Consider the following 64,319-nt stretch of genomic DNA (forward strand, 5'->3'; position numbering starts at 1 on the left):
TGAACACCCCTATTTCATTAGCATGATCCAAACTTTCCTTAAAAGCCTGTTTATATAACTTCATTATCAATCCACTAGGGGCAGTAGAGGGGCTTAGCCTTTTCATTTCAACACAGCTTCTTCCATGAAATCTCAAACATTTTTGGCGGGAAAAGTTTTCAAAGAAAAACTCATCCATTGTTCTTTTTTAATAAATGCTGAAATGAATGCCAAATTCATTTATAATTACGTGTTAATGGTCCTGTTATTTTAAAAACGTGTGGATCAAATTTCAAATGAGGCGAATAAGGTGTTTTTTGTTTGTTTTTTCTTGAACACTTTACATCTTAAGACCAACATTATTATAAGGGATAACTTACCAAAAGCACCCAAAGTATTATCAGTGATACTGTATATATCGCATTAACAAAAGGTTATTGAAAAATATTTAGCAGGTGTTTAAAAAAAATCTTATCTTTTAAGGTAGTGGGCTTTGCTGTCATGGTGCCTCTGACAGACTACTCCCCCTCTCTGCTTGGCCTCTGATTGCTTCCAGCTGCGTCCACTCATCTCATCACCCGCCAGTCTTTCTTAAGGAGCGCCAGGACCAGAATTCAATGCCAATTCGTTGCCCCTGATGGTGCTTAGTCTGGTCATCATAGTTTCTCGCTCTATGTTTTTGCTCTTGCCTCACGAACCTTTGCCTTGTCTTCAGGATCATCTAAACCCACGAGTGGACGCTCGAATCTACTTCCACCCAAGCGGAGGATACCCCCAGAGAACCAACCTCCTTCCAGTGCTCCATCTGAACTCCAGGCCTCAGCTCAAGCCACTGCCGAACCTCCAGCCACGCCACAGGCCACAGCCGAATCACCCGCCTCATCCAAAGGTCCGCCCGGAGCCGTCACAGGATCCCTAGACTCGTCTCCCGGATCACCGACGGGTCGTCGGTCTCACCATCCCCTGCCACAACAGGACTGCTCATTTCCCTGTAACATGAAATCCATTACTTAACTTAACTCATCTCCTGTCCTCCTTCCGGGTTCCAGCGTCTGGGTCTGTTAGCCTCGCTAGAGTCATGACATTTGCAGGGTTAAAATGACTCTTGATGTAGATCTGAGTTTACTCTGTAATCTTAAATTACAGTAATTAAAATGAGAGCAGTTGCGTTTAATCGAAGTTTATTATTTGTTGGGGGACAGACTATCCTCTTGTATTTAACAGCTGTCTTTGGCCAACAAAAGAATAATGGCAAATCTAAAAACAACAACTTTACAACTGTAGGTCAACGATTGGCTTCACACGCCACAGAGTTTTGTTTTCATTACAAACAAAAAATGCATTTATATGGATAAAATATAATTTAAAAAAAGACGGTTTGGACATAAAAAAATTCAGTTTTTGCAGTTTTCCTGTAGATCTTATTTTACTGCTGCCTTGCAGCTTTTAAAAGGGGACAGTGCGTAATGCTCTCTCTTACTTTATGTTCAATAAATTAATATTTTAATTGGTTTAAGTAGTAGAAGGTTATAAATGGAAATGCAAAGGCAATTTTTAAGTCTAACATTCTTTTTTTTAAATAAAAAAATGACAATAGCTTCATATGTAAGACCCACTGATAAAAATGTTTTGAGACCTAACATTAAACATTTTCCTGATGACGGAGGACATAAATAAAGAAAATTAACATAAAAAAATAAATACCCTGGGTGGGTCAAAAGCCCCCCACTCCGCTCCATTGTTGAAGACAAATTGATCTACGTCTTTGTTTTCCTCGTCTGAGCTAGAATCTGACCAAACAGCTGGATGGCTCCAATATTGCTCCTCATTATTGTTGAACCGGTAGTGTTATGTTTGGTGTGAGGGGCTGTAAGCTAGTGGGAGTGCATGTAAAACCGAGAGCTCTCTGCAATGGAAAGAGAAAGGCGGGGGGTTGTTCCACATCAATGGTTCTGCCCACAACTCAGAGGCCAATTTCTAATGCCGCTCTGCTGAAACCGTCCTAGAAAACTACACAGATTTTTGGATTTTGGCTAAAAAGACCACTGGGAACGATTTGGAAATGGATCAAAACATAATCGGATGTAAAGTTTACTTCCGTTTATCGGTAGAAAACACTCCAAATTGTCTAATTTGCACCAAAACAACACTTGTAGATCAACCTTTTTAATTAAAAGACAAAAATGTTAAAGTTTCACTATCAAAAATTAGATCAAATCTGTTCTCCATGACTTTAGAGTTCCTTTTATTGTGTTTTTAATCCAAACATGTGCAGCAGCTGAACACTACGACACGTTAAAGTAGAAAAACAGAAAGTCTGGCGCATTGATTCATTCCCCTCATGCTGTAACTTTAGCAGCACCTTCTGAGAATATCTATTTCACTGTTTGGTTATCCGAAGTACAACACAAAGACACGTCTGAACGTTTCGTCATATTTAATGACACAGAGGAAAATATATAAGGACAAATATTATTTTTAAGTTTATGACAGTTGACAGTAACTGAAATATGAAGTGCAACGTGAAACTCGGTAATACAGCGAGAGAACACTGCTCTAAAGATGAAGTGTTCCTTCATTCTATTTTGAGTAAAAGTTTGTTCATTCAATATGCTGGAAAATCAGATTTTCTATGCTAGTCGTTGGTATAAAAGTAAATAAATTGACTCCTATTCTAGATATTTTCTTTTAGATCAAATTTTATACTTTCAGTCGACTCCATAGACTTTAAGCAGGAGCTTGCATTTTGTGTTGCAGACTTGAAAAGGTTGCTACCCCGCGCCGACTCCTTTGGGGAGGACACCAAGAGGGAAAAACCGTAAATCTTTCACATGCAAGGCTTTCAACAGTTTAATCACCCTTCGAAATTTGCCGTGATGAGTAGTAATTACCACCCAGTCCCTTCCATCTTTTGCACACTTTCATGTCCCCTCAGTGGCTCTTCAATCCAGGCACCTCGTGGTCTCCTAAATCCGCCTTTGGATGTCAGATCTCTTCAAGAAGACCACCAAAAGTGCAAAGCTCTGGCACACAAGAAGGTCTTCAGTGTGCCTATTAAATCATCGCACCAACTTCCCATCCTAAAATATTCCTGAGCAAATATTTGATTAATTAATTTATGCAGCTCAAAAATCCTGAAGTTTTAACTGCAAAAAGGAGAAAAGTTCAGAAAAGCTGCAAATTAATGGTGCGGTAAATTAAATACCTTTTTCTTTTAAAAACTCTTTCAAAACTTTAGGACGAGGTGCAAATTGATAATAAAACGGAAAAGTACCAACAAACAAAACCTTCTCTGAGCTTTATTTGCTTTTATGGTTTTAAATAAAAAGAATAAGCAGTGATTATTTGTTGAGAGACAATTTAAAATCTTGTTTACGGTATCTCAGTTACATAATGCCTTTCAGGTTGTAGTCCAAATGCAGACACACTGCTGGCTTTCATTAACAGCAGGCATTTTTCCCCATCGTACGGAGCGGCGCTGCCAGAAATCTGTGCTTCTGAAAACATTGCAGGGCTCTGCCAACAACCCCCTCCTCTTTGCCAACCGACAGCCCCCGGCGCAGCCAGAGTGGGGCCAGTTTGCTCGCCTGCTGAAAGGCAGCACAAGCTGAGTTCCTTTCCAAGCCTGGCCACTCTGGAAATTGCCCCACGCAAGTGCTGGCCTCCCCTGTCGTTGGCGTGATGGGGTCACCCGTGGGCCCTGGGATCGGCAAACACGCATGACCCAAGACAAACTTTCACAATTCCGCCAGGTGTGCAAACAAGAGGCCGTTAAAAATACCCGGAAAAGTCTGGCTTTACAAAAACAATGTCTAACCGCTTCTGAGGAACTCCTACGAATGCAGACGCAGATTGTATTACTGTTAGCAGTAATACAAAGTACCATATTTCTTTGGAGTATAACTCACTTTTTTTTTTGCAAAGTTTGGCTGAGGGTGCGACTTATACAAAAGTGCGACTTATATGTAATTTAATAGGATAACAATAACGTAACAACTGCTAGAGGGCAGTGTAGGTGTGTATGATTTTTTGGTACTGACAGCAAAGCAGAAGAAGCACCGCTTAGGCTACGTTCACACCGACCATGTGCTTTAAACAAACAGTGTACACACAATATAAGAAAGACGTGGTGTCATAGAATTTCAGCCGGACACAAACCCCATTTAATGAATTTTGTCCTTCATGATTAAGTTTTAGACGGTTGGCGCTTCTGTTTTGAAAAGGGACGCCATTAATACGTCACTACCAAATCGGAGTCCCTGATTAGTTAAGATTCAACTGCTTTAACTTTCGTTTCGCTTTCTTCAAGGGGACATTTTGTAAGTGACAGACTTAAAAACCTGCGTAGAGACACGTGAACTCTAGATTTTATAACTCAGTAGCCAGAAAGGGGTATATATGTGCGTTTACGTAGACATTCCACATTGAACGTGTGTTTCCGAGTACGGTGTTCATGACCTATTCCCGAGTGTGGCTTCTTTACCATTTATGATTTAGCTCCTGTGACTTATACTGAAAAATATGGTACCTGTTTGGTTTGCTACAATCAAACCATCTCCTCTTCTTCTCGTTTTCCTCTTGGACCAGTGAGTCCGGCTGCTGACCTCTTCTGTGATTCTTCCAGGCACCACAACTCTGTTTTAAATTTACACGAACCCTCTCTTGTTGGAGCATTTGGGCTCATGGCACTGAGTCTGAAGGATGCAGCAAAATAAGTACTTAAGTACAACCAGATGCAGCGCTGTCCTCCTCAGATCATCGCTGTCGGATCTTCATCAGAAAGTCGTGTTGTCAGTGAGAGGCTAGCAGGTTAGAATGGGACACACAAAGCACTGCAGTGTGTCCTGAAATACGTTTTAATGCAGGCTGCCAGCAAACGCCACGTCAAACGCCGAACAACCCGCCGTGCCGTCCTCCATATGTTTTTCTTCCATTTGTTTTAGAACTATAAATTAATTGTAATTAATGGATACTTTTGGTAAGAAAAGCCAGATTTTTTTTTTTCAAAGTGCGGTAAATCTCTGTCATATCCATGTAGTTTGAGCCAACCAATATAATGATATCATTGTTAGATCTTACCTCTGCTTACCCTGACTGCTAGACATTGAACAAGCACGTAGCAGCCTGCTGGTTATACTATTAGCAAAACAGATGAGAGATGTCTGCATGTCTGCAAAGTCAACCTGTAATTATCATGGCTGTATATCCCCAGGCAAGAGACCCGAGTCAGATTTATAGATTTATTCTGTCTTCAAATTAGCATCGTGCTTCAGATTCCAGCATTTCATCTTGGAGGCTGGAGGAATGTTTTGAAACCTAAAAAAAGAGAGTCATTGTAATTCACAGCTACACATCCCAAAACCGCCATCTGTAAAATAGTGCCGGAGAGGCAACAATGTGTGACTGTGCTCTTGAAACCCTCATATGACTGCAGCTGTGCTGCTTTTATATTTTAGGACATGTTTTGAAGGCTGTCAGGGTAAAAAAGCTACAAACTGTGCGTCTTTGTCTGTTGTTTACGAGTTTACAAGCATCTGAAGTTAAATGAAACAACGCAATTCAAGATCTGTCAGTTTAGACGTCTTTCATGGAGTTACAGCTTTTTAAATAAACTATAGACTAAGATCACATGTAGTCACTAAATGTTCATGTTACCTCAAAGATTTAGTCATTCATAATATTTAGGATTAGTCACCGAACTAAGGATCGCAGATACATTTTCATTGCTTTTATTGTTACGACTCAAAAAGTTCAGAGAATAATTAGTAATTGTTTTAAAGTTTGATTTTGCGAGTATCAATGCACAACTATTGATGACTTTATTGTAGTAGTGGTGTAACATGGGATAGATTACATATTATGAAACATTCTGTAGAGCGTGTTCTGTGTTTTTTTAGTTGTTTATTTCCAACAAGCATGTGAAAAGTGAAAAATTCCTACCAACAGAGATCTCAAATAAAAGGAACAAAAAAAAAGAACAATGTAAGAAAATCCTTTTTCAAGGGTGACATCATATACAGTCGCATGCTTTTATTGAGGGATTGAGCTTATTACAAGTTATTCAAATGACTAAGAAATAAAATGAAGATTATCAAGAAAATGTTGAAAAAGGTAGCAGAGAATGGTTAGTAGAAAAGTCTATAGGATTTTGGCTTCTTGGAGGCACCTCCTGTTTGGAACGCCAGGGGGGAGGGGTCACTCACTCCACTTCTTGTATGCAGTCAATAATTTCGAGCGTCCCCTCAACACACCCTGTAACCACATATTTGTCGTTTCAAGCCTTACCCAGTGGTAGTTAAGAAGCAAAAGTTAAAAATGTGTCAACAAGTTTCTCTTTGCTTCATTTAGTGGCACAAAAAACATGTGAGATATGCAAACACTGAACACCTTTTCCCTTCAAATATGTAATCCCTTCACTTACCAGCAGAGACTGACTTAACGAGCTTGTTAGTCTCCACTGAATTCTTTGTACAAAGGTGTGTCATGACAATAGTGTCCCAGTATCTTTGTGTAGAGTTTACTTCCGTGTCCTGGTAAAGTACTCCAAACTTTGCACTAAAACACTACTTGTTGGTAGAAAAGCTTGCTAATTTAAAGCAGGCTTATCCAAAGTCCGGTCCTGGGGGACAAATGCAGCCCGTGTTCAACTTTCCACCAAATTACAACTTATTCCTGACAATTGTGCTAAGTTATGATTTTCACTGTTTGATTCAAAAAATGTACTTTAAAAAAGAGGTGGTAACAAATGTGTTCGTGGCCCTCAGGTTTATATTATTTCACACAAAACCTTCTGACAAGTGACTTGATGAGCTTTTGGAAAATGATCAGAAAGGAAAGGTTTTTTGAAGCAACTTTGGGCCAATATGGGAATTTTTTAAAAGCTTAACAAATACTGGTTTCAGAAAAGCCAGTGGGTGATGTAAACATCTGAAGTCCACTCCTTTATAATCGCTGGAAACGGTATTTTATTGGAGATCTACTTTCCAGAAACACATTTATCAAGGCGGATTTTTAAGTCATTTTTTCTCCTGATGTACCGTGTGCAGAAAATGTTGCTACTTTAAAGTCCTTTTTCATAAATGTATACATTTTCCTTCTTTTTTTAGAGCAGGTGGACAATTCGACATTCAAAACATGCACTGAAGGAGGCATTTCTTTTTTTATGTTCTTTTCTCGTTTTCGTTCAGACATCTCTCTTTAACTGGGAGTTTGAACGTCTAGCCTCCCCATAAAAGCTGCTCCCAGAGGCACAACCAGCCTCTAATTTTTCACAAGTAAATCTAATCTGAGCGCTCCTCTCCTGACGGCACGTGTTAAAGCATACGTTATAATGTGACTCGCGCTTTCTGTTTGAAGTTTTTGTCTTCATGAGGTAGACGCATTCCTCGACCGGCTTGTCCTTGGTTGATCTCTGCTGACTCAGAAGAAAGCCTCTAACACACAATGCCCCGAGGTTACCTTTGAGTAGTCGGCTCTGAAGTGAAGAACACTGTTTACAATTGAATCCAGACACGTTTGTAGGTTATTTCTGCACACTTGCCTGCTTTGAACATGAAAAAGTAAAGAATGTTCCAAATGAGGGGTAAATAACACCTTTTTAAACATAAAGCAGTATTTAAATGTTACAGACAAACGTTTACTAAGCTAAAGCAGCATCAATCAGGAAGGATTTGAAGTACTGCCGTCTGATCTGTACTTTGATATTCGACTGCAAAGTAAAAACTGTTCCTTTCAAAGGAATACTGTAAGACAATGCAGACGGTGAACTCTGTGAGCTACGCTCCAGACTGTATTATGACTGGTTCAAGTCCTGCTCATACATCTTCCTAAAGTTATACACCACAATGAAAAAAACCCACCACTTCTAAACAATGTCAAAAAAAACTCTGATTTCGACTCCCCTGTGATTTTTGTCTTATTGTGTTACACGGGGGCTGACAGACGAGTCACAGCATTAAGAAATCATGTGAGGAGGCAATTATCCATCACAAAAGCCCTACAGAATAAAAAAACAAAAAACAAATAATAATAACCCACTGGGCTGGAGGAGACAACAGAGGCTTTTGTTTGGCCCTGCTGTCAGTGACACAGGGCCAAACTCCACCTCGTAATAGCTTGTTTCTGCGCAGAGCTGTCTGCTTTTATCAAGCCCACTTTGTTCTCCATACTGAGAAATCCGGTCTCTGAGACACATAATGGACAGCTTATGTGGAGGCTCATTCACTTTGTGATTGGCTAAAGTGACCCCCCCCCAGGTTTGAGTCACGGCCCTCGCAACGTTGATGTGCCACGCACACACGTGACACGCAGTCACTTCTGTCAGAGAGGAGAGTGACGGCATCGTGCCACTGAGGGCGGGACCTGACTGTCAGCCTTGTCTTGCTGTTGTTTTGGTGCAGTGCCATTTTAAAGCCGAGTTGACGGCTGTGTTGACCCCGTTCAAGCATCTTCTTGTAGTTCATGGTGTGTCCTCACCTTTAGCACAGCTGGAGGGTGGGCTTTCCATGCTGAAGCCTAAAGCCACAATCACAATTGCCCTTAGGGGCTAAAAATGGGCAAATCTGTATGGGGCATGTGGGTTGGAAATTCCAAGATGGTTGACCTATCGTGAATCCGTAGGGAAAAAATGTTCACGCTCATTTTGTTTTATTCTACAGGCAAGCGACAAGTTGCAGGGAACACTTGAACAACATGTAAGGGTAAAGTAGGTGAGGCACAGGTGTGTCGTACAGATTTTACTTTTTGTCAAATCCTCCAAACTCATTAGTGCAGTTCATGTGATAAGTGTGCGCTGCCTGCCTCTAAGAAATGAGAAAATTAGACAATCGGAGCGTAGTCTGTTAGGACATCCTGCGGCTATCTGTGCATCCCCTACACGTGCGACTTTTAGTGTAAGGACACTGTACGACACCATCACAAGTGCGTGCAACTTCCATTAGCCTTACAAATACCTTTAGCACACATGACAATGGTGCGTTCCGTTGTCATGACGCCCCTTGAGGTGGCCTTACGGGCCTCAAGGTAATTGCAAGACACACCTGTGCTACCCTTAACGCTTTGTGTACTCCCCCTCAGCAATGCCCAGTCAAGGGGGCCACCTTCTATGAAAATTCTATGCAAACATGTATAAAGCAGTTGCGTTTCCGCAGTTGCGCACATTTTTAAGACTGTTTTTGGGCTCTATGTACAAACCAGGCAAAGTGGTCGAACTTTGACAAATCAGGGATTTGGATTTGATAATGACGTGTGGATGATGTCCCTTTTTAGTAATGGATGTGCCAACAGCTAGAGATTGATCATGAAGGAGAAATTTGCAATTGCGGTTTGTACCCAGGCGGAATTACTAAACCAAGTCTTTCATCTATTGGAATAGAGCTGTGAAAGAAAAAGCTTAAAGTTAAATCTCATCAAATTTAAACCACATTTGGCACCAAGCCACTTCCAAGTGTGGGTGCCGGACATGTGCTAGTGAAAAGAAGATAAAGACAAAGAGGAAGAAGCCTGTCCCTGCTTGTTCAGTGTGAACACCATGAGCAATACTCGTTGCATGCCTGGTGGGTCCATAGCTTCAGATACAGCCGCCCCTCATTACGACCTTCCACGACCTGGACAACCCAGAAATCCACAGCGCCAAAAGGAGAGACAGTATAAACGCATAAAAGTCCAGCTCCATCTACTTAGCACACAAATTAACTCAGTTTGGACATTCAGAATTCATCACTGGGCCTTGCTGTTTGAACTCCAGAGTAGGTGGGCAGTGTTTATCCTGGACTGTGCCCTTGATTAAAATGAGGAACGGGGAGTTGGGGGGGGGGGGGGGTACTGTTCGGTGGTCAGCCACAGCCTTCTCATTGCAGCCGCCGATGATCTGACTTTCCCCTTTTATGCAATTTCATTTAATCACAACTGCAAGAGCTATTTTTAATGTGTGTTTGGGTTGTGTGCATGCCATCCAATATTAAACATTTCCCCATATTACTTTATTTTTCCTCAAAACTGTGACTCCAAAAACAGCTGTCCAGACACCACAAGAAAGAGCTTTAAGTTGCTGGAAGATGGAGATACCACTGCTGGACTCTGGAAGAAAAATATCTACCTTTCATTAAGGTTAGACCATTCCCTAGCTCACCAAACAATTCGCGGAGAACATCAACATCCTCTTGGCGACGTGGTGTCATGGATTGGGTTTCTGCTCCTCCATGAGTCTTGGACAGCTCGCAGTGAACTCCTCTGCATGCTCCTGCAGCTTCAGCCTCAGCAGCCCTGCGAGGAGATATTTACGTTCACACCAGCGGCGGGGCAGCCAACAGAAGCTGATTGCGAGTGGTGTTTGTTTCCAATGAAAGCAAGTTAATTCGGGCTCGGCCGCAGTGTAAACTGCCTCGGTGTTTTACAGATGTCGCCTGTTAAAGCGAATCACTGTACCTGCCTGTTTGCTCTACGGAGGCCATCCTGGTGTCCCGCCACTGAGAGTACACAACGCAAGCCAAACGCTCTATTAATAAACCCTTCCTTTTCTAATAATGTCATGCCTCCATGTGTGTAACGTCTGCTGCCGTCTAATTATGTCACGTCCTCTTTAGCTACAGACAAACTGCCTCAGTCTGGGTTAATTTTAACTCCCCTTAGGTGTCAATATTTTTGCGAGACATACCTTTTTGTGAGGGACATCCACTGTGACAAAGTGAGGAAATCAGCGTTTCTGCATGTTCTGCTCCAACAGCATTCCCAATTTTCACGATGTTCCACTACATGATAGCTCTATTATGTTTCTTTGAGAGCTTGTGATAACAAAGTGGGTCCATTTGAAGGTGTGTGGTCCTGAAAGGTAGGAGAGAAGTGAAAGTGTCTGGCAGGGTGGGCCATCAACCACAGTCCTCAGGGCAGACCTTGGCCAGAGCTTGGAGTAAGGCCAGGCTCTTCAGCTCCGCACACAAGTACAGCAAAGTGTAGCGTACGGCCACCAGTGGAGAGCCAGTAATGAATGAAATATTATATTCCACATCATATTTCAGCCTTCAACATTATTACCCGCACATAAAAGCTTTTCTTTCTGACAGCAAGATACATTACAAAATTGTCTCCACGGCAGAATGAAGCCTTCAAACTGGCGGCGAATAATTCCTCATCTGTTCGTGTACCTTGTGATTAGACATGTTAAAACCATTAAGTGTATTTTTAAGAACTCAGAATATTACATGATTCTTCTACAAACAGAATCTTTTTGTCATTTTCCAGGTTTGGAAAAGAGCGGGGGCAGTCGAATCAAACCTTCTTTCAGCTTCAGTTAGAGTTTCGGCACCAGAAGGTTTTTTTTTTTTTTTTTTTGACTGACGGTCAGGCAAGTAGAACAATATTTGTCAAACTTTAGCTAAACATTGTTGCTGAATCAAGGGAAGACATTGATCGTTTCCTCTTAACAGTCTCTGCAGTACTTAGTCCATACTGCTGAATGTGAGACCGTACAACAATATTCAGATTTTAGCCACCAGGACTGTTTATCTCCTGCTTTGCCACCCAAGAAGTTCTTCTTGCAGCCATGTGACGTACGCTTTGACATTGATGCTTTATATTTCTTCTCCTTGCTTTAGGCTCAATCACGATGTGCAAATTACATCCCCGTCAGACTGCGTGTAATTTATTGTGGCTCAGCGGAACTGGCTGCAGAGCTGGACTTCGTCCTGCAGTTGAATGTTTCTGACAGAAAAGCATCCGTTTGCGGAAAAAAAACCCTTCAAATGTTTAGACGTCACCTTAAATATTATTCCTGAAAAACTTCGGTGTCGAGTAGCAAACTAATTCATAGACACAGACCGTCTCTGCTGTGCGTGGAGACGAAAAAAACAAAAACAAACACAAATAATTATCAAAGATGCTGTTTTAAAGTTTTATATTTTTCAGCGTGGAGGTGAAGCTGATTGATGAAAGCTCTAAATGGAAACAGGTCCTGTGTGTGTTATGTGATGTTTGGCTTGTTTGCAGCATCTGAATAGACCTTCCCAAAGGATCCTGTAGCATGTGCTGCAGCTCAAGAGGCATGTTCTTGTTTTAGAAAGCAAATATTTACAAAGCAGCCAGTCAAGGAAAAGTTTAGCTGCACGGTAATAAGGAATGTGCAAAAACTTGTGGAAATGCTGTTCAACTGTATATATTTTTTTCATAATATAATCACCTCATCAGCTTATGTAGGAAAAGGATTCAAAGTTTCTGATTAAAATAGCGCAATTATTGGAATTCCTTTTAAAACGTTTATTGAAGATTTTGACTTTTTTATTTATTTAAATAAAACAATTTCTGTTTTCATTTCAGTTGAGACAAAAACGTTCAATTTCTACAAATGGCTGACAAATCGGTTCTGTTTGCTTCAACATCAGCACAAGAATGAATCCGCATATATAATAGCCAACAGATTTTAAGGCACACTGTCATATTTTGAAAAAAATATGACTTTTAACCGCGTCTCAAGCTACAAACTCATAGTTTGAAACGCAGGTTCTTGAATACTTGTTCAGCTTATGATATTCACACTTAACAAGCAGAGAGGGGCTTCTCCTTTTTTGCTAACTGCAACTATATATTTCTCCTCCATGATCAATTTTCAAACGGTCGTACATCACTACTAAATACCAATCCCTGATTGGTCAAAGTATCACCTGCTTTGACTGGTTTGTACAGGGAGCCCAAAACGGTCTTAAAAATATGCGTAACATTACGTTTTGTACCCTGAAGCCCGAAATGCGCATTTACGCGAGTTTGCATAGACATTTTCATTGAAAGTGGATTTCATTGAAGCCTCTTGACTGCGTGTTGCTGAGGCCGGTGTACACAAAGCTTGGACGGGGAGCGCAGGTGTGTCTTGAGCCTCGTAAGGCCACCTGTAGGGGCTTGATGAAAATGGTAGAACCATCGTCATGTGTGGTAAGTGTATCCTGAAGTGTTTGTAAGGAAGTTGCAAGCACTTAAACTTGCACGCGGCTTGTGCATAGATCCCCAAAAACAGTCGTAGAAACTTGTGTAGCTACGCGTTAACAGTAAAGTTGTGAGCGAAGAAGCCTGAAACGTGTTTACGCAGACTTTTCGTTGGAAGTGGCCGCTTGAACGCGATATGCAGAGGGTTATGTGAACGTGGCTTTATAGTGCAGAAGATATGGTCCACTGACTCAGGGATCCCAAAATGATCTGACACTGCTCCTGCTTCCATTCCTGGCATTCCTTTGCGTCTGTCTTGTCTGCATTTCTGATTTGTATCAAACACCTGTGATCGCTGATCAAAGGTTAAGCATGCTGGGATGTGTGGCGGCGTTTGTGGGAAGCAGCGCGTGATTCATCCCCGATTGTCCCGACCTGCCTGCTCACTTGGTGGAAGTTTTCTTTTTTTTTGTCTTTTTGGCAGGAGCGTCTGCGTTAATGTGACTGTTTGTGTGCCACAGCCTGTATTTTACTGTGAAGACAGGTGATCTATGACTCTTTACAGGAAGCCATCCCCCTCTCTGAGCCAATCACATCTCACAGCCAGCACACAAACACGTCCATTAGTGCATGACACCATGACATGAGTGCTGTTTGCAGCAGAGCGGCATCCCACGCTGTGAAAGTGACTGGCTCTGTAAATAAGCAGCGTCACAGCAGCTCTCGTCTCCTTTGCCGCTCTTTCTGCTGCACATGCTCGCACAACCCCCCCTCAGACGCTCACACCCAGTCTAACGCCGCCAGCCGTTCCCGCCTCGCTCACACCCTCAAATCTTACCGAGCTCAGCTCTCTCTGCTCAAAGGCAGACGGGAGCAGCACAGCCGCCTGCAAAAGGAGCTGAGGAGCAGAGTGGAGCGGGGGCAGAAAGCACTGCTCCCCATATGCCGAGGTGGGCACAGGCGGTTGAACAAGCTGCCCCCCACTGAACCCTCCTGACTCATGGGAGCGTCAGACCCAGGTCCCCAGAGAGGCTGGAAAACGCCGCCGTGCTACGCGGAGAGGAGCAGGAGAGGAGGGAGGTGAAAACTCTGAGGAGAGGAGGGAAAGCCACAACGGTGGGCTGTCCCACTCAGCTGCTGTGCCGTGATGACGTGAGAGGGCATGTGACCCAGGGTCTCCAGTGACGGCACATGGAGGGCAGGAAAGAGACGAGTTTTAAAGCTGGTGCCTTTTGGGTTGTGTGAGGGCTCTGCTCACCTCCCAAACAACCACAGAACCACAGACGTGCGGCTCAGGGGTTTGTGTTTGAGGGCGACTCGGAGCGTAAATGGTTAATCGTCGCCGGCCAGCACCACTCACAAGGACGACGCTGAGCGAGTAAGTACGTTCCAACCACACTCGCCAAGCAAGCAAGTCCGACAGCAACTGATCCATCCGCAAAGGCGAAATTAACCCCTGAATTTTTTCTTTTTTTTTTTCATAAAACCAAACTGGGTTGTTATTTGCGGTCATCCAAATAGTTGATACGTAAAAGCGCTCTTAGTGGATCCAACTTTTTCCTCTTCATGACATGCTGCGTGCTCTTGGTTTAGGACGTGTCAAGGGTCACCGAAACCACAGAGGAGCAAAAGTGGGGCTTGCTGGAACCAGAGGCAGCTATGGCATCCAACAGTCTTTTCAGCACAGTGGGACCATGTCAGCAGAACTTCTTCTGGGGTGAGTACCACTGTCCTGGACGGGTCACGGGGACAACTTGGGGTCAAGCGGTGGGGGTTTTGGATGTCTTCCTTATAGTCTTGGATCCAAATGAAGGGTTTGGGTCCAGATGAGTGAGGAAGATTCGCCGAGGCCCGCCAAAGGACTCTGTAATCAAAGTCAAAGCAGTTGTGGCTCATCACAGCTTTTTGTGGTGCGCCAACTCCAAATGAAAACACTCCGAAAAAAAAAACAAGAAACTGCTGTGAGAAATGCCAGTATTTACGCCATCTGATGTTTAGAAATACTTCTGAAAGAGCGGGATGGTATGTTTGTGCAACCTACTCATGGATTTACAAAGCAAAGTCACTGCAGAAACCCAAAAAAACAAAAGTGGGGAGCAATATTTTTGACAGACGTAAACAGACGCCGGTCTTGAGAGTTTACAGTCCAGCATTGAAACAAGATGTGGGGGGGGATTACTGCGCACTGCGGCTGTTTTGGTGTCCTACATGCAATCGAGTATTGATTAGTTGTAATCGCTTCCTGAAGTGGTTCGCTCTGACTGCTGGGATTAATTAATCCGTCTGAATAAACGCAGCAGCCAGAGAGCTGTTCATCAGCTGACGAAGATTCCCGTTTGTGACTTGACGATGAATCTGTGCGATCCCTCAAACCTGAGTTTCTCACATTTGCACTTTTTTTTTTTGGACCAAATAAAATTCTGTTTCCTCCATAATAATGATTCTCACCACCACCTTTCTGCGTCAAACCCTCTGTTTCAGTTTTTTGTTTTCTATCTTTATGATTTAAGCCGAAAAATGTGTTGTTGTTGTTTTTTTTAATATATTTTCTGTCCTGTTTGACTCCAGACATTGGCTCTGTTTAATAAATCCCTCCACATTTCACCCCTCCCTCCTCTCCTCGTCCAAATCAAATGTTTAAAAGATGTTTTATAGAAGTGGCTCGGTGATGAAATTCTGCTACTCCGGTTCTCCACACAGAAGCAGGGTGGCTCCTAATGTGCTTTAAAGTGAGCGTCTTCCAACAATCACCACCACCTATTACTGATTTAACCTCCAGACCTCTCTGGTCTCTGGGGTTTTTGGGGCACGGGAGGACAAGAAGTGAGGAGGAGGAAATTGAAAGCATGCCGCTGTGGAGGTCTGTAGGCAGAAGAGCCGATGTGAGCGAACGATCAGGTGGCTGATCGGTCCTCGCACGCCGTCTGATTGACACTGGCGCTCCCCCTCATCGACATGGCTCCTGTTTATGAACCTCTGAGCAGTAAATCTGTCGGTGCGACCACAAAAAGTCCCCTCGACGGCGCAGTGTGATTCTGCAAGACCACCAGTTCTTTCTGTTATATTTATAATTCTGTATAAATAAATGCACAGTGCTGGGCTGTGTCAGAGCGGGTTAAAGTTAGACCTGAAAATATGGCTTCAGCAGACAGAATGGAAGCAACATCAGGACGGATACATTTTTTTTTTATGTTTATCAATTTTCTGTTTTTTTTTTAATCATTTTTCTTTAAAGTTTCTCTTCATTTCTATAGATTTTCCCTAAAAAACATCTATAGTGTGCTCCTTCCAAATCCTACAATAGAAGGTCTAATTCAGGGGTGTCAAACTCCTTTTCACCGAGGGCCACATCCGCATAGTGGTTGCCCTCAAGGGGCCAGATATAACTGAATGTAATGAAAAATATAAAATATTTATTATAACTCTTTAAAGTGACAATTACAGTTGCATAGGAAACATATGTTTGCTTGTTACTCTAGCATAAATCCTTTGAAATTTGATTCTATATATAGCCTAAACTATATTGACAATGTTTAAGTCCTAATATGTAGCTGCCCAATCCAATAATTTAAGTTCAATTCCCCCTAGATATGAATAAATACACACCAATTTTTATTTTTTTATTTACATTTTTTTTTAACTTTTATGCTCTCGCGGGCCACATTAAATGACATGGAGGGCCACATTTGGCCCCCGGGCCTTGAGTTTGACACATGTGGTCTAATTAAAGGGTCGTGAGGAAACCCTTCTATTCTACTGGGGTCATAATTGACCCGTTTTCTCTTGAAAATGGGTCAGTTTTGACGCCAACACCATATGTGAAATTTATTTAAACTAAATTGGATCCAATCATTTTTCTAGTGGGTCAAACGGAAAAACATTTTCAGCTTTCTCAGCCTCTCCGAGGAGCATTTAAAAGCTCATTTTCTCCTCTGCAAACTTAATTGCATTAAGACAATAATGTCCCAGGAGGGGGAGAAAAAACACAAAAACATTGAGATGCAAAGATCCCGAAGCTTAGGGGCCGAAAACTTTCACCAGAAAAATCCCTGATCGTTTGCTGGGTCCATATGTATCTGAGAAAAGCAGCTTCTGTTGCAGTTCTGCTGCCTTAGATCTAACCACAGGCCTGCTTCTTGGAGACATCTTAAAAGTGAACCAGACATCCTCCCTCCTCCTCCTCCTCTCCCCTCCTCCAGCCAGAGAGAGACTTGAAGACCACTCATCAATAGGTAATTTGGAAATGCCATGCAGGAGGAGGAATCGGAGCGCTTCACTGGCTGCTACTGTGCAGCGGAGACTTCTCGCCACTCAGAGGAACTCTATTTAGAATTGCTTAATTGTACCTCCGAGGAAAACATGTTATTTAATCCTCAGCAGGCTCATGCTGATGGAGTGAAACTTCGCTGTTTGTGTTTGTGAGCGGTGCCAACTATTAGCACTTATTAGCGTTTGTGGTTCCCATTAGTCCACATTATTCCTGAGGGTAATCAGAGAGGTGCCGAGTGTTAATGCGATCAGGGTTTTAATCAAAGCTCCACGAATCAGCCTGTAATTTTACTGAAATCTCCGGGCTGTGAATGGCGGCCCAAGCTCTGCAGCAGGCGGTGATTTGGGTTTGAATGCGAGTGTCAGGGGAACACTATAACCTGTGATTTTAATGGCCTGAAATATGTTGTTTCCACTCTTTCCGAGAACTTTCCAGCGTTTCCAAGGGAAACAAACGCCCCTACATCCAAGTGAAGAGTCTGATTTTGGTGTGATAACATTTCTGATGAACTTCTTGAGCATTGCAGAACTTGTTATCCCAAATATATTCCTGAAATACTCGTTTTTTTAGTCCAAAGTTTTTAAAAGGAAGTGAAATAATATAAATACTCCAACAACTCCTCGAGAATTTAGTGTAAAGGCTCTCAAATAAATCTGGGTTTTTGTTTTTTATCCAGTACTTCTGTTACAAATTAGACTATTATAAGAGGCCGACCTGCCATGTTGACTCTGCTTCATGTTCTGTCTATAAATCCACAAAAATGTCCATTTGAAAAAAAAAACCTACAAGTGTCTTTTATGTGTTTTTGAAAAGTTTTTCATTTAACTTTTGCATAAATTCTAAGCTTTTTTTCAACCCTATTCGTCTCTCATATGGGACTTACAAGACTCTGCAAGTCCTTTTCAGCAGCATCACGCTGGGTGAATTACCTTTATCCGATATAAGCCCTCCGAGAGGAAGTAGCTACCTAACACTTGGTCTGTCCTGGAACCGGTGAGCCCAAACGAATCAACACCAGAGTTATAACTCCTAACTAACAAACGTGGGTCCGGCTTTTGTTTGTTCGTGTTCTTGTTTCAGTTCAAATAAAAGCTGATGCAGCGGCCTCAAACCACGGAAAAGCTTCAAAACAGGCGCCCTGCTTTTTTTTTTTTCCTTTTTATATCAGGAGGAAATATGGACTTTCGAGTTTTCTTCATGTAAGTGAGTGAAAGTTCAGCCACAGGACCGACACAAGGACTTACCTGTTCTGTACCACGCCAGAGAAAAGGGGAATTCTTTTTTTCACCTTGTTAGTTTGATCTGAAAGGAATGTACTACCGCTCAAACCCCTAAATTTATATGTTTCTTTTTTTTTTTGAAAATCTTGAAAGGATTGGACTAATTTATAAAGCATTTCCGATTTTCCGCATGATGTAACTCAGAGATTCTGTACAGTAAATATAAATTTGGGACATGTTTGCTCAAGATTTAAAGCTTTACAAACTGAAACTAACTTTAAATTTCACAAATATTGATGGTTTTCTACAGGAACTGAATCTTTAATGGCTGATCTGCACGTTTTCACCAGCGTTTGCCCTCAAACGGGCACCTGGAACCAAACAGCCCCCTCATGTCCACCCTCATGCATGTTCATGTGTCTGCATTCCACACACTGCACCTTTAGAGAGACGGAGGAGGGTGGGCGCCAAGCAGAAGGCGCAGATGGGACTGCACAAAAAAAGCAAGGTGTGTGCAGGATAGGAAACAATAGACGGACGTGCAGTAGATGGGATGGGGTGTCATTAATAGCACACAGGCCCCTCCATCTCCTAATTTGCTCAAATTACCAGCCCACGCACCAGAGGCCCCCCTGCCAGAGCTGAGGTGTGAACACAACAGATCAAATACACCTGAAAATCACAGAGCCCACCCACTCGGCAACGCCCACACAAGCCCTTGAAGGTGGTCGGAGTGTGTGTGTGTGTGTGTGTGTGTGTGTCAAAAACGATTCTTTTATGTTTGGAGAAGAAAAAAGGACGACTGGGCCCCGCTCATGAAGTCAGAATGTTATAAAACTTTGTCAAACCACTTCCCATATGGCGCTGTGGGGGTGGCCGTTTACCATCGTTTACCCTCCGGTCTTCCTTTTTGCCTAAAAGCCCCCCCCAACCCTGCCCTTCACCCACGCGCTCAGGAAAGAGAGCCGATGTGACGGTGCGGCGATGCTTTGGTCACCGCAGTAATCAGAGTCGCCACCACCTGTGGCGCACACACCAGCCCACACGAGGCCTGATCCCGAAAAAAACAAAAATACGCCCCAGGGACACAAGGGGGGCCGAGGGAGCGAGCGTAGGTGTGTTCAGGGGGGGACGCCAAGTCTTTGAAGTTTGAATAGCTGATATTGACAGGTCTCCAGGGAGAGGAGGGAAGCTTGAAAAGGTAGCTCTCGTTTGTCAAGTGGTCTCCAGAGAGAAGGAAAGGCAGAAGGACAAGGAAAAAAAGAAAAATGCACCAATGTATAAACATCTTTCCAATATATCGTCAACATGTAAGACTTTGCAGGATCATTTTGACCCAACTGCATTGCTTTTTAAAGTTTACAAACCCATAGTGGTGCAGGTTCTCTGTAAAACCTCAAACGTTTCTGCTGAAAGGGGAGCACCTCTTTACAGAGACAGAGTTTTGATGAATTATTTTTGAAATCGGAGTCGGAATTCAAACTTAAGTTGTGCAGACTAAACAGTTAGCATGTTAATTAGCTTGTAATGGAGCTCACTGGTGCTGTTTGTTTATGTAAAAGCATATCTTTCAATATCCAGCGCATAATTTCCGCTGCATTTAAGGAGGCTTTGAGTTGCCAGGTTTGAGGTGCATTGTTGTGGTCCAGTTTGGTTCAAAAGCCATGGGCTTCAGTGAAGCTGAAAAGGCTAAAGTCCAGGCTCTTGAAGCACAATTACGTCAGGAAGCACAAAGACACGAACAGCGTCGGGTAAATTACTTGATTTACTGCATGAAATAATACTTAACTTGACTCCATCAATAAAAAATAAACCACTATTCGTTACTTTTTCCACATAAGGGGGAAAAAACAAATAAAATACCCTTACCTGTCACTTAACTTTATTTTTCTAAGCAATGGCCTGATTATTATTTGGGAATCAGGAAAAGAGGAAAAAAAATCGTATTTGTAGACAAATGGATCCATCTACGTCTTTGTTTTTCTCGTCTGAGCTGGAATCTGGTTCAAAACCTTAAGACTGAACAGCTCCAAAACTGCTCGCCATATATGCACCGCTAATGTTAGATTGTGGGCGTGAGGGGTTGCAAGCTAGCAGGAGAGTGTAAATGGATGGATGACGGGAAATAGAGGCAGGCTTACTTTGCGCCAACAGTCCGACCGACCAGTCAGAGGCATATTTCTCACTAACTAGGTTATAGGGAGGGCCACTGTTGTTTTGTAATTGTAATTTGATTACCAAAATTTGCAGTCGGCAAAAAGTATTTAAATTGTTTCTTTGTAATGCGTTACCACGAACACTGGACACAAAGTTGTCATGCCTAACTGGAAGTTATAGAAAATATCATTGTGGAAAATGTAATTTTGACAAAAAATTGAGAACTCAAAGTAGAATAGAGCTTAAAAAAGTCATGAGATAAATAAAATGCTTCAAAAACAAAAATGATTGTGGATCAAATGTGATTAGCCAAGAAAATAACCTCTAAACTAATCATATTTGCTCACGTTGTTTCGTTTTTGCTCCATGTCCTGCTGGTTTGCAGTTTTCTGACAAAGATGGATGAAGGCGCTCTTTAATGTGACCAATTTCAAACAATCCTTCCGAGTTAGAAGCCAATGCAAAGTTGGAGCGCTTCCTGCCTTGCAACTTTGCTCAGGCTTTGTGACTTTAGCATGTTTTTAAAATAAAGTTTTCAACCGTTTCTGCATGAACAGCAATGTCACATATCAGTGTGTTACAGCTTGTTTGAAAGCACTTTCCTGTGACTTTTGAGAACTTTACTGTTATTTTTCTCTTGATCGCTGAGCTGTTCCAGTTTACACGCATTCAGTCCAATCACACTGCTCCCACCAGCATCTCCTGCTGATCAAAGAACATATACCTGCACTGATCCTCACCAGAGCAGCCTCTCCGTTTGGAGTTGGGTCCCGTCACTCAAGCAGACGGCTGCTGTCTTACAGTCTTCTGTTGTTGGTTTTTGTTGTCGCAGTTTAAAGTTTTCCCTCTGTTCACTCCATCTGGCATCTCTCCAAAAGGAGATAGGCTTCTTTTACCTGTTTTTTTTTTTCCTCTCCCCGTCTATCTCCTTCTTCTCCTTTTTGGACAGAGACCAATGAAAGGCAGTTTCCTCCTTTACTTCTCGTGGTGCTGAATGAGCAAAGGAGGATCCCTTAGGAGCAGGAATATTTTATTAGAGTCATATTTTGAACGCTTCTCTCCTCCTCTCATCTCATTTCCTCTTTTGTGATGGAGGTTTAGGATGCTGCATCAATTCTCTCTGAAAAAAAAAGGCAGGGGGGGGGCAGCTCAGGCATAGCAAAGATGATTGAAAGTCACAACTAAATGACAGGGTGGGAGCTGCGATCTGGTGAAATGCATTGTGTGGATTTTTTTTTCTTCATTTCTGCTTGGACTATTTTTTGGGGGGGGGGGCCCAGCGGAGATGGAGAGTCAATGCTCTAGAGATTCAGTCTGAGTACAAACGTGAAAATAGCACTCATGTTTTCTGCTGACAAACACCTTTAATGCAAGGCTGCAGGTTTTGTGAAGATCTTTTATTTTTATGATATAAACAGAAACAAAGGCGTATTGTACGTCTACTTCTTGGTTTGCCGCTCTTGTAAGATGAGGAAAAACAGAAACTTACACTGGAAGCGCGGATTCCTCAGAAGCACAGGAAATATGATAATTTACGGAACGCTTTTTTACATGCATATTTATCTCCATTGTCCAGCTGTGATTGCACACATGAGTACACCTGCGTTTTTTGCGTGCACGCAGACAAAGACCCAGTTTCGTGCATCACATAACACTAAATTGGGTCCCTCTGGTAAACAAGCCGTCAGAGGCTGCTGGGAGTCTTCACTGGGCCTCCAAATTACAGACAGGCTAACCAAAGTTCCCTTTAGTGGAGTTTACACACAAACACACCCACATGCATATGGGCCCATTATGTGCATTAAAAGAGGCGCACAATAAAAGAGCATTTAAGTTTTGGGGGCTTGTCCGTGTCACTGTTTCATAGACATAATTATCTAATCATTAATAATAAAAGCTAAATTTTTACTGATAAAAAGGTTTTACCGTTGGTGGTACTGCAATGTTTTATTGTGCTGTATTCTCAGCACTATAAGGCTGACTTAAAAGCCTTAATCAAAAACAAATAAATAAATGACAGAGGGCCCTGTAAGCCTTGGATTAATTTCCGGTTGTGTTTACTGATCGATTACTGCCGAAGCGATTTTTAGAGTGTTATGGTCTGTTTTTCTTACGAGTTCCAGACTAAGTGGGGCGTTCATGTGGATACGCTAACGTGGATAACGTGTCGTGGTCTTGGACTGTGGTTTTTATACCCGCTAATAACAAAATTGGACAAGAGGACCTAGCTGCAGACATTAACGTTCAGAACTGGAAGTTCTCCTGTGTCGCTTGAAAAAAAACGTTATTTTAACTGGCGACCATATGATTTTAATTTTAATTTAATTTTTTTTACTTTTCTCAACACTTTTGGGTTAGGGTTAGGATTCGGATCATTTGTAAAATTTTGTGTTCCGGCCAATGATATCAGGTGCCATCTTGTCTGGAGTCATGTCCCTCTCCAATTGAGAGTTAGCGTAGTCACAGTACCGTTTTTTTTAGCGTTATTGGTCTGTTTTTGAACGTGTTGTAAACAAGGTCAGGTTTTATTGAGGGATACGCCAAACACGGTTAACATGTAGATTTTTTTTTATATGTTCTATTTGCAAGATTGGGCAAGAGGACCTGGCTGCAGACATTAACGTCTGGTACCGGAAGTCCCCCTATATTGCTCAATAAAACCTTTATTTTAACTGGCGACCCAAAAGTTAAAATTATGCTTAACACTTTCATGTTAGATTTAGGGTAAATTGTATAATTTTCTCTTCCGACTGATCTTTTCAGGCGCTATCTTGTCTGTAGCCTCTGGGAGTTAGCATAGTCACAGTGATGTTTGTTTTAGCCATATTAGTCTGCTTTTTACGTGTTGTACTCTTTTGTTATGCTTAATGCGCCTTTTATATTATTACGTTCAAAAATAGACCATTGTTTGAGGGTGCACCCAATAATCCGGTGCGCCCTATAGTGCTGAAACTCCTATAGTTTCTTAAGTGGCCTTTAGTAGATTCTGAAAGCTGTACGTATAGTAATTGTTATTTTTAAGAACAGCGCCAAAACAAGCGCTCACATTTGGTAATGTAGCCTTCGTGAGAGAAAATTGGACTGAAAGAACCCCTCTAATTGCCAGTAAATGAGTTCTGCAACTACTGGGGACATTTTTCAGTCCCTAGAGAATGCGTGAGCGCATCAGAGTGATCTATGATGCCATAAAATCCAGTTAAAAATTTTAAGATGATCAGTGCTTGTGAAATTATTCACTATAAATCTCACTTCTAGAGTGTGCTCTGAAAAGACAATTTAATTGTCAGTTCAAGACCACATCCCAACAGCCCCATTGCCAGAGAGGGATATTTTACTGGCATGACGTACGATATTTCAGCTTCGCCGCAAAAAAGATTGTATTTGAAGGACAGAGTTTCACAATGTAAATGATGTTCCTCTTGGGACGCAGCAGTTGATGAGTCTGTAGTCAGGACTCGACCTTGTGAAGCTGGCGCCAGTCGAGGATCAGCTAGGGGGCAGAACATAGGCAAATTGTGGAAAATACGCGATCATATGGACAATAACGTCTCACCTGGGAAATTTTCCTCAACTTTTAGGATGCTGTCCATCACCGAACCAATCATTTTCCAAAAAAAAATAGAAATTCTTTTATCTGAAGACATGTTAGGCTGTGGGCTACAACGGTGATCTTTGTGTTTTTGTCGTTTTTGATCCACCTTCTCATGACTCATTTCTGACCAGTAGCTTAATGGGCTCAGAGTAATTATAGGCTAAGGTTAAAGGCAAATGCCAATCTCTGAGAGCGCTGCGTCAGCTGCCTCATCTTAGCTCTTTAACTCATTCGGCGCAGATGCAACAAGCAACACCTCTCCAGATTCCCAAGCCAAGACTTCTTGGGGCCATGTTGACATATGAATGGTTTGGAATTCAAACTAGTAGTTACAGCTCCAGGTTGCAGAGTTCAGGCTGAATGTTTTGGATTTGCTCCCAGCTGGACTGTGTTCAGAAAGAGATCAGGAAAATGAGAAAACACTGAGAAGTCGAGCGCCTTCGCACGCTGCACGCCCATCACAGTGAAGGCTGTCGCTGCCTCGCCGCCTCACTTTTCCTGATGAGTCTTGACTCATTGCGGGACACATTAGCTTGAATTTGTAACAGTTTTCTGGACTGATTACCCCCCAGAAATAAGGCAGCAAAGCTACACTCCATCTTTTTGGTATTCTCGCTGCAACTAGCAGTAATTTATCTCCAAATGGGATATTTCCAGACATGGGTTAACTCCATCCACAGCCATGGTTTATTGTTTTATGTCTGCGTGCAATTGAGCATCCATGACAGACATCCCCTCCCTCCCAACAGTCCCCAAATACCCTCCTACTTCATACATACATCCTTTTCCTCCTTCATCCAAGCCTGTCCTTCCAAACCGTATGACTTGAAATGGCAGAGTGATAGCTGAGAGCCCCGCCGCGACTGCAAGTCTGGGCTTCTGCTTGTCTCTTTCATTCTCTGCCTCTCCTGTGTGTCCTGAGCTCACATAAATCACACAACAGAGACAACAGAGTGAAATATCCCACTGTACCTCTGCTGTTGGTTTTACCTCGCATAATGACACGAGGCTAAATGGTCTCGGATACATGAGAACAGCATGTCTTGCAGATTTACTATAAATATTTTGATACTAGCTGGCTAGTTTGCAGAGAGGAAGTAGACCAGTGAAATACACAGAGGAAGAGAAATGTGTAAAGTGGTATGTTGGACTAACCCCAGTGTCTGTATTGTCTTTAGCACCAACGGTGGGTCTCGGTCCAAGAAAAATGCACTTTACAGGGTTTCTACTCCCAGCTGTGGTGCAGTACCACCCTGGGGTATGATGGTTTCCATCAGTGCAGGCCTTCAAGCTTGTCTCAGAGGAGTGGAAGTCACTGTTTGATTAATAGCACGATCAGGCATGATTGAAAGGCGCGTGTTTAGAAGACCTGCACAACTTCAAGGACAACCAGGAACCGAATGGAGGGAATTCAGGATTTTGAATGGTGTAACCAATGAAACAGCTTTAATGACACACTTTGATGAAAATTGTGTTTTTGGGGTTTCTAACATATTCTTGTGGCGTTTTTTCTGATGATGCTGGACCTGTATTAAGAAAAGGAAACTTAAAAATGACTTTCTGAGTATTTCTTTCCAAAATTTCTTTCCAAAAGCTCCATTTTGATGCATCCACTTGTTGGCGTCTAGATCTATCCATCTTCATTTTCTTTGTCTGAGCTGGAAGTTTCTTTTTATCAAAACTGTATGGCTTGATAGCGGAAATCTTGCTGCATATAAGCAGATGGATGGCAGGAAGGGGGAGCATTTCTAATGAGCTCCTGCCGCCCTGCAGAAACCATGTCCTAGAAATTGACAGGTTTTTAGATTTTGGCTAAAAACGACACAATTGTAATCAACAGACCACTTGGAACGCTTTTAAAATACCACAAAAGTTGATCGGTGTGTGACTGGAGATTTCTGACATCCTCCAGGCATGAAAGAGCCACCCAAGAAACCTCGTGCACACTTTCCACATCCAGTTTCAGTGCAGTGACAGCAGGTGGTGTGGGACACGTCAACATCTGAGGGTTTGCTGGCAGACGCACAAAGACTTCTCAGCTCCGCTCGCTCACATCTATCATTGGGGCTCTTTAACGGCAGCCTTCATCACATATTACTGCTTTATTTTCTCCTCTCCATCTTCCAGCCCGCAGAAGTTCCTTTCTTTGCTCCTATTTTAGGTACAAGTGATCTCAATTAGGGACCTCCACGAAGGCGCTGGGCGGCAGACAGTCAGAGCAATAAGAGCAGGGAGGAAATTGTCTTAGTACCCCTCCTTCCTCCCCTTCTGCCACAAGCAGCGAGCAGCCGCCCCTCCATCGCTTTTTGCATCAAACTCCACAGGAAAAGTCTCAGAATATCTCAAAGTCTGGCAACTTCATGGCGATTACACACAAAGGCACACCGCAAAGCGTGCTGTCCTCATCCCAACGGTTCGTGGTGATGTCACGGCTTTGGTCACAAACAATAATTAAGGGCTTAGCTGCGATCCTGGATCAGTGAGTGGATGTGCAGGTGAGGTCACAAGGGGAATAGTTTCTTTCCGTCGTCGTCCTCTTTACACAGTTTGATACCCAGAAAGCTGGTTTTTGCGGCCTGACTGGCTGGTGGCGATGATCTCTGGCTGGAGGGCTTGCTGATTTGTTTGCTGGCAGACCGTTTGGCTGCTTTGGCCTGCCGTACGTGGAAACATCCTGTTGGAGCTAAAAACCCTGGGTCTGCCGCTCCTTTGGAAAGCTGAAATTGGGTGTTTTGAAAATGCACAACTGTGAAATAGAGCCTAAATCCCCAAGTCTTTCGTGAATGTCTTTTTCCCTTTTGAATGATGAGAGCTCCGAATGCGCTCAAAGGAGCAAGAAAAGGGAACTTTTATGATATTTCTATAAATATTGCAGTGAAGTTCTTGCGTGAGCGGACATGTAGAGTTCTGTTTCTGCCTAAACTGATGCTGTCAGTACTTTTCCAGCATCATGTGAGCAAATCTAAAGCTTTTGCATGGTTAGTTAGCGTCAATTCACACACCTTTGCCCCTCCACGTAGGAAGGAGAAGCTTTTATTGCACGCTTGATATCCCAACAGGAAAATTTGTTGTAAAATCCCAGCTTTAAAACAAATAATTGAAAGTGAGCGGCAGAAATCCACTATTGCCATAAATCACCCAACGCACATCCTGCATAATGTGGTTTGCTGTGGTTCTCCTCTGCTAGTGACTTCTCCTACTGTGCAATGACTCCAAGCCAGTGTAACACAGTAGATGAATAATACCAGAGCCGAGAGAGACGATCCAGCTGTGCGCCAGGCGAGCTGCAGACCCGCTCGCATAGTTGAATAACTTTATGCTACGTTTGCCACTTCATCATATCTGTTAATACTAAGCAGGATCGCTCCAATATCCCCCCAAAATCCTTCACTTTTAATCAAATCTGCTCTGCTTGGAGTCATTCTGCCACTGGAAAGCAGGCAAAAAAAATGCTATTTTTTGATTCTGGCACATTAACAACCCCTCCGCTGTCTTTCCTGAATATCCAGAACATCAAACGATGGACTTCTACATGGGTCGGTCCAATACCTCTAAATGACAGGGAGCTAGACAGCAAGGCCTTGGTGTATGAAAGCATATCCTACACTACAGGGAGCTGGAAGACAGATGCTGGAAAGCCAAAGCGGAGTCAGATGGGACAAACACTCTTTGATGAGCTGAGCTTGTCAGGGCTGAAGTCACGACTAGTTTAAAGAGGGAGGGGGGTCTTTGGAGGCTGGGGTTGGAAAAAGGTTTCCTCTGATAGGACAACATAAAAAAGCAGATAAAATAGTTTGTTTAATGTTTAAGAGGACAACTTAAGATTGTCACAAATTAAAGTCTGAGAGCATTCCATTGTTGTCATTTCTGATATTTGATTTTGCCACAAACTTCTGAGCGTTTTCAACATACTTGTCCATGTGGAGGTTTATCCCTTCACTGCAGGGGTCTGCAACCTGGAGCTCCGGAGACACATGTCACTTTTTGACCCCTCCATTGTGACTCTCTGAAAAAAATAAAATAAGGCATTTTTAACTGTAAAGTAACAAACATTTTGTCGGATTTTTGTGTGCCACAGTAACTCAGTTGGAGGTCAGTAAGCACAACCAGAATTAAGGTGCACTAGATTATATGGCAAAAAGTTTATTTTTTAATGAATTCAAGGATTTTAAGAGCATCTTATGGTTCGAAGAATATATTAAAAGTCACTTGATTAGCTCTGATTTAATTTTGGTTAGTTAGATTTACACATTTCTGGCTGATTAAAGCAAAATAAACAGATTTTTTATAATCACTGCTGACATTCTATTTGCTACATTTTTTATTTTAAAGGAAAGTAAACCTGTTAAAACTGTTTGAAAAAAGGCTATTTTTTACTTTTTACTTATGTTTTATTTATACAAAAAAAGAACATTTATATTTATCCTGATAGTAACTATAATATAAATAAAAAACCCTTGTTTAATTTTTCTAAAGGTTGAAGTAAGATCTTGTGGCTCCAACTGAGAATGGCTGGTTGCAAACCGATGGGGAACAAGAATAACTGCCTTCATGGTTCTTCTTATCTACATTACAGATTTAATTACTTCTGTTATTATTTGTCTGTGCATAAATTCTTAGTTGATCTTTCCAAATCTTGGACAAAAAAAACTGCTGTTCTATATACTCGTGGAAAGGAAGCAAAGGTTTACCTTCCCCATTCAAAGATTCAGCGCCAGATGCGTGTCAGTATATTCAAGCTATTTTACTCACAAATATAAATCAGACTTTACAATATTAAAAATGTATTAAAAAGGGGGGGGGGGACCTAACCGAATGAAAAAAAATAACAACAAAAACAGCTGTGCCTCCTCGTCTATTTTGAAAGAGGTCTGAAGTGTCTTTGTCTTTAAGACTGAATGCAGTAAAAAGCCTGTTTTGGAGCAAAAAGGAACAACACCAAGTGGCAACACAGATGCTGTCGTGTGATGTGGCGGCACAGAAAGTCTCACTGGGAGACTAATGGGTGATCAGGGTGGGTGATGGGAGCTGGCTGGGATGTGGAGGCTCACAGAGGGAGGAGGATGCCCTCTACAGTATGGAGGAGACACACTAGGAGCAACTACACAGAAGTTGAAGAAAAATCCCCCCCAAAAAAGAAATACACATCTCACATTTTTATTAGGTTATTCAAGTAAAGAAATATTAGACTCCTAAGAAACTAAATTAGAATTTTTGTCTTATAAAATTAATTTTATTTTTGTAGGTGAAGAGTCAAAACAAGCTTTCAAAAGAAGATATTTGTTCTTATCTTTATTTGCTGTAAATAAAAAATAGTTAAGCTATAAAAGTCAATGAATTCCTCATTAACTTATTTTTTTTTAAATAAACGTTTCTGAAAATTATTTTCTCCCTTTTCAACATCGTTTAAAGTATTATTTTTTGCAACAAACATTGAATCCCTTTGCATAGTGAAAAGTGTGTGCAACTTTTTTGCGAATTCAAATGTACCCTTTTTACAATTGTTACAGAGAATAATTACGTTAACGTCCTTATTTACTGTAAATTATATTTTTTGGAAGTTGTGCTTGTTTGAACTTTTTTATGATAATTTTCTGCGACGAGAAAGATACTCAATTTGGTGCAAATGCTACAATTTTGGCACATTTTGAGAATATTGGAAGCAGAGTTGTCTGTCTGAAGTAGGACACCTGAAATGTGAGGACTGTCTGTGCTGTCAGGTTGAAAAACATGATAATTGGTGCGTAATTTGCATTGCAAAGCTGAACCCTGCATGGGACTCATCTTCCAGCGCCGAACTACAGGCCGCTTTCATTTTCTTATAACCAAACATTCGCATGTGAGTGTTTGAGAAACTGCGTGACGCCGAGAGGCGGGTGATTTAGGATCATTGGAAATCCAGATCAATTAAAGTCGGAATACCTGTACACCTGCGCAACAGCTCACCCCTGCGAGCGCATGAAACTCTACTCCAGCAGCTCTACCTGACTCTCCGGTGACTCACGCGCTTGCTCGCTCGCTCGCTCCCTCCTGCCTGATGGAGTGTGACTCACGTCTCACCGGGCTGGGTTTCTCTGAGAGCTCCTGCGAGCCGCGCGTAATGACACGCTCTGCCTGGAAATGACTGCGCGCTGCGTCAGGAGCGCACGATCGGTCCGGGGGAGCGGTGACATGTCGGTACGTACAGTAAACCCACCGGGAGAGGCGAGAAGAACAGCGGCTACCTAACGTATACATTACACATGCGCAGTTTATGATAGATTATGGCGGAGGGAATGGATCTGACTCCACACACCACGTGCTGGAGTCGCATCAGCGCAATAATTGCTGGGCGCTCGAGCTATATAAACCACAAAAAGCCACGAGCCCGGGAAACCCCAGCCTCTAACCACATTTACGGCTACTAAACGGGGTCGTTTTTTGCCCACTCCAGCTCACCGATCCTTTTTTTGTTTTTATCTTTCGCGGCTTGTAAACATTTTTAACCTCAAAACCAGATCGTGCGTCTCAACCGGAAGAATCGCAGAAGTGAATGTAGAAGTTTCAGGCGCCGTGGGATCAGAAATTGCCGCGTTGAGTTTTCTTAATCCTTTTTTTTTTTTACTTTGAACACTTTAGTGTGTTGTGTGTGTGTGTGTGTGTGTGTGTGTGTGTGTGTGTGTGTGTGTGTGTGTGTGTATGCGTGCACGCACGCATAGCCTGCGGGCTTGGAGAGCGCCTTTCAGATTGGCACAAAGACTTCAATGACGCACCTGGAGCGGCGCTTTGACTTTTCCCCAAAGGGAGACAGACAAAAACTTTTAGAACCATGTGGGTCGACTGTTCCTCTTCAGACCTGCCTTTTTTTGTAATTGTATACCCTTGCGCGTGCTCGGCCATTTATTTGATCTTATTTGAGTCTAGGTATGATCTGATCAACAGGACGCGCGGACTGATCCCCCGAGACGTTTTGAGTCAGAGCTTGTTTTTTATTTAAGAGAATGATTATTTTTGAATGTTTTTCTTGAAAGAGAGAAAAGTTTAATGTCTCTTGTTGGAGTTTGTTGTGGAGAGGGTTTTTAAAGCGCGCCGTGCACCACCAGAACCCAGTTTCCATTGGCGAACGCGCGGAGCGAGCCGCGGCGCGCAAAGTTTGAGACAGAAAGGAGGGAATAAAAGGCAGAGGAGCCTTTCTGATAATCCCCGCTGTTGTGATGCGAATTCCCGTAGATCCCAGCGCCACTCGGAGGTTCAGTCCGCCGTCCAGCAGCCTCCAGCCGGTCTCTGGGAAGATGAACGATGTGAGCCCCCCGGCCGGGCAGCCGGACGCAGCGGCGGCGGCGCCAAGGCTGCGCCCCCACGAGAACCGCAGCATGGCCGAGATCATAGCCGACCACCCGGCGGAGTTGGTCCGGACCGACAGCCCGAACTTTCTTTGCTCGGTCCTGCCCTCCCACTGGCGATGCAACAAGACGCTGCCTGTCGCCTTCAAGGTCAGACCTAATTGAAAAACAAAAAAATATTTTCTGTATATGTTATATTTCTATATTTGCATGAAACAAAAAACATGAAAAGGTCTATTAATTCTCCAGAAGTACAATTTCGATTAAAACTGCTCATTTAAGACTTGATTTAAATTAATAAATGTTATAATTAGCATAATTTCTTCTCATTTGACCGTAATATTTCTAGATTGATATGTTAATTAGGTGGTTTTATAATTAAAATAAGCAAGAAGTAAATTTAGTTTAACTGTATGGAAACATTGAATGGTTCCTTTTTTCCACTAAAAGCGATATTCATGTGATTGAGAACATTATGACACACTAGTGAGGTGTTAATGAGTGGAACCATTCTAAAAAGTAAACTTCTAAATTCCTTTTAGATTGATGGTTTTTATTATTTTGGGACTGTGCTTTTGAAGTCCTGACATTTATTTGCTCCCATGATATTTCCCAGTCTGTATAACTTCACACATATTAAAGGATGGATCAAAAACATTTAAAAGTGGAAATTTGTAGCTGTGAGTCTGCTGGCTTTGAATCAAAAGTAACACTTTCTAAAATATATAAGTGTAATTTAAACGTTCTTATAACTCTGTAATTATAGCAGCTCTCTGCAGGCCTTCTCGTCTCCTTTTATCTGCATCCAAGAATCTGAAATAACTACAGGCCTCACTGCCTTGCTTTTTTCTTTTATTTTGAAAAGACTTCCTTAATGATTTTTTTTTCTGATGTGCAATTCTTTTTGCAATTTTGCGTAAAATCCTGCAATGTAAAATGATAGAAGTGAACATTTAATGCAACATTTTCCCTTTTTTTTAATATATATCTTAAGGGCACAGAGGGGCAAAAATTTTAAAGTGTGTCCCAAACAACTAGTTTTTTTCTCCCTTTGTCTGCACGACAGGTGGTTGCCCTCGGGGATATACCTGACGGGACGGTGGTTACTGTGATGGCGGGCAACGACGAGAACTACTCGGCAGAGCTGCGAAATGCTTCGGGCGTGATGAAGAATCAAGTTGCGCGCTTCAACGACCTTCGCTTTGTGGGCCGCAGTGGCAGAGGTGAGGCCTTGAACCCTGCACCATGAAGAAGCTATTAAGTTCAGCGGTGGGTATTAGTGGCCTCATTCCTGAGGTGGTAACCACATAATCACCTCTCCACTGCTCATCTCCCAAGGTCTAAGAGGTGAATCATGCTTTCACCTCACTCTAGTGGTAAAATGAGGCTCCTGTGTGGTTTGACTTTTTATTTTTTTATTTTTTATTTTTTATGTAAAACCAGGTTGTTGTTTTTTTTACTTTAGCTGAGCTCCAACCTTAAATGACTTCTTCCTGCATCCTTTTTCTCACGTGATTCGCATCAGTTCAGGCTCATAAACATGTTGGGTGGTGTTGCAGCCCTGTGGCTGATCACTCTCTGCCCGCATAATCAGCCTGTCAAAATGAAACTAACCCCTGTTTAGTCTGAAGGCATTCCTCAGATGCTTGGCATCCCTAAGCAACACTTATGTCTCTCATCTCTTGCCCATAAATTATTTACTTTATTTACGGGTGACGCCCTCTCAACGTCTTCGGTTGGGGCTCTTTCCAGTTTGTGCAGAGGTGCTCGGGGATACCGGTACTCCGCTGCAGCTGTCAGGAAGTTGATGGAGTGATGGTGGGCGATCAGTTGCCTCGGAAACCTCGCGTGCATCCCAATTTTGCCGCGGAATCTGGTGACAGGAAGTGACACGAGATCCGGGGTGGATCGGGCTTCGAGGTGTCTGAAATGAACACCTGGCATTGACAGATAAGTGCAAGCAGAGCAAAGGATAGCATGTTAGAGGGCTAATAGTAGAAAGGATCTGGTAGTGAGGTGGCCAGGTTATTTTTAGAGAAATTGGAAGCTGCTGATAACATCATTTAACTTAATTGTCCAGGTGTTTTTAGTAAAAAATAAAAAAAAAAGAGCCAATTTGATTCCAAACTAAAAGTCTGCGTGGATTTTTGGTGCAAATCTCAGCTCTGCTTCACCCTTATGTGGGACACCTGTTGCAGCTATCTCCTGACTCATCTGTTGTGAAAGCCCTGTTTACGGTAAAGCGGCGGAAAAGGAAGGGGAGGGGGGGGGGGTGTTACATGAAAAAACTGAATGGACAGCTGCTCACTGGAGTCGCTGCAGCAAACCCTCCCCTCTCCGAACGCGCTTTCCGGCCTGTTGCCCCGGCTACGGGACGCGTCTGCATACTTCAGACGTTCGTGTGGCTGCTGACTTCGCTGCTGCCATCTGATTCACAGCATTCCTCACGCATGCACAACGGAATCGACACACTTGCACAGACAAGCGCTTCAAGCCCAAGGCAGCCACTGCTGGGGATTATCAAGAAAGGAAGTAACTATTAAAATGCCTCTCGCCCACGCACAGCATTGGACAATCATGTCCCGCCGGTCTTCTGTTGACTTCTGAAAAACATCCATTTGTTTTCCCCTCCTGAAGTTGTATTTTCTTCCTTTCTTATTGGCTTTTATGTGATCACAGACACACTTGTGACTTGGGGATGGTTTAAATGATGAATACCAGTCGTTGTCCCCGCTGATGACATGTCATTTAATGTTTTTTTTTTCTTTCTTTCTTCTGCTTCTTTTTTAATGTCACCACAGGCAAGAGCTTCACGCTGACAATCACAGTATTCACCAACCCACCACAAGTGGCGACTTACCACAGAGCTATAAAGGTCACAGTGGACGGGCCGCGTGAGCCCAGGAGTGAGTACTAATTTACATGCATGCAGTTTGCTTTGGGTAATATGTTTTCACACACACCTACCTTAATGATGATCCACTCCCAATCCTCTTGTCGTCTGTTTTCAAAGCGTTCCCAGTGGTCTTTTAAATACAAATACACTTTTTTCTTTAGCCCTAATTATTCTAGGACATACTTTTGTAGGAGTTCATTAAAAATGCACCTCTAAGTTGTGGGCGGGACAGTAGGCGTGGAGTAAGCCTTGCCCCCTTCCCATCATCCATCAGTTGACATGCTCTCCCGCTAGCTTACAGCCCCCTCAGACCCCCAACCTAACATTGCCAGTGCAACAAAAACGGCGAGCAATATTGGAGCTGTCCAGTCGTACAGTTTTGAACCAGATGCCAGCTTGGACGAGGAAGACCACGCTGTACATGGATCTATCTTTCTACAAGGATGCATCAGAACAGGGCGGGGCAGAGAGTTTATTTTCTACGTCACAAATACGCTTGCTATCAAACAGAATTTTATTGCATCCCCTCCTAATTCATAATGATTTGCGTAAAGAAAAATACTCGAAAGTGTAATTTTGTGCTAAAAAATGCCACACAATCAGGTTAAAAAAGCAATTTTTTATCATGTGGGTCTTTAAGGCACAAAAATTAGAGAGAGAAATAGCTAATTTAGTTGTTTATTGTTGTCTATTTTGAGCTCAAACAACTGAAAGAAGTTTAATTCTTTACAGAGTTGTTGAAAATGTGTGTACTGGCCCTTTAAATACATGGTGGGTGTGGCCCGCAGCCGTTGTAGCCAATGATGAAAGCCCTATTAAATCAAGGAAATTAACAAGAAAGGTTTTACTGGAAAAGGCAGGAAAACTGGGTAAACTGGTCATCAACAGAATGTTAATTAAAGATAAAGTTTTCGGAGGGCAGCTTGTAGGAAAAAGAGGAGGACTAAAGCAAAGTATTCCCCTAAGAGGTTAAACTGGGTAGTACAATGCTAGCATCAGCTTATTTTAACAGGGCATATAAAAGCAACAGAGGAGGAGAAAAAAAAACTTTATTATAGGCATCAGTGCCAACTGGTCTGGCATGCAGCTGTTTCTACAACCCTCCTCCCTATTCATAAAAAAAGAAGATATTCTCAAGTCTGAGTGAACAATATCACATCGCAAAACAATCCGCCTGCACGCCTGCCCTGTCACATATGGCACCAGGGCGCAGGGAGACTCCGAGGAGCCAGCAGACAGTGGGATTACTGCAGCCATCACTCTGCGCTCGCAGGAAACCTGCATGCGGTGCCAAAAAACGCCTCACACATCCACTCCACGCTCTTAGACATGCGCACCAAAACAAAAGACATATGCATGTCCTCCAGCACACATGTACTCACAGTCACCCCCCCCCCCCCCCCCCCGTGCTCCACTCTTGAGCCATCTTATTTGATCAAAAGCATTTCCTGTGCATCTGCTGTCCCCCCCCTCAGATGATTTTTCAAACAAGTCCTGGTATTTGGTGGCGAGCAGATGGGAGTCGGAAGTGACTTTGTTTACAAAAATGAAGTCTCTGCGAAGTTGCAGCTCTGAGTTCATGTCCCAAAGAGAAAGAAGCAAATGAGGGGGCTGTTGAAGGTCTCTAACTTTGGTTTGGGGACAGTAGTTTCAGCAATAAGAGCGATGTCATCAGCATAACCTCTGACCTTCTTTCCTTTGCTCTTAAGCGCTGGCATAATTTTCTCTGAAACAGCTGCCAGAACACGTTTCCCTTTCAGAGGTCATTATGACGGAGTCGAAGGGTGGCAAAACACACATGTGCCCTTTTCTGCCACCCCCGACCTCCCCCAGGTCTCCATACGTGAACCTGAGAGCCCTGGCTGTCTCGACAGCAGATCGTATCTGTGAACCCGTCGTGGAACCGCTGGGCTTTTATTTTTTGTCAAACAAGTAGGTAATTAGGAGGAGCTCCTGTGGGGAGGGGCCGACAGGGGCCTTGGAGTGGACACACACAGGGCCCTTCTGTGGCACCTCGGTGCTGAAACACTGAACTGGTTCTCCAAATTAACACTAGGCTTCAGTGTAGGGGCTATTGCACTTCTAAGGGTTTTTGCTGAGCGGTGGGTGTCTGTTTCAGGAAGGACATTGTTGTTTGATGAGCCTCATGGCGTCCATATGAGTCCTCCCTCGGCGTCCCTTATCCGGTATCTGCATAGGAATAAAGAGGGACCACCGGAGAAACAACCAGAGAATCTCCTACGACTGTTCGCGTTAGTTATTAATTGCGTGGTAAGGGTGACAAATATTAGTGAGGTGTAGTTTAAAGAGCTGTGGTGTGAGGTTTACAGTGTGTGCGGCTTTTTCAGGTCCCTCCGGCCACCACGTGCTATTAGCGGGAGGCTAACTCGGTTTCTGTGGCTTGCATTGTACTTAATGGCTTGACAGCTCTTGGTTACTCTGTGGTTTGCCGCTGCATCAACAGCTGAACGAGTGTGCGGATGTGTGCGCCGCATGCATACAGGGTTGCAGGCATCTGTTTGTTCGGGGAGATATGATCTCTAAAGTGCATGCAGCATGCTCCTGTGTCCGCTCACATGCATGAAATGCTTTGCAGGCAGAGAGTGTGTGTAATTCATGCCATTAGTCTGGTGCAGTCGCAGTTCTGGTTTGGAGCAGAGCAAATAGGCCTCATTAAATGTCATTTTGAGCTAATAGACAGGGAGTGGTTGTTTAAACCAATATGCTTTTATAGGTGGTTCTGTCTCCTTTCAGCTGCTTCTGATGGTGGCTCTCGCCAGCTGAGACAAACTTCCTGAGTGATTATAACTGAAGCGTAATATAACACAATATACAAGGCTTTCTGTCCAAAGCCACTGTTCTCGTTAGAGTTCATTGATGACTAACGGAGACAGAAGGTGAGAAAATTCCCCTTGGCATCACGCACTTCTTCTCCTCTGCGGCGGTTTTTCTGAATCCACCGTCAGGTTGTTGGGCCTGTGCTTCGGTTCGGTTTTGGTTGAGGTGTTAACAAGTCTGTTGAAAAAAGGCCTGGTTACTTACAAGCCTGCTGCAGACGGTATTAGTGGTTCAGGAGATCCCCGTGCCAAAACCCAGCTGTTGTGATGAACATTTGTCAGACCCTCACACTCAGCCCTTTGGTTTACATCTGTGTTTATTCAGCATTATAAGACTTTTCTGCAATGTTTTTCTGAATAAATGTTGCTCAGATTGTTCGGCAGTGATCCTCACTGTTGCCAGTTTTGTCTGTATAGGGTCAGATGGTCTGAAAGTCCCACTCCGATCATCTTTTAATCAATTTTCAAAGTCTTCCCAGGGGTCTTTTAATTATGTTTTTGCTGTTTTTTGCTAAAAAATTAAAAGAAAAGTGTATTTTTCTATTGGCGGAGCAACCACACCCCCTGGCGCGTTGCTGATAGCTCGGAGCTTGTGGCCTACCCACCAAGTTCTCTAAGTCGCAAATAAACTTTTTTCTCCCCGTCTGCTCCTGATTGACAATTTGAAAAAAAGAAAAACTCAGTTCTGTTAGCCACTTATGTTCTCCATCATCAGAAAAACGCCACAAGAACATGTTAAAAACACCCAAAACACAATTTCCATCGGAGTGGGTCTTTAAAACGATGAAGGGGAAATGGAAACCACCCCTCAAACTAACAGTGATGGAAGGCTGCTTTGGAAAAAGTCGCTCAAAAGTGCAGCAAGAGACCAAATAATTTGACCCATTTTTTTCTATAAATACTTTGTAAAAATCTAACAAACCAGACTGTAAAACAATTCATAACTGTTTTTACAGCGTTCAGGGAAAGAAATATTGTATTTTAATCAAAGTGGAAATAATGTAGATTGATTTTCAGCTGAATGATTGTCATTTATTTGAGTGACAAACTTGAAAATATTATTTTGATGAACTTTACTGTTATGGTTTTGTCATTCAGGAAAGTTTAAAATCATCTCCAGCGGCATCTGCACACCTGTACCAGTTAAAGAAAAGACAAATTTTGTCATTTTGGGGGTTTATTTTACTTAAAAGGAAACATTGTCGTCATTTTTGAATGTCATTTAGTAAAAGTTGGTATGAAACAATAACAAGTGAGCTCAAAGGAAACCTAAAGGCCATCTTTCCATCTCTCTGCCTTCAGGCTCAGCGGCTGCTTTTGTTTGTGGATTCTTCACTGAGGTTTTGTTTCCGTTTAGCTACCACCATGCCTTCTTCTTTGTTTATTATAACCTAAGTTAGATTATACCAGCCCCATCTGAGCAGCTAAGTTTATTTTTCTTTTTCGGTGGCATCGCAAAAGTTGGCTCTAAATTTGCTCGATAATTTCAACAGGGATCTACGGCTGGTTGGTGGTTTGTCAAACAACAAAGTGGAGAAGCCAAAACATGGAGCCCATTATTGTTTTTACTCAGTTTGCTTGCTGAGGGAAAATAGAGTCTCTTAAACGAATTATGATGCTGAATCACAACCGTACAGGAGTTGTTGTTTTGTTGTCATCATGTACAGTAAAGGTCTCCGACCTCTTTCAGACCACAAACCGCTTTACAATATTTTGACGGACCAGGCGGAAGGGAGTTTCCTTTAGCTTTTAAAGGCCAAGGTTTACGTTCATCCTCTCTAAAATATCTGCAGCTGCTCTAAACTTTATTTCTTCACTACATTTTGTGAAATGAAATCCGGATTTAAAAAAAAAAAGTGAATCCATTGTTTCAGCAACTTTATTAGCAGCGTCTTCGTAACATTAATTTGCATTCACATTGAACGGGATTTGTTAGGGGCTTCCAGCTTCAGTGTAAAGTCAGTGTACAGATGCAGTCAGAGGTTCTGCAGCGGGATTTGAGCGCAGCATATGGATAGTTACAAAATATGAACTTTGGCGGGACTGCAAGTCGTCAAACTGGGTCACAGAGAGATGGAAGTACCGCTGAAAGTGGCCAACGTATCTTCCATGCATTATAGAAGAGTTATAAAGTCAATGCTCCCATGTAGCGATGAGGCTAACCTTAGGCGGTAGCTCCTCCCACTTACGTCTGGAGCGTCAGGTTTATGAACACATTTTTGGACAAGCAGCAAATTTGACGCACGAGTAGCATTTGGTTTGAACGCATCATTAGACAGCCAGTTGCAGAATATTCTGCATTATTGTTTTATATTGTTATTATATTAATTATATTCTGCATTATGTGGGAGCAACTGTCACGTTAAATCCATATATTAAGAGTGAAAACTCCTGGTGCAGCTTTCTTTTATTTTGAAGTCAAAAGAAACTTTAATATGTTTGTTTTTTGTTAACGTAACCAGCTTGGACGTTTCAGTAGTGGATTTATTTTTGACACTTGACAGAGCAGCTTGACATACATCAAGAATCAGTTAGATGTGCTGGAGAATCCAGCGGTTTTTCAAAATAAAACCTCCTGCAGAATCAGATTGTGAATAAAATGGGACAAAATTGTTTATTTTATTTTTTTATTATCTTTTCCGTACCGGTCCGCAGGCCAGGTGTTGGTGTCCACTGATGTACTTTATAGTTTTATTAACCATAAATCATGTCTTAATGGTAGTGAAAAGCTCCTATTCCCATTTGCCAGAACATGAAAGTGTTTAGATGCTGTGAGGAGATGAAATTTCATTTCCACGAAGTTCCTTTATGTGTGCATATGATCGTTCTTCTTAAGGAACTACCTCAAGCAACTGGTCCCAAAATAGAACAAACATTTACTCAGTATTAGTGTAATTACAGAGGATTTGGAGAGAAAAAAAAACAGCACTACACGAATCAGCCTTTGGTAATAAGAGCTGGACAAATGAAACTCACCAAAACATCAGGCGGAAAAGAAATCAAACGAAAGGGGGAAGGAGGGGAGACAAGAGAGAAAAAATACTTAAGGCTTTTCCCAAGGCAGCCAGTCACTTGAATGTCTCATGAAGTTCCTTGAAGAGGTGCCAAAGCCTCCACAATGCATAACAGAGTTATTCACAGGGACGGCGAGACAAAGAGGAACACAGAGGACTATGGAGGCTGAAAGTGAATCATAAAAGGAGATAATGATGAAAAGACAAAGTCTGGATTTGGTTGGCCCCGAGCAGCAACAAAAACATCTTTCAGATTGGCTCTGCCCTGTTCTGGATCAAAACACTTTAATGTGAGCAGAAAGGTGCAGAGGAAGCCTGCCTGAAAACCACACACAAGCCAAACTGTGTGTTTGCTCTTTAAACTTTGTACAGTATTGTACAAATGTGTATAAAGTGTGTTTGCATTCAATAAATGCACGGCCCTTGGGAGTTGTTGTGTAGGCCTAGTGTGTATGGAAGTGTGCGTGTGTGTGCTTTTTCCATGCCTGGCGAGCTTCCTCCAGGCGGGAACGCATGGACCACACAGACGGTTGGCAGGGCTCCACCACAGATTGGCTCCTTTTCTCTCGACTTCTTGTATTTTTTTTTTAATGCTAGCTGCCTCGTCTCTCACACCTCCTCGAGTTTTTTTTTCCATCTTTTCTCTCTTTTTCCTCTCCAATTCTTTTTTTAGTCTCTCCCCTTCTTTTCTTTCAGACCCCCATGGCAGACAGGCGTTTGGCCGTCATCTTACGGCACCTTAAAATAATTCACTGTACAAAAACAACATGGCTCCCAATGAAAGAGGTGAAATATGGACTGAAAACTTCTGGTTCAATGAAATGACTGAGATTCAGCTCCATGAGCAAAGACGGAGATGAATCAGCCAGAATTACCTTCAGCTCATTTAAAGACCAAGACATAAAATCTCATTTATCCTTTTTTCCATTAATCATGGATTTTCTAGCAGTTTCCGAGTCATTGAGTCACAGAGGTTCCTATCATTGAGTATGTGGCAGTGGTTGAATAATGGAGAACAGATCAGCACACTGGAAGGATGACTATATTTAGTTTATTTCATGACAGAAATCAACACGTTTGCATGGTCCAGCTTTAAAACAAGGGATTTGTCTGACTTTATTTGGCAAATTCTTCAAATTTTGGTTCAGAGGTAGATGATGGTATAGACATTTAAAATACAGAGAGAGACAATGGGGCCTCCAAACAAGATTTGACTTGTTTTCCTGATGCTTTCAGCATCTGGACCATTTGAAGAAAATATGGAGGAAAAAAAGTTTTTGCACACAAAAACTCAAATTTCAATAATTAGACAACTTCTGATGAAAACTGTGTTTTTTACATGTTCTTGTGGCATTTTTCAGATGACAGAGGATATATATGAAGAAAGTTTGTCTTTATCAAAATTGATGTGTATCAGGAAAACATGAAAATTAGCTTATTTGTGACATCGAAAATATGATGCCCTTTGGGGGGGGGAGGGGAAGGGGGCGGGGTCGCTCCCACCCACAACTTAGAGGTGAATTACATTTCTAATGAACTCTTGCCGCTCTGCAGAAACTAAGTCTTAAACGAAAATGGCATATATTTCTAAAAAAAAGTTGTCTTTTTGTTCAAAAACTACATTTTCTTGCTTCTCGTATATGAAAAAACTCTAGTTGTGCTTACTGATGTGGAAGCGAGTTTGAGAGGCACACGGTGCTCTGTCATATTTTATTTAACGTCTATAATCTATATCTGTTAGGTTGGTTGTTGCAGGTTACGTCCGAATTCTCTCACTAACTACTAAAAAATTAAATTGCGCAGTCCTATCTAGTGCGCTGGATTTTAAAAGCAATTTGAACATCATGCTCACTTCTTTTTTACATTTTTTTTTTTTTACGGCAAATATGATGTCACCGATTTCATAAAGTAAAAACCAAATCTAAACGAGCTTTTTACAACGACTATTTATGAATACATTGTGTTCTCATGATATAATCGCTGGTTTATTTAATCCAATTTCTTTGAATACTTTTTGGGTTTACTTTTTTTTGTTTTGTTTTTTTTGCAAAAATTGTTTAGACGCAATGCATTGTGGTTCATGTTTGCCACTCTAGTGAGCATCGATGCACTCTGGTTATTTTGCAGAGACTTCTGGGAAATTTCTAGGGCACTCTGTCAGGCAATTGTGGATTTGGACAGCACTACAAAATGGCAAACGCACTATTTAGTGCACTCTGTGGGGAGTGGTGTAGGAATTCAGATTCAACCTTAGTTATCGTAAATACGCTAGGGCGGCTAATGAGTAGCGTGTTGCAAACAAATTCTAGAGTTACTGTGAATGCAATTAATAAGGTCTGAATTCTTTCTGACTCTTTTGTCTCGCTTAATGCGCCTTATTGTTCGGCGAGCCTTATGTCCAACATATATTCAAAAATAGACACTGAGAAACCACTGGGAAAGCTTTCAGAATAGCCTGGCATAGCTTTAATGCTACAAATGATCTCTTAATATATATATATATGTATATTTTTTTTAGCACGACCCTAGCTGTAGATTAGTATTTCATGTTTTTGCAGGACTCTGCTGTCTTCCTGCTGGCTAAATCTTATTCTATTGCTTCTGCATGGATAGGAGACACATAAATCTTTGTGTATTACTTTTGGAAAGAAAAAGAATAATCCTGGGTTTCAATATTTGTCCAGAAATTATAGCTTTTTCTCTTCTTTTTTTTTAACCTCTGGAGCCCGAAAGATCTGGAAGTGTGCAGTGATAAAGCAGCCCTGTCATGGGAAAATCTAACTTAAGCCATTTTGTTAGCTACAAAAGCCATAGGGTGTTTGAGGGATACCGTATGCCAGGACGTATAAAAGGAACTGCTAATCATTTGTAAGAGATCTTTGTGCTAAATCTCAGATTCAGTCTGGAGCTGTCATTAATCAATGACAACTTATATTTTGTTGTCCAACTATTTTTCCTGACTGCTATCAGATTTGCTGCTATCAGCTAAATCCAGACTTATTTGTCTAGGCAGGCTCAAGTAATACTATAATAGGATCAGAGCTCAACTTTCTGATTTAAGATAACAATCTGCAGCAGGGTTGTTGCAGACTCCTTTTTAATTACTGTGCTTTAGTTCGTATGTAAATGTGAAAGTGTGTATAGTGATGCTCTTAAGAGGTCTGTGTGTGTGTTTAAGTTGCTCACATCTGGTCTGAATCTGTCCGTGTTTCCGGCCGCCTGGGCAGGGAAGTGGCAGGCGCTATCAAAAATCTCCACTGTTTTCACAGGGATGATGGGAATCAGAGGGACTTTCCCTTAGGCAGCGAAATCATCCGCCTTTTCCCGCTCCTTTAAATACCCCCGTTTCATTCCCTCGCCCGCTAGGGTTCCGATAAAACAGCGGAGACGTCTTGTGTTTGGCAACTGATGTCTTTTAAAAGGTGTAATTAACTCACGAAGAACTGTATTTACTGTCAACGCCCGCTAAACTAATGGACCTGAGGTCTGGCTGTTTGGAGAGTGGACCTGGACGCAGTGGTTGACATGTACATTCCAGCAAGAGACAAAAAAAGAAGTGCCTAGAGGATGGAGAAGCAACTTGTGGCCAAAAGTTCACTGGTTTGATTCCAATGCATTGGTGTACATCTTCAAGTGTTCCTAATTGGCATCTAATCGCCAAGTTCCCCTCAGGTGCATCACCTGGTAGTGTCTTCTGCTCCACGCAGAGACTGAATAAAGAGACAAATATCAATTTACTTTATTATAATCTTATTAAAAATTGACATACATATGTACTTTTTTTTGCCTGAATACTGGAAAACTGAGCCTAAATGGGCTCTAAAGCAAATGGTTGTGAAACCCAGTTAAAACTTATTAAAAGCTTGGTTTCTTGTACACTTTTAAACTCTTTTTTAGTCCGTTTTAGCCAGTTTGCAACCATTATGGGGTATTTTTCCTTAAAACATTCCTCTTCCATAGGAATTTTTGTAAATGAACCCAAATCATGCACAATCCTGATCCCCATGCCCAAGATCTGTCTTCCAATTAACTTTTTTCCCGTAAATTTGCTGTTTGCAGATCCCTCATTAGATTGCAAACATGTTAATCTGCAGGATTCGTTTCCAAAATGCATCAGGAAAATGTAGACTTTTATTTTGAGGTGTGGGTTTTATTCCTTTGCAGAAAAAAGGGGCTTTTCTGTTGGGTAATTCTTGATGGTTGTTTACGTCTATTTTTGGTGTTTTTTATTTCACTTTTATTAGTGGTATTTGAAAAACACCACAAGTTCTTGTCCTGGATGGACTGTCCCACCCATCAGCCTATAGGGAACTTGTTTAGCAGCACTACAATGGACATCAATACAAAAGCTGTATACTTTAGCACTTCAGAATTGACTAATGGTAGTCAGAAATCTATTGTAGTTTTAATAAGACTTGCTGTAAAATACTGTTATTCTTCTAGAAGTGCTGCTGCTGCTTACTGCTTACATTTTGGGTAAAAATGACTGAAAGTGTGTCTTGAAAAAAGGAAACGGGAGGCAAATTTAAGCAGTTTTAGTTTGTGTGTAAAGGCTGGCTTTAGGAAGTGGATTGCAAAGGTAAACACACATCACCTGATACACCTGGGGGGTATTACAGAAAGCAGGTTATGCTAGCTCCCACAGTAAGTTTGAGGCTAAGGAAGCGGATAACCTCAGCTTTCAGTTCCAAAAATGGAGGTATGTTTCAGGGTATGTCAAGTTGCCATAGCAACTTGACATACCCTGAAACATACCCTGGTCTGGAGCAGGTTTAGTTGAAGGTTAGTTTTTTTTTCAGAGAGGTGAAGCAGCATGGCGTGTCCATTTGAAGATGATTTAGTGGATGAAGAAGCTCAGATTATACTTTTTCCACCGTGAGAGGGTGATAAGATCACATATGGATGTTGGAAAGATAAACCTTTTTACTTTGATCTAACTTAATTATTTAATTCAGTTAAGATGAATTATTTTATTAGTTAAGTTAGCTTAAAAATAGCACGTAGTTACCAGACAGTTATTATACTTTGATTCAGATTAATTCAATTAAGTAGGTGTAACTTTGGTGCTGCTGTTAGATCGGCACCGCAAGGAGTTGTGGGATACCATTCCCTTTGCCTGTCTGGACGGATTTGGGTTTAAGTGTGGGTTTTTGACCAAATGAGTTTAGTTGTTTTACTGTTTTACAGTGTTTTGCCCAGTTATTTTGTCCTACTATGCTTAAGTCTGCACCATGAGTGAGAGGGAGGAAGAGGATGATGAATTTATACAGCACACCTACTGTTAACAAGTGTAATGACAATGTCAGAAAATTGGTAAATGAATGTATGTATGAATGCATTTTGTGTATATTGTTTCTTTCTTTTTATTGTTATAAAAATGAGTATTTCTACCAGCTCAAACTTAGACATATGAGAGTTCAAGAATTATAATAAATTAAGATGGAAAAAATATTACCGGGTAATTGAATTGGAGTAATATGACATTTAGTTAAATCAATATGTAAATTTGAATCGTATAAACACTAATTAAGTTTTATAGACGTAAGAAATTAGGTTGAATACATTTACTCCAGAAATCGGTGATCCATTGAGAATGTCTTTATGTACCTGCTGTGCACGTGCATTAACCCAGGGTTACCAAGTGGAGCGTAATGACTCTAACTCATATCCGGTCTTTTGGAACCGACACAACCCGTGTAAGCAAGTTCAGGCGGATTTCAGCCAGAGTTCAGGGTTAAAGTCAGGGTAGTTTAAACATGCTTTCTGTAATACCCCCCTGATGTGTTCAAACATGTGAGCTTGTTTTGACACTCCATTTCTAACAAAGGCTGACATGTCATCAATCCAATTCTGGTCTTTGTTATTTTTTGTAGTGTAGTGTTAATAGCTTTTAACTAAATCATTAGACCCATCTGGCTACTCTTTCAACGATAATTACACTTTTAGAAAATGACTTAGACTGTGTTTGGTCACAACTCTTTCAAATTTACAGCAGGTGCTGCTGTTGGCCCCTCCCACATCCCTAGACTTTACTGTAACCAGGAATCACAGGCTCACAAGCTATTGCTGTCCCCCCTAGCTATGCGCAGAGCAGATGTTCACTCCCTTGTTAAAGCCAATCCATTGCCTTTAACCTTGACCTTTGCAGAAAATGGCAACAAAATTACCTTTTTTTGTAGATTATCTTTAAATTCTGCGGCGGTGACGTCACAGGAAGCACAAAGAAAATCTCTTGTCTTTAAATACTGAGCTAAAAAAACAGTATCACCATTATTTATGGTGATTGACTTGGGTTCTTTTTTTGAGGCTTTGTTTGGTAACAAAATAAAATATTTTAATTTCAACCAGTAACTACTAACATAGCAAGTTACCGAAAAGTTGTCCGTTAAGTTCTACTCAGATTATCTTTTTATCTATTTTAAAAAGTGGTCTAGTGGTCTGTCAATAGTGATTACGTTGTTTTTAGCCAAAAATCTTTGTTTTTTAAATGTCATTTTCAAGGACATCCAGAGAAAATTGCCCTCTGCGTTGTGGGCGAGAGCGTTGGCTACCCCGTCCCCCCTTCCCATCACCCATAGCTGAGAGCTCCCTCCGTTTACTCCGTCTCCTGCTAGCCTGTCCAACGCATATTCTACGTCACAGATACGCTCCTTTTCCAACTGCAATTTTTTTTTTGTTACAACAATTTGAATAACTCAAATTTTTTTAGCTCAATTTTCTGTATGCATGTGTCCACCATCATGAAAAATACCACAAAAACATGTTAAAAACACCATTTTCTTTAGAGTTTGATAGTTTTGTTTACCGCTTTGAAAAACGAAATCATTCTTATAAAAAAAAACATAGTTACCATTTTAAAATCACCTTACGCGCTACATGTCTACTTATACTTCATGATTAAATCCAGTCTAACTGCTTCACCAGTCAGATTTTGAGTCTGCATCGCCTGACTGCTTCGACACAGAGCTCTTAATTTACTGGTCACTGGGGTCTCTTCCTCTCCATGTGTCTCCTCCCCCCTTGTGTCTGTCCCCCTCATCTTTCTTGGAGTCCTATTGCTATTTATTCCCATCACTAGGAGACTGGTTCTGCACAAAGCCGGCACTGTGTCGCACAGCTTTTTTTAGAACCCAAATCCAGTCTGGTTAAAATGGAAAGGCTATGATTGACTGGGCACCGCTCACAAAGAGCCATGAAAAATGCCAAAGAGAGGCACAAATTATCCTCAGGAACCTCTGGGAACTGTTATTAATGAAATGTGGACATGAATTATGTTCTTAATGCCCTCTTTTTTTTCAAGTTGCCGCAGTTACTCCACACCACAGCAACAAGAAGCGGAGATTGTCTGTTTATTTTGAGCGGGGTGATGTGAGTCCGGTAACGTCACTGTAATAAAATCATGCCCCGTCTATCAGTGACTCCTTCTCCGAAATCTAATTGCACTGCAGCAGCTTTGTTCCAGAGTACATTCATTTCTATTGAAGAATGAGCTGGTTTTAAATAGCATTTCTGAGGCTGGAATATTGTTTTGTTGCACAAGTGGAGCATGGCAGAGCGGTTTTAAAAGAATTCCACCTTTGTCATTTTTTTTTTTACATTTATTTGACGATTACAATGACAGTAAAGAGTCTACAGGAAGACAGAAAGCTGTGTTTGACATACAACAAAGCTCAGCACTTTTCACTAAAACGGTCTTTGATCTTCACAGAGATGCTTTTGGTGATGACTTCTTTTGAAAGAGGCTCTTGTCTCCCTCCGCCTTTACCCTGTCCTAGGTGTAGTGCCAGGCTTTTGTTCCCAGCCTCGGTTTCAGGCAGGTTGGCCAGGATTGTAAAGTTGCTTCTGCCGGAGCCAGCTGGAGCTCTGCCAAACGCAGCAGGCGTTTCAGCTCCGCTCTGCGTGATATTTACTCTACCGCCTTTTGAGGGGAGCTAGTGCAAGACCAGACAGAAGCACTGACACAGTTCTGTGTCGGCGTTAAAAAGAAGTGTGTGTCCACAGGTCTGTCACTCTGCCCCGCCCTAACTCTTTCATTTGGAGCCAGTCAGCCATTAGGGCAGTGCTGGACTCAAACACTTGTTTGTTTTGTTGTAGTGTTGGATTACAAGTGTGTAAATTGGTCAAGAATCCGGCAAATAAAAGCCCTGCGATCCCCAGCTAAGAGCTGCTGAAGGAAAAGGGGCAGAACATCCAGGATTTGGCTCTGGTTCTGATTCCTGTGGGGATAATGGGTCCATGTCGTGAGAGGCTGTGTTTAGTTCAGGCTCCTTCCTCAGGTTAGAATGGATGCAACCTTTTTAGTCTGTCTACATCTATCGCTCTGCTCCATTTTCCTGTCATGCAAAGTGATGGAACAAACATTTGCCTGAATTTTTTATCAATTCAGAGGATGTAGCATCCCGTTCCCTCCTTTCACTGGAAGTCGATAAAGCACGAACCACTTCTTCTTTTTGTCATTTAAATTGATGTAGTGCAACTTTAATTTTTTTAAGAACCCAGAGAAAATCTTACAATGCATCACTATCTCTGTTACAGAAATCTGTTTGAGAAAATGTGTGTTTTTATGTGTTGTAATCATAATTTCTCTTTGGGATTATCCGAAAACCAAACCAGAACTTAGTAAAACAACAGCTCAATTCCAGAAGCTAAAATTTTACGTTGGCTTTTTGAAATTGAAATTTTTTGTTTGGAAATTTTTGTTGCAAAGGCATGGACAAGAAGAATGGACACTCTGTACTCTGTTAGACTCTGATTGGGTGGGTCATTGTATTTTTGTGATGGACATTTTTCTGCATTTTGTCTTCCAGTGTCATATAAGCCCATGGGGGCTGGGCACATAGTGCGTGACACTTTAATAAAATCAAACTCAACTCAACTCCAGAAAAAGTTCTATTTATATCCTTTCAGGCTCCAAGGCTTGCTAGCTGCTGGTGTTTCCTGTGACGTAGATGGGCTTTACGCTGTTGTTTTTCCCTGAAACCGTTCGCTCAGGGGTGGACGCTTTCGCTCAGCGCGCTGCCACTGAAAGCATGTCGTTGTTGGCAGAAAGACAGAACTAGGCATAACACCGGGAGCTTCCAGCGCCGTGTAGAAAAAATAAGAGGTGCTGGGATTTGCTTGCTGTAACTTTATGGAGCTGCTGCTGTGGTGCGTTCATGGCCATCATGGACAAAGCAGAACTAGATTAGTTAAGAGTTACTAGATTTTGGAGAATAAAGATCCTTTTTTAATCAGTCATAGGTCGACACTGATTGTGCTGAAATCACCATTGCAGCCCGGTAAACAAATGAAGTACATCGGATACGTTTAGGTGTTTGATTTAATCTTGTTTTGTCCCGTCTTACCCGTTTAACGTCCCCTCCTCTCCTCCTGTTTGCGCAGGGCATCGTCAAAAGCTGGAGGACCCTCCAAAAACAGGCTTGTTTCCGGACCGACTTGAGCTGGAAAGGATGCGAGTGAGAGTCGCCGTTCCCACTCAACCCCCAAGGCCGTCCCTGAACACAGCCGCCAACTCCTTCAACCCCCAGGGTCAGACGCAGATCACAGGTGAGTCATCAAAGTCGGCCTTTACCTGCACAGACACCTCTGCAGATCCTTCCAAAGAGTTTTCTGATTGTCCGGGAAGTAAAACCACTTACTGGTATTAGGAGACCTTACAGTTGTTGTCTGGTTGTTTTTCCGTGCATATTTAAATTAAATAAAACCTGGGGGTTACACTCACCTGTCTTCCCCTCCACGTGGTTTGATCTTTGCAGCTCCAAGCTACCCAAAAGCCCCTTCACCCAAAACAGGAAAGAGCTTCAAGCTTCAAGTCACTTTTCTTAAACATGTCCTCCAAAAGTTAGACACCAAAATGATGCAGCTGCTCAAATAAGGGCTTTCCAGCAATTATCTAAAAAAGCACAAATAGCTAAATTGACCATAAAGTATCAAAATAACTATAAAAAGTTTCCAGATTTTCTTTATTTTAAATCTAATATGAACATTTCGTCTTTAAAGTTCTGTCCATAATAACTGATGTGTCGATATCTTAGTCAAAGTGATCTGCAATCAAGTTTGTCATTAAATGTGATGATGATAACTTGAGATATTCACATAATTACTGCAGAATGTGGTTAGGGCTCGTCATTAAAAAACAACCTGAAGAATTAACCCCATAAAGAACGACTATTAAAAGTATAGCATCTTATTAAATGGTCAGTAACTCACAAAAGCTGTGATAACAGCTGCTGTTTGACTGGGCTGCCTCTATTTCACCTATTGTTCACCTGTTTCATGGCCTTGGCGCAAACTTTTGCCAAATGTTCAGTTTTTGTGCTACAACCAACCCACAGGAATGTCCAACTTTCATTTCAGTCGTGTGACAAAGCTCTCCAGGCCGTCCAGGAGTTGTTTCTCGCACTTTCTAATAAACAAAAGCTCATTTAAGAACAATTCTAACGCCCCTCTGTTACTATTTTGAAAAAAAGACCTTTTTTTTAACTTATTAAGAACTTAAGCCAGAAACCGTGGATCACTTCAAATCTATGAAGTCTTTGGAAATGTTTTACAAATCCAGTTCCTGATAAGTGAGACAATAACAAACTTTAGCAGCGTGGCTTTACAGAGTCTTTATAACACAATGAATAAATGTTTTAAAAACATTTGAAACATGTTTGTGCTTACATGAACCAAAATGTCAGCAAAATTACTTCTCAATGTGTTTTAATGAAAAAAGAGAATCCAAAAGTGTTATCACTGTTAAGACTTTCTGTCTTTATGTTGCAGCTAAAACTGTTTTTGCAGCCCTATGTTTGTTGTAATTAATGCTTTTTAGTACAATGTTGCACAAAATGTATATTTACTCATATCAGATGATTTGTTGGACACATCTCCTGTTTGAAGCTGCAGAACTGCTGGGATCAAAACAAGGCAAGAGCATTCAAAGCTCAGGTCATCAGGGCTTACTTTATAGACCCACTCTACAGAAAATTGTGTTTTCAACATGTTCTTGTAGCATTTGTCTAATGTTGGAGGACATATAAAAAGAGAATTCTGCTTAAAATTGCATTTCTGATCATTTCCTTATTCAAATCGTTGTGAATCGGGAGCAGACGAAAAAATGCAGTTTGAAAAAGAGCATATTTGTGACATAGAAAGCACGCTAGGCGGGCCACAAGCTTGTAATAATACAGAGAGCTCTCAGCAACAGGGAGGGGAAGGGGGGCGGGGTTGCTGCTACAACTCAGAGGTGAATTTCTGATGAACTCCTGCTGTCCCTCTGCAGACACTATGTCCTAGAAAACATCACAGGATTTTTAAATTCAGGCCAAAATCAAAATTGAAAGACCTCTTGGGACTCGTTGAAAATAGATCAAACGATGACCCGAGTGTGACTTTAAAGTTTCACTGCTGTGTGAAAAAGCATTCAGAGGAAGCTGCCTCGGTGTGAATCTGCAGAACCACTCGCAGAATGACGTCATTCTAGCCGTAGGCGGCCTGTTTCAGGTTTTGCTTGTTTGTTGTTTGTGTCGGTGATATTAGATTTCAAAGTAAAAGCACTAAAGGACGGAAACAGGGCCGGCCCTGGCTTGCATGGAACCCTAGGCGAAAAGGAATCCTGGCCCCTCCTCCACCTAGCATAGGCGGCCAGCAGCGCCGAGCAAAGTTATTCAAAAATGTTTATTTATGATTTTTTATTATTTTTACATTAAATTAGTGGTGTGGGGGGAAACAAGACAAATATATATGATTAGGATTTGGCTCCCCCCTCCAGCAGATGGCGCCCTATGTCGCCTATGCCCCTGGACAGAAAAGACGCTTAATCTTCGCTTTAGCTAACTTTTGTGCTTCGTTTTGTTGCTTTCACTCCGACTCAATGACAAACTGTGAGAGGTTGCTGGTCTGTTTACTGACTGGGTGAGACCAACAAAGATCTTTGTATCTCAGCAACTCAGACGATGCTGAATAAGGCAAACAGGTAGATCTGTTTACAGTCAAACCCTCCATTTGTCCCTACAGATGTTTTAGTGATGATTTAGCACCAACATGTGGAGCCTCTGGATGAGTCGACCTGTGATGATTCTGTCTTTCATTCTCTGTCCTTTTTTTTCTCTTTCTTCTCTCCCTCCATTTCTCCCCACTAGACCCTCGTCAGTCCCAGTCCTCTCCTCCCTGGTCATACGAACAGACGTATCCGTCCTACCTGAGTCCCATGGCGTCCCCCTCAGTCCATTCCACCACCCCCCTCTCCTCCAGCAGGGGCACGGGCCTGCCAGCCATCAGTGACGTGCCCAGACGATTGCCAGGTAGAAATCCTCCAACTCGTTAGGGGAAAAACGAGTTGTCACGGGGACAAACAAAAGCAGAAACGTTTACAAGAGGGGGAAAAAAAAGTTTACCAGCAAGCTAATTTAAGCTGTGAGTCACGAGTCGTTTCTGCAAAGAAGTTCAAATGACGTTTCAGCGAATAAACTAGATGTTTCCTTTTTTTCTAGAACTCCTTTGATCCCAAAGCAGCACGAGTAATAACAGGCCCACAAATAATAAGAGGCTTGAAACTTTAAAAGGTCCTGCAGTGATAGACAACTTTCTCAAGGCATTGTAGCTTGCAATATGTGCAGCATCTGTGTTGCAATTTGTTCCTCCTGAAATCTCCTGTAAAAGCTCAAGACAAGTTTCTCCTTCGTACACCTGTTTGACTCTCTGCCATGTGCGATTTTTTTTCCATCACTCTTTTTTTTTTTCCTGTTCTCCTCTCCTCTGTTTGTGTATGTTTATATACGTCTGCATGCTTGGAGCGATTCGGCGTTGCAGCCATGAATCAGACAGAGTTTCAGATCCAGCCAGCTGCTCCGCCAGCCTTTGATTTGTTTGGTCTTCCCCTTCGGCTTTCATCTCTGCGAGTGTGGAGCTTTGCTCTCGAGGCGCTGCACATGTGAGAGCGTGCACAGGCCCCGCTGCACACCTCGCACCTCCAGAGGGAAGTGCCGCTCAAATTCCTGGAGATCGTACAGAAACACTGCGATAAAGAGGCTTCGGCTTGTGCCGGTTTATCAGGTCGAGTCATAACATTTCATCGAGAAGGGATGTTTGTAAGACCCACCTCCAAACATTGGTCTTGCCCGTCATCACAGGCCGCCTTCCAGAATGAACAGTGGCTCCAACATTGTAAAGGAAGAGACAAGAGTTTACTGAACAATGTCGGTCAAGGGACAATTACTATTATTATTAGAATTTAATTGATCTGCTGGAAACTTTAACAACCCACTCCGATCTCCTTTTGGTCTATTTTCAAATCAGAATGCTTTATTGTCATTCTACATAATGATACAACTAAATCATAGCATCCTTGGAGTGGTAAATACTATAAATCTAATCAAAAAATATACAAGACCCAATAAAAATACAGGCATGAAAAAATAGAATAAAGAAAGTGTCCCCAGTTTTTTTTTTATCTATGCCATTTTTAAGTTAAAATAAAAAAACCTGTGTTATTTTCTAGATCATACTGTATTTTCTTTGGACTATAGGCCCCACCGGAGTATAAGTCGCATCAGCCAAAAAAATGCACAATAAATCATTATATAATTGATATATAAATCACACTTTTGAAAGAAAACTATTTAACAAAATACAGGAACATTTCATCTTGCAAAGCAAATCATAATAAAGGAACATCTGCACGCTTCACTACCACAGTAAAGCTTCACGAAAGGAGGAATCTAGTAAATTAGCTCAACATATGGACAATTATCAAGATAACCACATTATAAAGAACAAGCTAACAAGTCAACTAAACTCTTTATATCACTTCAAATCCATTGAAATTTTCATCCTCTGTGCCACTGGAACAACTCTGTAAGACTCAGCGTGGCATCTTCTTCTGCGTCGGTCTCAGTAGCAAATACTTTAACACCTGCAGTGAGTGCCCTCTAGTGGTTGTTGCTATTTATTTATTTTTAATTCTCATACAAGTTGCACCCAAAAAAACATGGTAGTTTCTGCAGAGCGTCAGTAGTTTATTAGAAACTTGCATCTAAATTGTGAGCTGGACCGTTGATGCACAGCAACCCCGCCCCCACTTCCCGACACCCATCTGTTTTTTACATTCTCTCCTGCTAGCTTAAAACCCTTCCGCCCACTAGGAACATTTCAGCTGTACAGTTTCCACCAGATGCCAGCTCGGACGAGGCAAACAAAGACGTACACGGATCTGATCGTCTACAAGTGGATGCATCAGAATGGAGCGGAGCAGGGAGCTTCTTTCTAGCGTATTTTCTACGTAACAAATACGATCTTTTTCAAACCAATTTTTTTCTTAAATACAATTACTCAGACATGCAACTTTAAGCTTGATTATTTTTATATATGTTCTCCGTCATCAGAAAAGTGCCACAAGACCATGTGAAAACCACCTAAACACACTTTTTATCAGAGTGGGTTCATAAAGGCTTTTAATTGGCAGCATGTGCTATCTCGCCAAAAGACTCTGCAATGCCGCCATGCGCATAAACTCGCCTCCTCTTCCCTCGTCTTCCCCGCCACCCCCTGTCCTCTCACAGCAGACATGGTGACACAGAAGACGCCTGGTGATTTATGATAAGAGCGCCATGGCTGGACTAAACCACCATGAGGCGACGGGTGGGAGGGGGGCAAAAAAAAAAAAATAGTCCTTAAACTCTTCTCCCAGCAAAGAGCTCACCGCAGCCAGTTAGTGGTTTTTCCTTTTTTTTGGGGTGGGGGGTGGTATTCTTTAAGGGATGAAGCAAAATGAGGGACGAAACAGCTAAATGGAGCAGCTCCCTTTTTATTATTATTTTTTTTATTTTTTTTTTGTGAAATCCTGGAGCCGACGGGAGGCGAGGAGAGGAGCCACATCAGAGCTCAGCCCTGCCTCATTATGGATCTTATGGAAACTGTTTCTGCTCAAAGTGTTTCCACATGTGCAGCTCCTGATTCATCCCAACTGCTTTTTTTTATTTTTTTATGTGCGTACTGTATTCACACACTACCCCGCCCCCCTCGCATACACACATGCACAAACTGTTTGCACGTGCATTTGCATGCATAAACAATTATATTGATAGACACAAACATGCTTCAACACACACAAATTTTAGGACAAATGTGGGATGGACTTTTTTGTTTTGACGATTAACCCTTTCATGTCACAATTCAATTCCATAAATATAACAGTTTCCTATCATTGCTGCATTTTTCTGATGATGGAGCACAAATATAAAGAAAATTTCGCTTTAATTTTCATAGAACCTGACCAAAAAATAAAACGTATTGTCCAATTTTGAAACTGTCACTGAATAAACAACAACAAATGCAGTTTTTATGGTTATAAAAAGAAAAAAGACATCATTATTTTTTCATGATTGACTTTAAACTTGAAATCAGGATGATAATGACCGTAAGGGCCAAACTTTTCTCTGACTCTTTCTCGGACTCTAATCTGTGTTGATAAAAATGTTTGGATTGGAATTTCATTCAGTTATTGGTGATTAATATTCCTGAACACACACTCCAAATCTGTTTTTGGTGTTTTTAACATGTTCTTGTGGCGTTTTCCCGATGATGGAGGAGAACATTAAGCCTAAAATTATATTTCTGAGTATTTCTATAATCAAACTGTTGTGAATCATGAAAAAATGCATTTTGGAAAAGGCTCGTATTTGTGACGTCTTTGTTTTCCTCGTCTGAGTCTGGCTGCAAACTGTACGGATAGAAAGCTCCAAGATTACTTCCTATTGCTGCTGCACCAGCACTGTTAGGTTGGGGGGGTGGGCTGTAAGCTAGCGGTAAAAGCGCGTAAGCAAAGAGTTCTTAGTTCTAGAAAACGACACAGGATTTTGGATTTTGGCCAAATACGGCATAATTGTAATGATGTAAATGATTTCATGATAGATCAAAAGATGATCGGGTGCATCTTTCGAATTAGCAACATACGGCATAAAAAGGCTTAAAGCAACAATTGATCGGTTTAAACATTTTTGTCAAATTAAACGTATTTTATTCATATCTTATTTGCAGAAACCACCTAAATGCGGCATGTCCAAAGTCCTGCACATAGGACGAATGCAGCCTGCATTCAAATTCATGCCAGCCTGCAGGCTCTTGTCATGAAATTCCCAAAACTACGTGAACAATTCAGTCACAAGTTACTGTAAACACGTGGCAGCGCTGTCGCACGACCCTTCCAGCTAATTTCTAAAATGTCAGCCATAAACAAAATGAAAAGATTTGTTTTTTGGAATCAGAACCACAGTGTTCTTTCCTATTATTTTCCCATTTATATGATTTACATTTAGAAGTTTAGACTTAGCCTTTAATAATATGTGACAGACTTTTTCATATGTGTTTTTGTTCTATCTGCAGAAAAATAGAAGTTATTGAAAAGGTTCAGAGAGTGGAAGCTGATTGGTTGCCCTCACACAGTTCTCACCCCAAATTTGCAAACAGTTGAACAAATGAAGGATTTTGTCTTTGTGTCCATTTTCAGGTTCTACTGACTTGAGCCCGTTCCCCGGTCAGTTCGAGCGCCAGTTCCCCAGCCTCTCGTTGACGGAGAGCCGCTTCTCCAGCCCTCGCATGCACTATCCGCCCACCTTCACCTACACCCCGCCCGTCACCTCCGCCATGTCGCTGGGCAGCGCCCACTACCACACCTACCTTCCCCCGCCTTACCCGGGCTCCACCCAGAGCCAAAGCGGACCTTTCCAGACCAGCAGCACACCCTATCTCTACTACGGCGCTTCCTCCAACTCCTACCAGTTCTCCATGGTTCCGGGCGGAGACCGCTCGCCGTCTCGGATGATCCCGCCTTGCACTAGCGCGTCCACCGGTACCTCGCTGGTGAACCCCAACCTGCCCAGCCAGACAGAAGGAGGGGTGGACGGCGACGGAAGTCACAGTAATTCTCCAACTGTTCTCAACCCTGGAGGTCGAATTGATGAAGCAGTCTGGAGGCCGTATTAGAGGAAAAGTGGGTGGAGAGAGGATGGAAAAAGCACAAAACCTTTTCAATTTTACGTTTAAAAAAAAAAGGGTTTTTTGGGGGGGCTCTCCTCAGCGATCTCTACCTGTTGCATGGAAATTAAAGTAGAGATAAAAAGAAACACAGACCTGCAAGAACTTGTCTTCCTGGAATGTGTTTTGACCACGGCACCACAAAGGGAGTGATTCTCACAGCAATAATAATAAGAAAAAAACTCTTCTGCTTGAGCAGAGTCATGCGGATAAGACTATATTTTCAGTTTTATATCGGTCTATAAAACCATACAACAATCTTTGTAAAAGACTGCCTCTTTTGTACTCCATTATGGCTTTTTGCAGAGCATGTTTTTGTACTTTGACAATATCAAGATGCAAGTTGAGCACTGAGTAGCAAGTGAGGAACACTTATGTTACCTTAAGTTGTGTGGAATTTGCTTTAAACCATTTAATTTAACTTGTATATTGTGGGTGAGACGTTGTAGATTGAAGCGATTTAACTTATAAAGCCATAAATTATGTTGTATTGTATTTGAAACTTGAGTCAAAGAAGTGTAATCTGAATATTTTTGTTTCATCTAAGTTAATTTTTTTTGTTTTTGATAGGTAATTTAAAAAGATTGAGAGGTTTACGTTTTTGTTTTTTCTGCATCTTGTAGCACCCAAACATGGAAATGACTTGGAATATGAAGCGTGTGAGTGTTGCAACAATGCTCCTTCTGCTCTGAAACCCACTTTGACTGATCCACGCCTTTCGAGGCCGGCTTCATCGCCGGGCGTCGACACACATTTGGCTCCAAATGAAGACGTTTGGTATTTCCCGAGCAATGACTCGCATTCTTCCTGTAGGCGAAACACCACGAAAGCCGAAAAATCACTTTCCTTTGTGGGGAAATGCATCTGAACTTCTACGATATTTTCTCATCTGAAATGCTTAATTGTGTGTTTTTTATCAAAGAAGAAGGAAAAATTGCCCAAAGATGACCACAGATGTATGAAAACAGACTCAGGACTGGAATACTTGGATAAGACCATAGATTTGATACTTAATTTACATTTTTTATTGAAAACAGGCAGCCTGTAAACTGGGGGGGGGCTTTTTAAACAAATCACTTAAAGGTAGTAAAATCAATCAGGCATTTATACCTAACAAGATATCCTATAATAATATATAAAAATCTAAAAACAAGGCGTTCCACAAAAGCGTTAAAAAGGGATAAATACTCTGATAGATTTACTTCAAACTGATGTTTTACAGTCAAACAATAAGTATTTTTTGTTAGTTTTAAGCAAATTGTATTTTCTGATTTTTATGAACCAGAACAATTTTGATTACAGACACACAAAAAACTAGTGTAATAATGCAAATGACTTGTTTTAGAACAAAATGTAAGCAAAATGAGAATCTCAGTACCCATCTAGCACTTATTCTTAGAACATAGTTTTCGTTTCCAAAACAATGACAATGATATTTATTAAACTTAAAAATACAAAACATTTGGGGTTTTCTTGAGTCTTAAATCAAGTTTCTTTTCTATTGTCAAGAGTTTGGAGCAAAAGGATTTGGACTCATTTTAATAATAGTTTTCTTCATTTTTAGATCCTACCTCTTAATGAGACAAACAATTCTCGGATTTTGATAAAAGTGCAGAGCAAAGAGAAGTTAAAACATGGTCAAATGTTTATTAATAAGATTAAAACATGGTGCATCAAATAGTTAGCAGTGTAGAAGCACAATAATGATGACAGTGACAGCTTCAACAAAACTAAGATCACTTTTATTTGAGTTTCAAACTTTAAAAAGGAGATGAAAAATTCCTTCCCTGATATTCCTTCAGGCTTTTATTTATCTCCAGATCATTTTTACCCGGAAGCAGTTTCTTGCCCTCCTAAGAGGGGGGTATTTTGCATTCCACGTGAGTTGCTTTAAAAGTGCTGAAGTTCAAGTGCAAAATCACAAAGATGATTGGATTCAGCTGCTGGCAGCAAACGGCAAACCAAAAGATATGGGAGACCTGTGTGTGTTTGTTTCATGAAGCACTTATCTGGGCTTGACTCGTGAGCGGCACTTGCGGGCGTCTGCCAGCAGGGCTCGCGGTTTCAGTCCTCAGTGCAGCCTTGACACTCACAGAATGGATAACACTTGGCCAAACAAACCATTCACACTCAGAGCTGAATCTAATCTCAGTTGGTTTTCATTATTATTTTTAATTTGGGGAAAAACTTGACTCCGTCTACATTTTTCATTTTGCAAAGAATTTCCCCACATTTTACAATTATTATTTTTTTAACCTGCGTTGTGACTTTTTTTTTCGTTAATCTGTTGCCATGGAAACATCACATTTTTAACAAACCCAGATGGATTTTTATAAACTGTTTACAAAACTTCGCAGCACTGAGATTCTCCTCTGCCTTCATGTTCTATTGTGTCCATTTTTGATTTTTTTTTATTGTTGTCATAAAAAAATGTGTATTATTTAATGATGGACAAGTATAATAACCAGGAACCGTGCTTTCTCTTTCTCCCATGTAAAGCTTGAATTCTTTTGCTTTTCTTCTTCCTCTCATGAGCAGGAATCAAACGTTTCTGCTTTCATAACAATCATGAATTTTTTGTTTTATTGTTTTCTTTTGAAGGGACAGACAACAGTGAGTGAAATTGGCATTGTGATTGTACATTGTTAAGAATTAAAGCAGATATTTTGTAACTTAATTTTTTTAATGTTAAAATAATTTCTTCATAAAACCTGAAGTTGTCTTTTATCCAAAAGGTCTCGCTGCTGCGCTGAAGGGACTCTACACTCTATCATCACACTCAACACTAGATGGATGAAAATGTATTTTTTAAAGCAAAAAAAAAGAAAAAGATGCATACTTTATATGGAGTATTTAAAAACTATTTTCCTTCTGTTTTTGCTATTTTGAATTTCAGGAAAAATATTTCATTGCAAATAAACACTGCAAATACAGGCTCCGTAAAAATAAGTTATAAGTTCTTACTTTTTCTATAAAAATAAACAAAAATGTGGAAAGAAAAGCGGTCTTACCAAGATTATTTTTAAGAAAAAAAATTCTAGTCACTATGTTTTCTAAAAGAATATTTTGTCATCAAAAAAGTTTCAGCATAAAATAGTTTTTCTTGTTAGACAGACCCAAACAAAGACACATTTTCTTCGTCTTCTTAATTTTTTTAAAATTCTGTTTTTGCAAGCCAAAGATTTTTTCCCAAATTTATATACAGATGAGAAAAATTCTCAGCGAAAATTCTGTCATAAAGAAAGAATAGAATAAAAAATACTTTTACATTTTTTTACATACTAACATTAAATCTAGGTCGGAAGGCAACCTGTAAAAAAAAAAAAAAGGAACATTTCAAATCTCTTTCCAAAAAAGAAAACATTAAATCTGCCGCAATAGCTACCTTATGATAATGCAAAATTGCATGTTTTATATCATCCTGACTACCAGAGAAGAAGAAAAAAAGTTTAAATCCACCAAAAACTGCAATTCCCAAAACTCCGCCCCTCACTTTTGGTATCACGGTAGTGTCCTCAAGAGGAGTTTATATATGCATATATACAGGTTTCATTCTGATACTCACACTGCAGGTAGTGAAGAGGACAACGTGGGTTTAGATTTCTTATAAAATATAGAAAAATATTTTTGGATGCTTTATTTATTGCAATGTAAGGATACCATTATATTTTGCTGAAGATGTAGTTGTAAGGAGGGTTTTTGCATGAATCTCCAGGATTTTAAACCTCTATTTGTATTATCCTAGAATGCTTCAGGAAGTGTTATTTTATGGAAGCACATTTAATTAGTTTTGTATCTGACCAACCTGTCATCTCCACGGGCATTATTTTTGGACAGAGGAGGATAGATGCCCCCTTCACTCCCCCAGTCCACAGCGCAGTCAGCCAGACTCCCTCCACCACTGCTGTGGCTTCATTTCAAAGTCTGACTTTGAAGCCAGGAAGATGGAAACAGGACCAGAAACAGAAAAAAACCGGGGAAGCTGTTTTACATTATTCCAAGACATAATAGAGCCGATCTGAGTGTGTACACATTCTGAAGTGCAGATCTACGCCATCTCCACTTGTTTGCTTAAGGTTCAGACTGGGAACATTCTCAGGATTTCCCTGAATATGGATTGTGTGGAAAAGAAAGGGAAAAAAAAGCTCCTGCTGGTTGCATTCTCAGCCACTTCTCGCAATTAGAATAATGAACTCTGGAGGAACAGGATCAAAACACCTGGAGGAATTAGCACACACGGAACAGGGGTCCATGAAGAATTCCCATCCTGGCGTCATTTGATGCTTCGCGCTGCAAATATTAATCTCAAGAAGAAAAAAGTAGTAACATGATTTCTCCTTTAACTTAACAAGTAATTGCATGAAAATAGATCAAAATCTAGAAACAGAAGCATTTAAAAGGGATTACATTGACAAAAAAAAGACAGTGTAATAGGTGTAAAGAACTCACTTTACAACAAAATCTTGGTAAAAGTTGGCGTGTTTCAATAAATCCTGATCAAGTCCAAAATGATCACTTATTCTTGGATCATAAATCTACATTTTTGTTTCCAAAATAATGAAAATAAATGCAACTTCCTTCAAAATAACATCCTTAACCAAATATTACAGTGAAATTTGAGTTTTTTATACCTAATTCAAGTTTTTCTTTCATCAGGAGTTTGGAGAAAAAATGATTTGGACTCATTTTAATCAGAATTTCTCTTAACCCTTGTGCTATCCTAGGCACTTTAACATTGGGAGTTGGGTCATCTAGACCCACTAGACAGTGCTCTGAACCTTTTTTCTTCAATGATTTGTGATCTTCACTGGTGTCCATGGATTACATGAAATCTTTCCACCTTTATCCACCTTTGTCATGGTAGGGAGAACACCTCACTGTAAGGGGGGGATCATCTAAGATAGCACAAGAGTTAATTGGACAAAACATTCTCATATTTTGAGAGAAGCCTTGACAGGTGTGAAGAAACGAGAAGTTAAAACGAGCTTTGACCTATCACATAGTCTGCATGCTGGAGCTGCTGAGTAGTTTCGCGGCAGCGACACAGATTTTGTTCTCGCTCTGGCATTATGCAACAAAGTACAAACAAGAACTTATGGGGAGACAAAAGCACTCCATTTGAAGGATTGTGCACACACAAACACACACAGGGCAACACAAACAGTTTACATGACCTCTGCGAGGGGAACGTTTCAGGTGAAAAGTGATACTCTGAGGCCTAGTAAAGTTCATCGTGTCTCCACTGAACTCAGCTGTGTCTTTTTATTTTTTTTTACTTGTAAACGGGAATCGGCACATCTTGATTTCTAATTTAGTTCAAGGATAAACTCAGCAGAGTGGGCTCCAACTGTTGAGTCAGCTTCTGCCTCCTAGAACCTCTGATACCGGATCATTTCTGCGCTCTACAATCCCAACAACAACTCAACGTGGGTGCGTTCAGTCCACGGCCACCGTGCGTCCTCCACCCCCCTGGAGAGTTTTACACTGTGACCCTTTCAAGCTGATGTGTACTTTGGCGCTCTCTGGTGGCTGGCTTTGAAACCTCAGCACCGCTCAGGGGCCCACCCATCTGGTTTTCAGCACAGTCAAGCAGGATACAGCCAAACGAGCACTTATTATGTTAGTTGGACTGAAGTAACACCCGGCGTTATGGCCAGACGCGAGTCTGCACATGAGCCGCACTCATGAGGAGCTGTTCAGCCTCACACAGTCAGGGGGGTTTCAGTGAAAACTTGTCTTTTGACCTGTCAAAAAAAAAAAAGAAAATGAAAAACGTTCAGCGGATTTGGGGGCTGATTTCAGACAGAACATTCCAGATGCTTTGGGTTGAAAGGCACCAGAACTTATTTGTGAGCTAAAGCGTGTCTGTGTTTGGAAACATTTGATGCTATAAAGCAGCGAGCTTCACAGTGTAACATGACTTTATGAAAGAACACTTGAAAAAGCAAAATGTCTGAATGTGATGATATCTGCCAGTACAGATTATGTTTTATCGTTGACATTCGGCACCTTAAAACGGAAGAAATTACTGCAAAAAATGCAACTGTCAGGACCACGGACAGCGACCAGACTCACAAAGCAATAAATTAAAATTATTTTTGTCCAAAACAACTAACAAAAGAGGAACAAACACTTAAGTACTGTAAATACGTATTAGCCAAGTAAAACAATATTTTTTTTTAGTTCTTACTAAAGTGCCCAATGAAATAGTTCAATGTTAAATCGATTCAATTTGATTTCAGAAATCCATTGGATTTATGAACCTACATTTTTCAATTAACTTATTATTTATTTATTTATTCATTCTTCTTGTCCAAAATATTTATTTTTTGGCTAAGAAATACAGTTTTTACATATTTAGGAATATAAAATAAAGAAAAATAAAGTCAGATCAAAGGTAGTTTTTGCTTTTAAAAAATAAACAAGAAGGGTTCTAAAGACAACACGACTTATCAGATTCTCAAATTACATGATCTGCATAAATGTTAATACAGTTTTGATTCATTGTTATGTCAATATCTCATTCTTTGCATTTCTTTGCATTCTTTGCATTTAAAATGCCTGTTTAGTACACCTTCAACACTCATGGAACTGTTTTTGATTTAATTTGATTTATTTTCTGCTTTTTATTTATTATTATTTTTTATTTATATTTCCTTACCTTAAACTAATTGCTAGTAGGTGCATTAAATGTCTATGTTTGTGTGTGTGTGTGTGTGTGTGTGTGGGTGTGTGCCTGCTCGCTCGTTGTCTTGTAAATTTTAAGTTCTTCATTGTTTTGACATATGTAAAGTTTGCTCAACTGTATCTGTCTGTATTTGCTTGTTTCGTTGTATGTTGAGGACCCCCTTGAAAACGAGATGACACATCTCAAGGGGCTTATCCTTCAAACAAATAAATTGAAATTGAACAATAAAATGTCCTTTTTTAATTTTATTTTGCTCAGTTAAAAACAAACAAACACAGACAAATCCAACCAGCTCGAGTAAGGCAGCATAAAAACAGACTTTGCTGCTAATTCCTGAAGTAGAATTTTCACATACTCACCTGTGAGTAATAAAAAATTAAAAAGTAACTTTTTTAGTCAATAAAAAGAAGAAGAATAGA

General features: G+C 41.3%; 1 protein-coding gene across 3 annotated transcripts; it reads left to right on the top strand.

Moving 5' to 3' along the window:
• Positions 1–14,176: 14,176 nt before the first annotated feature.
• On the top strand, positions 14,177–59,922 carry runx2 (runt related transcription factor 2). 3 transcript variants are annotated; one of them, NM_001104850.1, is made up of 8 exons: positions 14,177–14,266; positions 14,482–14,605; positions 31,337–31,599; positions 32,516–32,672; positions 34,251–34,355; positions 49,578–49,742; positions 52,322–52,483; positions 56,686–57,375. In NM_001104850.1, the coding sequence occupies exons 2-8, from the start codon at positions 14,548–14,550 to the stop codon at positions 57,159–57,161; spliced, it is 1,386 nt and encodes a 461-aa protein (NP_001098320.1). In that variant the 5' UTR covers positions 14,177–14,266; positions 14,482–14,547; the 3' UTR covers positions 57,162–57,375. The 3 variants fall into 3 exon arrangements, with proteins under 3 accessions (NP_001098320.1, XP_023808459.1, XP_011489664.1); XM_023952691.1 differs by lacking the exon at positions 14,177–14,266 and having other exon boundaries at positions 14,320–14,605; positions 56,686–59,922; XM_011491362.3 differs by lacking the exons at positions 14,177–14,266; positions 14,482–14,605 and adding an exon at positions 30,185–30,304 and having other exon boundaries at positions 56,686–59,922.
• Positions 59,923–64,319: the final 4,397 nt, after the last annotated feature.

This window comes from Oryzias latipes, chromosome 24 (genome assembly GCF_002234675.1).
Source record: "Oryzias latipes chromosome 24, ASM223467v1".
In the NCBI taxonomy this organism is placed as follows: Eukaryota; Metazoa; Chordata; class Actinopteri; order Beloniformes; family Adrianichthyidae; genus Oryzias; species Oryzias latipes.

Coding starts and splice junctions, on each gene's coding strand:
- runx2 (NM_001104850.1), top strand. CDS start 14,548: ATGGCATCCAACAGTCTTTTCAGCACAGTGGGACCATGTCAGCAGAAC. Junction 14,606..31,336: donor TCAGCAGAACTTCTTCTGGG/GTGAGTACCACT, acceptor GAATTCCCGTAG/ATCCCAGCGCCACTCGGAGG. Junction 49,743..52,321: donor GGGTCAGACGCAGATCACAG/GTGAGTCATCAA, acceptor TCTCCCCACTAG/ACCCTCGTCAGTCCCAGTCC.